Genomic DNA, 56909 nt, shown 5'->3' with positions numbered 1-56909 from the left:
TGAAAATAATGAACAACTATAAACCAGAGACTTTTTATCGGGGTGAAAGGGGAAATGGGATTGGAACTGGAATGGAAAGAATGCACTGGACTGTGGTGATGGCACACAGGTGAATTGGTGGTGAAAAGCCCATGGGGATTACAACTAAGATGAAAAAATGCACAAGATGAAGAATGATGTAAAAAAATGTATAGGAATAAATAAAATTAATACATTTAAAGAAACAAGTTTAAAAACAAAAAATAAAAATGGGACTTTTGTCATTGGCAACAACATGCATGAAAATAAGGGGTATTATGCTAAATGAAATAAGTCAGAAGAAGAAAAATAAACACCGGTTGATTTTACTCAGATGTGACATAAAGAAACAGAGTAAAGGCACAAAAACTACAGAGCAGAGAAATCTGCTGTGGAATTGTGACTACCCGAGGGGGAGTGTCAGGGTGGGCAGCAAAGGGAAGGGGGGACCCAAGGAGCGTGATGGAGGAGGGTGATTGGTGCTTTGGTGGTGAGCATGGTGTGAAAAAGAATGGACTTAAGCCCATAAATATACACAGTGTTGTAAACCAGTGTTGCTCCAATAAAGTAAATGATTCAACGTTTAAAGCCACAACTCCAAGATGGTAAGATAAATAGCAAAAAATATTTCAAAGGATGGACTCCACTCTTTATAGCATTGTCGTGTTCTGCTTAGGGGAATCCAGGGAATGAATGAGCTATTCCGGCCATGTTTCTCTTTGTGCATGGGACACAGGGGGATCCTCTGCGTGAATAATTGTCAGGAGAGGTGCTTGCTTTTACCCTGGGAGGCTCCTTGTTTCCTAGAATGATGGTTTTACTCAGTGGTCTCTTAAAGATTTATTTATATATGCATACAAGAGCTGGGGTGTAAGCCAGAGGTGCAAGGGGGGGGGGGGTGAGAGGATTCACCAGAGACAGAGTGGGGAGCAGAACAGGTGAATCTACTGAAATACACTGCTGAGGGGAGCAGCATGTGAGACAGGAGAGGTCTGAGCATCATGGGGGAGGTGTCCCTGGCTAAGGATCGAACTCCATGGTGCAGTGGCTGGGGCTAGCTTCACAGTGGTGAGACTCAACTCCTCACACCACCAGGGAAGCCCCTACTCAGTGGTCTCTTAAAACACTGAGATGTGGCAGCAGCTTCCAGACAGGTTCAGAGCTCTGTCACTGACCAGCTGAAGCAGCATTTCAAATTTGGTGAATGATGCAATGCATGGAGATAAGTTCATTCACTGGTAACCTTTCCTTTTTCAGAAACATGATTCCTGTGACAGAATTTCGGCAGTTCTCTGAGCAGCAGCCGGCCTTCCGGGTGCTGAAACCATGGTGGGACGTGTTTACCGACTACCTTTCCGTGGCCATGCTGATGATCGGTGTGTTCGGATGTACTTTACAGGTAAGTGTGGGGATCAGAGCTATGCGACTGAACCCTCTAAAAGGAACTAAGCATGTGATCTTGAGCCATGTAAGTGTAAGTCGCTCTACTTGTGTGTAGTGTGTGTAAGCATGGCAGGGAGCCCAAACACTTATTTACTTTGCTTTCCTAATAAGGTAAATATGGTATGTGTAAGACTTCACTGAGCCAAACTGTGGTTGACTATGGTAAAGTAACTTGATTTCATTAACATCACATAGAGTCCCTTATCTTTCAGATTTGTCTTTAGAGTAAAATATAAATGGCAACTGTATCCACAGTGCTGTTTATGTTGCAAAAGTTGAACTTTTTGCTTTTCTTCACCAATTATACTGCCTCCTGGTAAGGTTTTCTGGATGAACTAATGTTTGATGAGATAATATTTTACCCAATGGTTAATTATGACTTAATGCATGATCCAATCAAAATTTATTATTTTATAGATGTTGCGCATTCTTATATTGAGTCCAGATATATCTTCATACTACTGTATGCCAAGGACTATACTTTGGGGAAATAGTTACCTATAAGTAGTTTGTTTCTAAGGGAAAACTGAATAAGCCAGCATTCAGAAAAGTTTGTGTGCTGCTAGGATAGAGACATAGTAAGTACAGAAGGGACACTCAGCTTGGAACAAAAGGAAAATTGATACTTACATTAAAAATTGGAGAAATAGGTGAGTCAGGGAGAAGGAATTGGAGTTCAAGAATATGCCAGAAAGAGGGGAAAAGGCTCAAAACCATAGAAGCAAGAAAGAACCCGTCATCCTTGGGGAACTGTCCTTGGGTGTCACCGTATGAGCTCTGAAGTCATGACAAGGGGATGCGTGAGACGGTAGCAGGAGTGACGTTCATAGGTAAATCAAGGAACAGGAATCTGAGGAAGACTGAGGAGGGCCAGCCTCAAGGACAGGCGGGAACCAGAAGGAGGAGCATCTCAGAAGCCAGGAGGTGTGCTCACCTGCTCACAGATGGCAGGAAGAGGAGCAACATCTAGGTTATTAGACATCTAATTTGCAACGGTCGGGAAAGTAAATGGAAGTTTTGGTAAAGGCTGTGTGGAGTTGATACAGCTTTCAAGTAGATCCGCTGAGAGGAGGGGCAGCTAGGAAGAGACAGAAATAGCTAGAAGTGGTGCAGGTTAAAATTAGCCTTTTTAAAGCTGATTTTAATAATTGTTACCACATAGTGCTTCCTGTGTGTCAGGCACTTTTCTGAGCACTTTCTACAAGTTTTAATCCATGTCATCCTCATGGTAGCCCACTCACATGAGTGGCAAAGCCCTGGTTGAGACCCACCCACAGTTTGACCCCAAAGTCCCTCTCTTTCATTTGCAGGGCAAAATGTTTTGCCTGCCCCTTCTCCAAAATTGTTGCCAATGAAAAGGCAGAGTGTGAGAGAGAAGGAACAAAGAGCTAGCGAGGATGTGGAGAAAAAGGAACTTTTCTGCACTGCTGGTGGGAATGCAAACTAGTACAACCACTATGCAAAACTGTTTGGAGGTTTCGCAAACTGCTGAAAAATGGAGCTTCCATATGACCCAGCAATCCCACACTTAGGCATCTACCCAAAGACACAAAAACACTGATTCAAAAAGTCACCTGCAACCCCATGTTTATTGCTGCTTTATTTATTTACAGTGGAATCAAACCAAAGGCCGAAAAGTAGATGACTGGATTCAAAAGATGCGGGACATATACACAATGGAATATTACTTAGCCATCAAAAAGAAAGACACATGCCTTTTGCAGCAACTTGGATGGAGCTGAAAGGGATCATGCTTAGTGAAATAAGCCAGAAAGAAAAAGAAAAATACTGGATGGTTTCACTCATAGCAGGAGTATAAAGGACCAGGGGAAAAAATATTAATAATGAACGACTATATACCAGAGACATTTTACAGGGGTGGAGTGGGGAATGGGATCAAAAACCAGGTTGGGAGAGTAGTGCACTGGACTATGGTGATGACACACAGGTGACTTGGTGATGGGAAACTATTATACTATTAAGAAACAAAACAAACAAACAAACAAAAAGAGCTGTTGAGAACCCAGCTGTTACCAGACACTTTAAGGTGATTAGTGTTATCAATACCAGGGAAATTGATGCCCAACCCTGGAAACCTTCATTCTATGGGACAAAAAATAAATAAATAAAAGCAGTCAATTTCATATGTTAGAAGGTAATGAAGTGGTAGAAAAGAAAGTTTATGAGGATGGTGGGAGGTTCAGCAGAGATGAAGTGTTTCCAGCATTTCAAATGGAAAAGTTTTACTAGGAAGGTGACTTTCACAAAGGAATTGAAGGTGCAGGAACAAGCCATAGAAATGTTCCACTCAAAAACTTCCAGACATAGGGAACAGCAAGAGACATGTGTACAGAGGGTTCACAGACTCTTTCCTCTCTGCAGGAGACTCTGACTCTCTCAGTTTGCTAGCTCAGGGTCCCAGGAGACCTGAGACAGTGGTAGCCGTGTGAGAGGCATAGGTGAGTGCTGACGGCTTTGTTGCCTCTGGGCTGGAAGGACTAGCAATGCCTGCAGGAAGCCCGCCATGGACTCCATGACTGAGGTGACACTTGTACCTGGCTATGTCGCTGAGACACAGGAGATGTATCTCTGAGTTAAGAGATACTGATACCTTTGGAGCTCAATAAGCCTTTTTAATCATGATGACTCCAGAATCTACCTACAGAGGATGCAGGGACGATCAAAGGAGCAGAGGCTCAGGGCTAGCTACCGGCAGTAGTGGGGACCATATCTGGACAGGGGGGAGATTCCTCCAGAGCAGCTCGCTGCATTGCTAACTTGCTGTGACTCCAGTCCTGTCACTAAGAGATTCTGGTGCCCAGTGAGGTTTAAGATATCTTTTTTTTTTTTAAGATTTATAACACTCTTTATTTTTTTTAAGATTTATAACACTCGTTGGGCCTGTTCAAGAATCTGTGCATGCTGTGTTCAGTGCCCAAACTGTGGTGGCAGATGATCCCCATTTGGCAGCTGCGAAGCCAGAAACTAAAAGGCCAAGCAGCGTCCGTGGGCACTATGGGAGATGCAGTGAGGGTCCACGTCCCAGGCTGACTTCTCCAGAGTGTGTTTTCATGCTTCACACGCTGCCACGGGATATAATGAAACCATTATAATTATACAGATGGCGTGGCTTAATTTGGGGTTGTAAAACAGTATTTTAAGTATCAAAGCAAGTTTAAAGTGACTAAAAGAGGAAAATAAAACATTATATAAAGAATGAGTTGTCTGATTTAGCTTAAATTTTTAAAAGGTGATTTGCTATATACCTGCTTTGGAAAGAATAATTTCCAATTGAAGACAAGGTAAACTGTTTGCCCGTAGTGAACATTAAATAGGCAAGAATTAAAATAAGATGTAAATTAGGAAGAAAAAGTAAAACCATGCAATATCTATATTATAGATTAAAGGAATGTTCCTTAGAGGTGGATGAATTTGAGCTGTTATATTTGCTCTGTTGTGCTAATCCTCTGAATTTGGCTTAATGATTGATAACTTCATAAACAAAGGGCTCTCTGTGAAGCTCAAATACCTTTCCCATTTCCAAGGTGATATTATCATAGTTATGGTGTGTTAGATGCCCTGATTCTCCATTTGTTAAATACATGTACAATCATTCTTTCTGATCTTAGAAAGGCCATTAACTCTTCAGGTTGGAAAGCAAAAGAGCCAATCCAAGGTAGGGTTAGAAGAGCTTCCTGGGTGATAAAAAGGTAACCCAAGCACACCCTAGTGGCGCAATGGTTTAGGACGCAGCACTGCAAGGTGGGCACAGCAGACACCTCCTGTTTCGCCCGCTGCTCCCCTCAGCAGTGTACTTCATTGATCTGCCTGTTCTGCTCCCCACTCTGTCTCTGGTGGGTACTCTCGCAGCCCCTGCACCACTGGCCTGTACCCAGTTCTACATGCATAAATAAATAAATCTTTAAAAAATAAAATAAAATGCACTTAAAAAAAAAAAGTAACCCAGTGGCTTTTTGACACTTTTGTAAATGGCTCTTCCCATGGCCAATAATAGTTGATGACTTGTTCACTCCTAAAAGAGTATGTTCAGATAACTACATAGCTTTGAAAATATGGGGGGAAGGAGGACATTATTAACTATCAATAGAAGTGTTGATTCTTTCTGGCCCTGATGTAAAAGGCTTAGAATCAACACTCTTGTCTTACTCATCTGACAAATATTTATTCATTTCTGAGCAAGTTGCTATTTTCAAGACTGCTATGGAATAAAAGCATGTATAAAAAGCATTCCTTAGATTGCATCAGTCCGCATAAGAAACAAATATAAACTCATTGGAAAGCAGGAGCGTGTATGAACCCTATTCCTGTACCATCACAGTCACACACCCTCAAGGACCAATAATGTAAACATCCAACTCTGTGCTATAAACAACACTAGTCCAAAATGCAACACACTCAATAAAATAGACCAAATCCTGAAAGGTCAACATGTTGCTTCCTGCAAAAACAAGATTGCTTTAGATCTCTGCTCAGTGACTCCAGGTTATCTTATTAAGACAAAATCCAAAACAGCCTACAGGCAGGCCAGCCGTTACCAAATATAGAGTTAGCAGTTAGAAACCAGAAACAGGAACTGGGAGATACAAGCCCCCTGAAACCCTAGGGGACTGCTCTGTGCCTGTTACACAGGAAAGACATTTCCTGCTTTCTGAAAGAGAGAGAATGATCTCATGGCTTGAAACCACCTAAAGAAAAAAATTCTTAGAAGCTTAACCCAACCTCCAAGAGCAAACTGGTTAACGGGGAGACACTGAAGCATTTTGGGCATCTGCGTTGGTCCCCATTTATTTTTTGGCCCACACTGACATTAATGCCTGCTTCTCTGATTAGAGGCATCGTCTTCAGCTCCATGGCAAATGGCCTTCAGGTAAAAACCCTCACACTCCAGTCCCTGGAAAGTACAGATAGTAAAAGTTAGAAGTCCAGAGTTTTTCAGAGAAGTTTTTTTGATAACAGACTCTGAATTCTTGCTCTGCTTCCCTCCCTTTCACACTCTCCCACACTATCTGAGATTTCTAGTCCATGCTTTTCTTTTGACAAATCTGAATTTAGAGGGAATTGGAAATTCTTACTCAGATTAGCCTGTTGCTTAAGGAAATCGAGAATGCTGATAAAATAGCACATAGCACTAATGGGTAAATGTAAAGACCTCATCTGAGATATGTTTTGTAAAGGTTCTGTGGATCTATAACATCTTCTACCTGCGCCTCTGGAGAATATGAAACAAAAGTCATTTGGTGGTGAAAATAATGTTAAAGAGCAGCCAGTGCCATCTCTGGAGGCATGTGGTGGGTGCTGTGGGAGAACCTTCCAAAATCCTTGTCTATCTAGTAACAAAAATAAGCCTTAGTTAGGGCTTCCTTGGTATGGTGGTTTATTCAAACTGTTATTTTTGATCTTCTCTAGAACTTTACTTCTTCCCATCTATCACCATGACAATTTAATGTGCAGTGAATTCCTGGCCACAGGAATAATATATGATTGCCTTTCACCTCACCCGCTTGAGTTTAACATAAGGCATGACTCTGAATGCTTTTCTTAGATCATTGGATGCCCTCTAATGCCAGCCAGTGAATAGAGAACATTTCCCTTTGTCTCACCATTATGGATTGTTCTGATTGTGTTGCCTGTTGGTTACTTAACAATACATCTTTTTCCTCAAAAAACAAAGTACTGACAATGTTGGCGGGTTTTTGGTTTTGTTTTTCATGTGAAGCAAATAAGTATTGCCATGTATTTAGACTCCATTATTAATTCTGGGCTACACCTCTCCAAAACCTGTGTGTAAAGTCTGTATTAACTAGATTTCCGACGATGAGGGGTAGATGTTGATTTGTCATCAGCACCCTGCACTTGGAACCTCCCCCAATGTGCTAATGCTATGAGGCCAGTACCCACCGGTCCTTTCTGCCCTACGTGGTTCCTCTCTTTCCCACTTCACTGGAAACACTGACATCTGGATGCTCTCAGCCTCGAAGGGGCCCTGTCTGAGGCTGATGCTCGCTACCTTTCAGCTGCCAGACTAACAAGTGCCGAGGTTCCTTCTGGAGTCTTCTGTTTGGCATAGATGGTATTGCTCCTTCTTCCTCTATGCAGCTATTTCCCTTTATAAACTACTACACTTTTTGGTGATATATGTTATCATTTCTGCTGTCTTGGAACATTCAGCCTTTATAGAATGAAAAAAAACCAAGCCAGTGTTATTTTTGTGTATTCACTTTTTGAAGTAAAACACACTCAACTAGAAAGATACATACCAACTATAAAAGATTTAACAAAAAAATAAGAAACCACTCAAATAGAAAATAAAATCAAAAATTATTGAGCATCTAAGAATTAAACTAAGAATGTACAAAACCTTCTCTAAAAGCTTTTTAATGTCTCTTAAATGGCATGGAAGATAATTTGAATAGATGGAAAGACATTATATGTTCTTGGATGGCATAGATTCAATATTCTAATCAGCCCTCATAAATCACGAGTTCAAAGCAATATAAATAAACTTTACAATCTTATACTAAAATTTACATGAGGAATGTTCACTTATGGTGGTGCAGGGGAGAATATGGTGTCAGGGGATAAAAGGAAAGAAAGAAGTCTAGGAGAGACGTAGAAATGAGGAGGAGGGAGAGGAAGAAAAGACTGAGGGAGGAAGCTTTGCAAGAACAAATAATATACTGTACATTAAATCTCTGAGGGAAACCAAAGTTCTAGATATTCTGTATAGGATAGTTAAAACTGTATTCCTAAAAATAAGACTTTTGCGGTAAAGTAAAAGTTAATAATTGTCTACTTGGATGTCTCTAGGAAATAAAGATGTTCAACTTTTTTTATGTAGCATAGTTTCCTATTGCTAAGAAAAAAGAAATAAAAGTTTAATTGTACATATGACTGATTATCATGTAAAAGCAAGTTCAAAATATTAGCATCATTAAAGAGAAACCCTTCAGCCATCAAAATTGGGATCAGCTATTTTAAATTTGAGTTGACATCACCCTGTTCAAGGCTATCCTGAAGTTCGTATGTTAGCATAGGGGATGTTGAGCTTAATGTTTAAAATGTGGGTGCTGGATGTGAAACTTAAAAAATGCTTAATGGGTGATAAGAAAGCACTCTAGAAATTGTTCCTTTCAGGATGACTTCTATGCATGATTGCTTTGATTAATCAAGCTTATAATTTTACAAATTTTGTACTTTTTTTTTTTTTTTGTAGCCATGAAGTCTTTTGTCTAACAAACAGGCCAGCAAATTACATTGTGATTATACTTGTAAGAAACCTCTGCTCACAAGAAATACAAAACCTGGGCTGATTTTTAGAATATCAGCTAGATTACGTAAATTTAAAGAAAAAAGTTTTAAATCTATTCCCAGAACAACAAAAAAAAAGCATGAACATTCCCATATGGATTTAGGTAAAACATACAACTTTCTGAGGCTCGGTTTTATTAAATGAACAGAATAGGCATTATTTCCATTTCAGATTCATTGTGGGAAAAAAAAATGATGTTAAAATAAAAAGGTATTGTTTTGATTCTCTTTAGCTACAGACTTCAGTTGCCTTTTCTTCACTTTGGACATTTCTATGTAGCCCTGTGATTGGTCGGGTCTTTGGCAGACAGATTGAGAGAGGTCTAAAGTTAAGGACAAAATGCCCCAATTCACCCACCCACAGGTACCCAGTCCCTGTCCCAGTCTTTCAAAGGACTCTGCAGGGGCTACAGAGGGGCAAGGCAAATCAGGCAAAAGAATATTTCATGAAGCTCCGCTCTGGTTCCAGTCTTTACCAGCAACCTCCTGGCAAGCTAGGCCAGACTTCAGATAAGTCACTGGGACTTTCTTACCTAAGCTCTGAAGGTCTGCATGACAAGAGGGGAGGTGGAGCTGGCTATGAGCCTCACAGCAGCCTCCTTCTCCACATTTAACCTCTGCCTGCCCAGAGCAAGTAAAGGGAAACCCAGGCAAGGAAAAATTGGAGGAGGCCTGGAAGGGGGAAGGGAAGGAGGGGAGAGACTGATCGGAGAGATTGATTGTGGAGTCCCCCTAACGACAGAGAGAGAGCGGCTGGCACTGACCGGTTCCTGCTGGGATATGCTCTCCTCCCTACCTACCGGGGCAGCTTTAGACCCATCGCATCACATCTGCTTTAAGGGAGATGAGAGACATGGAGATGATGACTCACCCAGGGGCTCTGGAGCGGGAACCTAATCCTAATCGCAAAGGATAAGCACCCTGCTTGAACCCAGGGCCTTAAGCCCTTATGCACACTAAGGTTCAATACTTTTCTTTAATGTTACCATCTCTGCTTCTTACCACCTCTCCTAGAAGTTGGCAGAGCCCAAAAGACTCGTGAGTTCTCTCTGAGATCAGTCATCTGTATATTTAGGAATAAGAAAAATTCATAACTGAAATTTACCCTATATGGTTAAAGATCTCTTTGCCTGGAATATGCAGGAACTTTGTTATCCAAATTAATAATATTTCTGTAGTTCAGATAGTTTAAGTTCCCTCAAACATAATGACTTACAAAAAAAATTCTCCTCAAGCCAATTTCCCTGATCTACTAAATTTACCTTGACTTTTACTTTACTTGCATGTTTTCTATGATGTCACAACAAGGTACCTATTTCTCTCATAGATTGGACCACAGCCTGGCAGTTGACAATATTCATTTGCTGAGTGCTATGGAAATTTTTTCATCATTTGTTATAGTAGATGTCTAAAATAAATTATCATTTTGAACCAATCCTTATCAGTACAATTTTTAAAATTTATTTGGATGCAACCAGTGTTTAGAATTCTCTATCTTTATGCTGTTTGTACATTGCATGTGGATAGTCCAGAAGATTTATGTTTCTCTTTGGACTCCTCCAATTCTTTTCATCTTATTTCTGCTCACAAATTTATCAGTAAACTGTATGGTGTCTAGAGATAAGTCATGCATGGAACCCAGATTACAGCCCTGGGTACTGCTTCCAAAAGAGCTTCTCCTTTATTATTTCAAGAACATAATTATACATATTTCAAACTTCAGACGACTGAAACAAATTCTGCCTGTTGTGAATCATAAACTGTATGTTGCTAGTGTTTATTAACAATTTTAATATGTCCAATGAATCTTCCCACAGGGCTTGGACTTTGAAATAGATGCTTTCCACTTCAATCTTAAATTAGCAGTAGTTAAATACTTCACTAGCCCACTTGTCTGTGACATATGTCATGAAAAAAATGAAAAAGGTTGTGAATCATACCTACCCCCTTCCTTTTTAATAAGTATGTTTCATTTTAAAAGTAGTGTGCCATGAAGCAGCTGTCCTCAAAATAGAAAAAAAAAACACATAATAGAGACACAACAACTAAGACAGAGAAAATCAGAGCACCCCGAAAATCTGAGGCTAACAAAGGGTTAAAAATTGTCACTAGTGGGCCCTCCCTGGTGGCTTAGCGGGTTAAAGCACAGCACTAAGAAGCTAAAGCCACTTCATCATGAGTTCAATCCCCGCCTGTACTGGAGGAGATCCACATGGCGTGGCAGACCTCTCCTGACCCGCCCGCTGCTCCCCTCAGTGTACTTTGTCCATCTGCCTGTTCTGCTCCCCACTCTGTCTCAGGTGAAGACTCTCACCACCCACGCACCTCTGCCCTGTACCCCAGTTCTGTATGCATCAATAAATAAATCTTTTTTAAAAAATTATCAATAGTAGTGACACTAAAAGTGTCCCTGATCATCCATAATCTCAGAAAAGTCAGTATAAATGTACATTCACAGTAGTGGGCGAATTGCTTCTTTAAGTGAAATGACAAAATGTAGACTTGATCCTAGCAGAGATGTGAGGGTCCCTTCTTAGGAATAGTTGGGGCGTGCCTCTTTGGTTCCCTTAAATGAGTCAGCACTTAGCTCTGGCTTTAGGAATCACTGGGCTGACATCATTTGGCACTTTGGAGGATGCACGAAATGAGTTGTTTCATTTCAGACAAAGGTAGTTACAAGCCAAGTGTTTCCAGATGTTCACTGGCTTCTGATTACATAAGTGTGTGTGCCCGCATTGTTGTAGTAGTTTTCTTGGGGTGGGGGAGCACATGTTTATTTACTCATCTTCTATTCATTGCCTATCTGCTTTTGTACCAGACACTGGCAACGAGGTTTGGTGCCTACCTTTAAGAAGCTTACTAGTCGAGGAGATAAAATCATAAGTAAATAGACAATTACATTATGTTTTCTTAGGTGCATGGTAGAAAATCAGGAGCAAAAAAAACTGCTCCAATTCTGCTTAAGGGTTTATTACTTGTTCTGTATATTAATGACTCAGGAAATTATGCTTTAGCTTTTTCAGTGCTTAATTCTGATGCCAGACTAGTGGCACTTAATGTTTCTCATAGAAATGTTTGATGGTACTTAAGAAGAGTGACTTGATTTCTGGATTTTAATTATGTATCCAAGTCTTAATCAGTTCAATCCTCGAATCCCTTAGTTTTTCCCCCAAAGACTGACTCTATACCGCGCAGGTGCCAGGGTCTGTTTTTTTTTTTCTTTCTTTCTTTATTTCTGTTGAGGAATACACAACCAATAATCACAGACCTTTACTCAACCTTCGTGTTTATTAGTAAACACCATAAAATTTGGCAATTTGCTTGAGACCATTCTTTTCCTGTTTTTTCTATTTAAACTTCCTCCATAGTGTGTTATTTCCTGTTCCATCATATAAGCTTTAAACAGCATCGAAACAGAAAGCAGATGCCATGTGCCGAGCAGGCAGGAAATGATGTCACTTCCTCGCAGTTTTGCTTTTCTAGCTCCACTAGAGACAAGGAGCTGGGAGTGGTGTGTGCCGCTGTGTGTGAGCTGCCTGTGTGCTGGGGTGTGCGCAGCTGTGCGGGGCCCACAGGTGTCTGTATGTGCTCCGATGGTAGTTGCTCCCAAATACATGTGGCCTGGACCTGGGTCATAGCAGAACTGGTGAAGGCATTTGTTGAGATGGAAAGCATTTAGATGTTCCTCATCTTTACAGTCAGCATCCCTGCCCTTTTGGTTCCTTCTCTTTCTCATCAAGATACTTTTGTACTTAAAATAGATTTTACCTTGAAACAAAGCCTGTGCTTTCAGAGTTAATGCTGTCCCTGGTTATGGTAATTATTACATCTTTTGAGGATGAATGCTTTGTTTTCTGGTATCTTGTGTCTGGGAAAACATGCTTAGGATTGTATATGAACTGATCACTTAGTGGCATTAAAGTTCATCCCCACCCTCTGTATCTCCATCCCGCTACCTAGAGAAGTGGTCTACCTCTGAGAGGAAGCATGGCAATCCCTCCTTTCAGTGTTTTCCCTTGCTCTCCCCAAAAGCACCCCTCTGCTCCTGTCTCTGGATCCCACAATGTCTTGACCACACCTTCTCCCACTAACCTATCCAAGTTCACTAACTCTGAGACCCAAATGCACTGTTCCTGTTCCCTAAAGCCTTCCCTACTCCCCCGAGCCTGAGCACTTACTGCCCTCCCCACACTATTCACTCAGTGGAATTTCTGCCTTGTTTGCATGTCTGTTTGACTCCGCATGTGGCTATTTATGTCCCCCCAGCAAGATTGTGAGTCCTGTGATAACATCAAATATTGGTCCTGTATGCTTGATTTTCCTCTGATCCTTAGCATAAAGTAGATGTTCAGGAAGTTTTCATTGATTAAAAATTGTCCTTAGTATCTCTCAACAAGCCCTGGGAGTAAGTCTCTAGAATTTTTTTCCTGCTAGATCATTCTTAGGTCAGCAGTGATAACTGTTTATTTTTTGTTCTATCATATTGCGGCAGATCTAGACATCAACTTCATGATAGGCACTTTGAAACCAGCTGTATATGGATGCGAGGGGTGGAAAGGAGTGGATGAACTTAGCCACCTTTATATTCACACGCCTGCCTTTTTGTCTTCAGTCTGCCTGCTTATATGAAAGTTGACATAATCAAGTAAAAGTAGTGTCTTTATTTTCCCTTGCCAACATCCCTGTATCCCCAGCCCCTCCCTGTTAACCTCAGAGTGCTCCTGGTGTTTACTAAAGTACACTAACCATTGTAAGGCTTTTACTTCATCAAACCATCTCCCACGTAGGCAATCAGGATTTGTCTTTGTCGTTCTCACTTGCATCACTGCACATCATTCCCTCAACCTCATTCCATTTTTGCTGTTCTGGACATTTTTCTTTATGGCTCAGTCGTTTTCCAGTGTGGGTGTACTAAATCTTCTCGATCTAATCACCTATTGATGGCCATTTAAGTTGATCTGTAAAGCACTGTCTTTAAAAAAAAAAAAAAAAGTAGCCACAATCTAAACAATATACCTGAAATAGAAGTTAATATATTAGAATGAAGACACCTTGTCCTCTGTGGCAAATGCTTTTACTTATTTCAGTGATAATAAAGCCATCACTATGATTTAAAGCCCAAGCTGGGACAGATAACTTTGGGGTTATAGTTCATATAAAAAGCACAGTGAACTTCATTGTTCAGGGTATTAGAAAATAAATGTTTGCATATGCTGTTAATGAGAGATATATAAGGAAATTCTGCCTTTTGGATTTTTGGTAAGGAAAGGAATTGAGTAATACAAGTTTATTGGTGTGTCCCTACGCATGTGTCATGACTCTTCATAATGTTAGCCGTCAGACTGATTTTTATATTGAAATGCGTTCTCTTCTGGAAAAGGTAGTAAGGCAAATGTTACATTTCAGAAACACTCCTTCTGCTCAAACATATAAGATAAAGTATAAAAAGAGATAAAATGAATACAAAAGTTCGTACATGGACTCAACAACAAGATAAATATTTCTGTGCTGTACGAATGGAATACTGAGTGGGACCAAAGCTGGGCTCTCTTCCAAAAGTAGGTGCTAGAAGCCAGGAGCTCAGCTCCTGCCAGTTAAGGGAACTAAAAATGCACAAGCAAGATAAGAGACTGGATCCAGGTCACTGTTTGAATCCAGAGGCCCCCACTCCCAAAAGGAAGCCCCAAAGAATGGCAGTAAGTGGGTGCTGGGGCTGGTGCTTCAGAGGAAACAGTGCATCTGGGATACCTCCCAGCCTAGAACTGAGTCAGCCTCCCCACCCCCCGCTGTCTCCCTGCCTGGGTCTGTGAAGTACAGATACTACAGTAGAACATCAGACACCATGATAAGACCTAATCAGGGACTAGGGAGTGGGGTGGGACAGGAAACCACAGAAGAGCCCATGAAAAATGGTGGCAAACAATCTCCTCAGGACCAGCCTACCACCTAGAACACACAGAAAACTGCTGAGAAAGTCTGTTCACAAAACCAGCAGTTCTAACATTGACTCACTCCACATGACAAGAAGATTTGAAACAAGATAATGAGGATAAATGTATTTAGGGTGGTCATAGAAATGAAGACATAATATGAAAGAGTAGATAGATATAACATGAGAGTTCTATGTTTACTCAGGGATCAACAGACATAGGGATGAAAATTCTCTCTCTCTCTCTCTCCCTCTCTCTGCTAATAAATGCAAACATTTATTTTCCAGTACCCTCCAATACACACATAGGAAGATCCATTGGAAGGCTCTAACATATATAGGAATATATATCTAACATAATAGGAATTGAAGGAAAAATAGAGAAAATGGTGAAGCAATTTTTAAAGCAACATTTGAAGACATGTGAGCTAAAACTCTCCAAATATGAAGATGTCTGTTCTTAACTCTAGGTTTTGAACACAGTTAATTTACATCGATTCATATTTAAAGTAAAACTGTAGTAGATCTGGGATGGAAAGTAAAATCTTAAAAGCTATCAAAATGAAAGAATACCAACTAAAAACAAAATCACACTAATAGCAGGTATCTCATCAGCAGAAATATTAGCCAGATCTATTTAATAGATCTATTAAATGTGTATTTAATAGATAATATTTTAAAGTGCTGAGGGGAAAATTCCTATCAACACTTAATATTATTACTAAATGTATTAAGAAATGAAAGCAAGATAGACATTTTCAGACATACTAGGTATAGACTTCTCTATCCATTGACCCATATTAGAATTACAAAGGGACTTTCTGGAACCAAAAGGAAAAGGGACCCAGGGGTAGATAGAGGATCTAAGAAAACTGGTGAGCACAAATATTCTTATAAATACATAAACACAATGACAGATTATTTTTAATAGTGTGCATTTCAAAAGAATGCTAAAACAGCATTTTACAACAGGAAATGGAGTAGCTCAGTGAGCAGTGAAAATATTCTAGAAAGGTGGGTATGGATACTCTTTTTAAAGGAAATGATAGGCAACCTCCACTATATAAATACAGTCTTCCTGTTCAGCAGAGGTGGGATAGAAAATAGGAGAAGTACAAAATATATAAGAGAATGATGTGCTTTAAAAATAGTACATTTGTGGGCCCTCCCTGATGGTGCAGCAAGTTAGGACGCAGAACTGCAAGCTGGCCATAGCTGCTTCATTGCCAGTTGAATTCCCCGGCCCTACAGCTGACCCACCTGGCGCAGCAGACTTCTCCTGTCTCACCTACTGCTCCCCTCAGTAGTGTGCTTCGTTGATCTGCCTTCTGCTCACCATTCTGTCCCCGGTGAATCTTCTCACCACCCCTGCACCTCTGGCCTGTACCCGAGTTCTGTATGCATAAATAAATCTTTATCACATTTGCGTGAGTGAGAGACCAGCTGAGGTCAAAAGAGAAGTACTTCATTAGATAAAGTGCTTAATAATAGAGATAAAGCAACATCTATAAGGATCAGCTTATTTATTACATACCAGAGTTCTAAGTGACTTATTACTACTAGAGTTGTAAGTGATGGCCTAAGACATGGGAAGGTAAGTGCTGCAGAGTTCTGCACGTGCCCTGGGAAGTCAGCCATTTTGGATTAATAACTACATGTCCAATTTATATTCTGGTAGTGGGAAGAATAAGCCCTTCTGGGTCTTGCACAGGTGTAGGACAACTAAATCAGTGATTAGAGTGATTAGAGTGACTGCATCCAGAGAAAATAAAACACTGGTGCTGTTCTTATTGGCACTGCATTATATTTATATTTAATTTTGTCTTTCCAAGAGTGTTTTATGACTGTCCTCACAGAGATTTTTAGATATTGATAGTTATGACTATCTTGTATTTTGCCATTATGAAGGTATCTTAAAAAATAAAAAACCTCTTAATGCAGAAGAGATAGTCCTCCTTATCCTGTCCTTCCCCCGTGGCATTCCTTGATGAGTCGGTGTATACTCCTCCTGATCTGTGTCTGTGCATTTACACATATGGGCATGTAAACACATGTGATCATAATATGTGTAATGTCCTTGCACTTTGAGTTATTAACTCTCATCAGATGTCTTAAAGATAGCACATTGGCACACAGAGATCTATTCTAAGGACCACAGAATCACATGGAATGGCTGTGCTATAATTTATGAAGAACATCTCCAGGATGATGTGCATTTAGCCATCTTTTTATTAATCTCAAAAAATGACATAGGACAAAGAACAGGTAGAGACAGGGATAGATCAGCAGCTGCCAGAATTTTGTTGCAAGATTCAGCACAAGGGAATTCCTTGGGGTGTTGAGATTTTTCTGTGCCCTGTTCTTGTAATGGTTACAAGAATGCGTGTTTGAGAGCTAAGGTGTATATGTTGTTTTGATTAAAAACTGCATTCTTGGAGATGGGTTAAATACTGCCTGTTATTAATGTTGCTCCATCAACTTTTTTTCTGGTATTTTTTAAAATCATTCTTTAGTATTTATTTTTGTGCCTTTGGATTTACATTCATTTTTCAGGTGTCTGCTTCATGGATTTTTTAATCCAAACTGATTAGCTCTTTCTCTTTACTGGTGAATTTAATCCATGGCATTACTTTGCTCATTCATTTGGTTATTTACTAATATTTGGGATTCTGATATTTTAATTTATTTCTATATTTTTTACTTTATGTTCATCTTTACCTCTTTATCCCTGCCTCTGTCGTATTGATACCATTTTACACATCTCCTATTTCCCATCCCACCTCAGCTGATTAGGAAGACTATTTCTTTCATAGAGAATCTATCATTTTTTTAAACATACATACAAAGTTTTTCTGTATCTTCACACAATGAGCTACCCTAGGTTGTTTTTCCTAAAACCACATTAAGTAGTTTTTTTCTAACCTTAGTTGGTCTTTCACTCATACAACTGTGATATTTTCTCAGCTTGTTACCCTGGCTGGGTTCTGCTTTTCCTGTTTTCATCATTTTGATGCTTTTGTGATGTAAAACATCAGAAGTCTATCAAAGACTGAAAATCTAATAACCATCACCAAAGAGATATACAATCAAAGGTGCTGCCGCAGACATTAAAAATGTAAAACAGGCAAAGTTACTAATATTAAAAGTTCATGATGGTGCATTGGCCATGCAGAGGGTTTCAATAAGTGATACAGTATCTATACATTCCATTCAAAACTGTGGCTCTTTACTGACCTGAACTTGACACAAATTTAAATATTTGACTTCTTTTCCTAGATGTAAGCATATTAGGCATTGTTTGGTGATTTTTTTTCCCCCTTTTCAGAGAAACTTAAGGGTTTGCTTTGTTTCTCTTGAAAGCACATCTCCTCCGCCCTTACAGAAAGCAAAAAAAAAGAAAGTCATTTCTTTCATTGACCTCAGAATTAAGGAAACTGAGTTGCTCCCCACCATCCCTTCCCACCCCACCCAAAGACAGCTGCTGTCTTAAAATGATTTGCAAAGAGAACGCATGAATCCAAATTCTATTGTGTCCATTTTTCCAATCCCTGCAAACCTTAGGCTTCCTTTCCAGAAATATTGCCTAGATATAATCATAGTCATGGAACTATTTCTCCCAGAACTTTGATTATGATGCCTTGAAGAACATTTTATATGCCTAGATGTCAGCTGCACCTTAAGATTTAAGGGATATTGGGTCAAACTCCAGCCCATAGCCCTTTCTAATTTCTGCCAGATTTGTGGAAGGATTGGAGCCTTTTGGTCAGAACTTATTCTTCCACAGAAACCATCCCATGCAAACACCTTGTCTGTATGACTTTGGTCCAAGCATGAAATGAGGTGCCTTTTTGCTATGATTATCTCCAAAATTCATTCATAATAGGTGTATAAGAGAGAGAGGGTGTGTATGTATCTGTGTCTGTGTATCAGATGTTACTGAAGGTTTGGGAAGACTGGAAGGTACGTCCCTCTGAAAATGAAAATAAATATTTTATGCTCTATACTTCCTACCATATTGTCTGAGCTGTTATCTTTGATTGTAGCTGCTCTTCTGGCTCCCCATCTCCGGCCTCCACACCTCTTCATACCAATTTGGGCAGGACTTCAGCTACAGTTTGCTGCCTGGCTTCACTTGTCCTTTGTTCTCAGTGACTTGTTTTCACTCCCAAGCTAGTAGCTACTTTCCTTAACAAAGATTATTTCATGAAGAATTAGTCTCGTACCAGAATCTTAGACAATAACTTTTGCACCTGGCTATATTCTGATCAAATCCTCTTGTTCATCTTGCTTTTCAACCTTTTTTCTACCCCTGTCTCTCTCATTTTCTCCGTCCCCTCTACAGCACCAGTCTCAAGCCCTTTTCTGCAAAGGCAGCCTGAGGTTGCACCTAGAAGAAATGGTGGAATTCCCCATGTGGGGACACGTGCGTGAGCCGTGGTGATGCTTTGAGCTTTGGTGTCTGGCTCTTCCTGGAGCCATTTTACTGTTTAAACCTTTCTACTGTTTACTGTTTAGACTCCCAAACCCTCCCTGTTCCTCATTGTTGTCCTGGACTCACCAACCCTACACCACATCCTTAGTGACTTCTCTGCAAACTTCTCTGTCCTCTGCCAAGTCTTGCGATATGTTGCCTCAAGTGCATAAGCAGCTCTGTTTCTCCGTGACCAAAATTCAGTGTTTTCTTTGCACTCTGCTGATTTCTTCGTAATTTTCCTCTTTTGGAATATAGTTCACAATCTTGCCCATTCTGGGGTTTAGACAGGCACGTTTTTTTTTGTTTGTTTGTTTGTTTGTTTGTTTGTTTTCAAGTAGATTGAATATTGAATGAAATACGGCACCCAGAGGCTGACAGAAACTGCTGAAGGTCATCTGTGTGGTACATCCCTTCAGGGGGAGGTTCTCTACAAAACCTTCCCGGCAGTAGCTGTGAGAAATGTGAAAACTGGTGTGGTGGAGCAGTCTGCATTGCCACTTCCTAGACCTGTGAACTTGAGCAAGTTCTCTGAACCTTAGGCGGTTTCTCCTACAGACTCAGGGGACTATGGTCCCCCTCCGAATCAGTCAGACAGGGTCAGCCACATGCCTTGGTACAGAATGGGAAAAGTTAACCTCGCTGTGTGCGCACAGCCCAAGGGTCACAGAACTGAGCACACGAGCACATGCAGGATTTGAGCCCATGTCTGCCCCCGTGCTGAGCACCCTGGCACGGCCTGAAACCCTAGTCAGCAGCCAGGCTCCAGTTACTGACTGGCGTCAACAGTCTAGCATCTTCCATCATGAGGAGCAAGTCCGAGAAAGTTCTGGGCAAGGGGATAGTAGCAGGACCTGCCTGGTTGCTTGGCAGGATTTAGCACCTTAAGTAATGTTTTTTTATCTTCTAACTGATCTTGCTCTCACACAGTTCTCTGTTTGCACCACACCGCTTAAAATGTCGTATTAACATATTAGCTCGAAGGTGTCACTCTCGAGAATGTGCTCAGGGAAGCCTCCACCCTGCTGTCTCTAGTCCCTACCTTCTTCCTCCTCCACAGATTGTGGGAACATTGAAGAGACCAGGAGTGGGAAAACACCCCCATCATGACCCCAAATGCTAAATTCATATTGGTTTCCCTTTTCCATTTCTCTAAGAAAGCCTCGTATTTGTTGAGGCTTTCTGCTACTATTTATCGCTCCAGGGGTCTCCAAGGTAGGTCTGACCCAGAAGAAATGGGAAGGAGACTCCACTGAGATGCGAGATAACGCTGAAAACGTTGATATTTACTTGAAATTTAAAGGCAAAGGAATTAAACTGTTCTAACACCTGTCATAGTGGTTGACAGTACTCTGTGGATAAACTATATAAATAGATATGTACATGCTGAGTAGGTGTGCTCTGGCTTACACCTCTGAGACAGGAGAGTGGGCGAATGCTCGAGGACCACTGTGCAGTCTCACACCTCTGTAGCCCACAGACCTTCTGAATGTGATCATATTTGCCATTCTTTCCACCCTCTTTTGTTTTATACAATGCATGAGTGACCCCTGCTTTATCATTCAGGACTTACCTTTTACAGATATCGTCGTTAAATCCCCCTCTCCCCCAGCCTCATTCTTTTGCCATCTGCATAGGGCATGGGAATAAGTAAAATTTTTCATGAGTCATTTGTGTAAGGCAATTTGTTGCTTAGGATAAGTCAAATTGGAATCCTTTCAATTAATCATTACAAATCCATCAGGTAAAATGTGGGCTCTGGCTCCAGGTGGCCTGGGCTTGGTGACAATGGCAAGTAAAAGTGAATGTGCCATTGGGATATTAAGATTAAGAGTACCTGGCTGGGGCCCTCCCTGGTGGCACAGTGGGTTAAAGCACTACCCTAAGAAGCTTAAGCCACTTCCTCATGAGTTCGATCCCCGCCTGCCCTGGAGGAGATCCACATGGCGTGGCAGACCTCTCCTGACCCACTTGCTGCTCCCCTCAGCAGTGTACTTCGTCAATCTGCTGTTCTGCTCCCCGCTCTGTCTCCGGTGAATCCTCTCACCCTCCACGTCTCTGGCCTGTACCACAGTTCTGTATGAATAAATAAATAAATCTTAAAAAAAAAGAGTACCTGGCTTACCCGGTTAAGGTGATGATTTAAAAGACTAATAACTGACATGTTTAGAATTGAGCCAGTTGCTCGTTTTTACAACAGTCAGGTTTGCTGCCGTCATCACTATACTCACCGTCTTTACCCAGAGCTATGCAGGCTGCCCTGGCAGGATGAGCAACAGTGAGTTCGGGATCCTTTCACCAAATGACTGTGCAGGCGGTCTCCCGTTCCCAGGTACCCTGCGGAGTGTCCAGTGCTCTGCTCCCTTGCCACACCTTGTACTTCTGTCGGGAACACTGGACCTCCTTTGCCAGCAGCTTCCCATACTATAGCAGTTCTCTGCACAGTGATTTCAGTTTCTACTTCTGTAATAGTATAAAGAGCTGTGCTGATAGAAAATCACTTAACACTTTGCTCTTGCAGAGTCACTAAATACTATCGATTTCCACCCACTTGACAACTGAGGGAACAAATTGACTTTCTCTGCATCAGTAATTCTACATGTCTTGTTGGCAGTCTGTGATCAGTTGTCCCCCAGTGGACTGTTTGCTTATTCAGAGTTTTCCCCACATGGATTGCATTCAGTGGGTACTTTCTCCAGCTTGGTTCATTGTATAGTCTGCCTCATACCGCCTTGTCTTCCAAAGGAATGCATGCTCTCATACCCAAATTGCAATCTTGGGAAACTGCTGGGCTGTCTCGGGACTTAATGTTTTGTTGTTGTTGTTTTGCAATCAGTTGAAGTCTCCTAGAGGAATGGAAGTTCTCAAAATAATGTTTTGTGAAAAGCCATCAAGTCTAAACACAATTTACAGTTGAATAATTCTGTATTAGTTCACCTCTCTGAAAAGAATGGTTTTATAAAAGACTAGTAAATTCCTATGGAAGCTATTCATAATCATTGTGCATGTAGTCTGGGAAGTGGGTAGAAAAAGGAAATAATAAGCATTTCCTCCATATTTCCTTCTTCCAGTCCTTTATTTCTGGTACATGAATCGTGGGAGCCATCCAGTACTACATTGAGTCTGTTTCCTGGACCAGTGACTGATTTGCCCAGGCCCAAAGTTTGTTAAGTACACAAATGTTTTTTAAATATTTACTTTGTTGTGAATTACTCTGTGTGCTAAACAAACTGCTGGTTCATGTCATAACTTAGACGTGCTGAACAAAGTCAGATATTTCATTTTTCCAACATGTGGCCTAAGGATAAAATCTTGGTGCTAGAATTGAACGTTGCATTCTCCAGACAAAGGAAATGGACTTTTATTGGATGTTACTGCTGCTTTCTTCACACTAATGATATTATGAAAGCTCTTGGAATAATATAATTTGAAAATATTATTTCTGTCTTTCAGGTCATGCAAGACAAGATAATCTGCCTTCCCAAACGAGTTCAGCCTTCTCAGAACCACTCTTCTGTCTCAAATGTCTCTCAAGCAGTTGTCAGTGCCACCCCCCTGCCTCCCACTAAACCATCTCCCACTAACCCCGTCACTGTGGAAATGAAAGGACTGAAGACAGACTTAGACCTTCAGCAGTACAGTTTTATAAACCAGATGTGTTATGAGCGAGCCCTCCACTGGTATGCCAAGTACTTCCCCTACCTGGTCCTCATCCATACTCTGGTCTTCATGCTCTGCAGCAACTTTTGGTTCAAATTCCCCGGCTCCAGCTCCAAAATAGAACATTTCATCTCAATCTTGGGGAAGTGTTTTGACTCTCCCTGGACCACACGGGCTTTATCTGAAGTGTCCGGGGAGGACTCCGAAGAAAAGGACAACAGGAAGAACAATGTAAGCAGGTCCAACACTGTCCAGTCTGGTCCAGAAGGCAACCTGGTCAACTCTCAGTCTCTAAAGTCAATTCCCGAGAAGTTTGTGGTTGATAAAACCACGGCAGGGGCGCTGGATAAAAAGGAAGGTGAGCAAGCAAAGGCCTTATTTGAGAAGGTGAAGAAGTTCAGAATACACGTAGAAGAAGGCGACATACTATATGCTATGTATGTTCGTCAGACTGTACTTAAGGTTATAAAATTCCTAATCATCATTGCATATAATAGCGCCCTGGTTTCCAAAGTCCAGTTTACAGTGGACTGTAATGTTGACATCCAAGACATGACTGGGTACAAAAACTTTTCCTGCAATCATACCATGGCACACTTATTCTCAAAACTCTCCTTTTGCTACCTGTGCTTTGTAAGTATCTATGGGTTGACGTGCCTTTATACCTTATACTGGCTGTTCTATCGGTCTCTAAGGGAGTATTCTTTTGAGTATGTCCGGCAAGAGACTGGAATTGATGATATTCCTGATGTGAAAAATGATTTTGCTTTTATGCTTCATATGATAGATCAGTATGACCCTCTGTATTCCAAGAGATTTGCGGTGTTCCTATCTGAAGTGAGCGAAAACAAGTTAAAGCAGTTGAACTTAAACAATGAGTGGACGCCCGATAAACTGAGGCAGAAGCTCCAGACAAATGCCCACAACCGATTGGAATTGCCTCTCATCATGCTCTCTGGCCTTCCAGACACAGTTTTTGAAATCACAGAGTTGCAGTCACTCAAACTTGAAATCATTAAGAACGTGATGATACCAGCCACCATCGCACAGCTAGACAACCTCCAAGAGCTCTCCCTCCACCAGTGCTCCGTCAAAATCCACAGCGCGGCCCTCTCCTTCCTGAAGGAGAACCTCAAGGTCTTGAGTGTCAAGTTTGATGACATGAGGGAGCTGCCTCCTTGGATGTATGGACTCCGGAATCTGGAAGAGCTCTACCTGGTTGGCTCTCTAAGTAACGATATTTCCAAGAATGTCACCTTGGACTCTCTGCGGGATCTCAAAAGCCTTAAAATTCTCTCCGTCAAAAGTAACGTTTCCAAAATTCCCCAGGCGGTAGTGGATGTGTCCAGCCACCTACAGAAGATGTGTATCCATAACGACGGCACCAAGCTGGTGATGCTCAACAACCTGAAGAAGATGAACAACCTGACAGAGCTGGAGCTGGTGCACTGCGACCTGGAGCGCATCCCGCATGCCGTGTTCAGCCTGCTCAGCCTCCAGGAGCTGGACCTCAAGGAAAACAACCTGAAGTCGATTGAGGAAATTGTTAGCTTCCAGCACTTGAGAAAGCTGACCGTGCTCAAACTGTGGCATAACAGCATCACTTACATCCCAGAGCATATAAAGAAGCTCACCAGCCTGGAGCGCCTGTCCTTCAGTCACAATAAGATAGAGGTGCTGCCTTCACACCTCTTCCTATGCAACAAAATCCGCTACTTGGACTTATCCTACAACGACATCCGATTTATCCCACCTGAAGTCGGAGTTCTACAAAGTTTACAGTATTTCTCCATCACGTGTAACAAAGTGGAGAGCCTTCCGGATGAACTATATTTCTGCAAGAAACTGAAAACTCTGAAGATTGGGAAAAACAACCTATCGATTCTTTCGCCGAAAATTGGAAATTTAGTCTTTCTTTCCTACTTAGATGTTAAAGGCAATCACTTTGAAATCCTCCCTCCTGAACTGGGAGACTGCCGGGCTCTGAAGCGAGCTGGCCTTGTTGTTGAAGACGCTCTGTTTGAAACTCTGCCTTCTGATATCCGGGAGCAAATGAAAACAGAATAACTTATTTTTGTTTAAAGTTTGACTGAAACACGCTTCTACCAAATACAGTATAAATAATTAGGTAGTCTTAATGCCTTTCCTATTTTATTTTCTGTTTTACTTTTTCACATGAAACAATATGTACACAAAGATCGAGTAAGGAGTATGTATTTTTAATAAAAATTTAATTGTATTTTTTCAATATTAATATTTTAAAGTTTCATTTCTCTTGGAACCTAGTCTGTTATTTTCTACTGGCAGAAACAGATGCTTCGATCGGTTTTTTAGTTTTTTGTGTTGTGTTGTGTTTTTGTTTTTCAGTTCAGTCTTATGAAAGGGAGGGAACTTTAAGTTGCATGCTTTTGGTATTTTTTAAATAGATGAGATATTTTGCCAACATCATTTTTAGCTTGTTCATATCTGTACAGGAGCCTTGTTTTTATTTTTGTTATGTCTGTATCAAGGTATCTGTGTTGGTTATTTTAGTATTTTAATGCTAGCTGCCTTCTCAATTGACCAAGTCCTTCTTTCTACAGAAAATTCTCGAGTGTAAATTCACATGAGTGCATTGTTGCAGCCTATTAATTTTAAAATTTCTCCCCATCACAGAACTCCAAATTATCTTGTTTTGTATACCTGGTCCTTAAAATTATCCTTGGACAACAATTTTGCAAGTGGGTAAAGTCAATATCTTCTATGGCTGGCATGCTTAAACCAGTTATTTATAACTTAGAGATTTATATTTTTTCCAGATTTTAAAAACATCCCTGAAAAAGTAAATACAGACTCCCATCCTTCAATCTCAATATTGCTATGAAGCACTGGTGAACAACCTTAGAGAAGCCAGATTTATTTTAATTTAAGTAGATAATTAAGTTTTAAATCATGGAATTAGAAGTCTGGTTTTTTGAGTAATTTAATCATCTTTGATATTTTGGTATGCGGGTGCATCAGATGGAAAAATTTCACCGCTTTGTAAAGTGTCAGCTAAAGAGCTGGTGCCCTGGCCTCTCCCTGCCTCTCGGAGGGTGGCTGTGATCATTATTCAGATTCTGCCTGTTGCACAAAATAATCCACTTACACACACTTATGTGTATATATATATGTGTATATAATGGATCTCCCTTCAGCCTGCCCTTGCTGTGAATGTTAACGATGCAAGCACAGGAATTCTCTCTGCTCTCTTTGGCTCAAAAATAAGCATCTCATCTCAAATGGTTCTGTTATTTTAAAAGTTACAAAGTGTGAATACATTGCTCAATGGAGGTCACTTCGTAGTATCTTTTGCTTGATGGTTAGCCCAGCTTCTGTTGATCTCTTTACTTTAAAAATCTTAACAATAAGATGAGTCTTCAGCCAATATTTTCAATGACCACTCAGCTGTGTAGAACAGAAAAATGGAAATGCTATTTGTGACCTCAATCAAGACCAGTGCTACTGATCATGGAAATTGTTTTATGTACCAAATGCACAGAGACCTTGTTTTCTAAGCTGTAGTGTGATCTAAGGTTCCGTGACTTAACAGTGAAAGAATGATTGGGGGTATTCAAATGTTTTGTTTTTTTTTTTTAATTTGCTCCTTGATCCTGAGGAATTTGCTCAGTGTTGCTTTCAGCCACATACAGAACACAGCTAGAGGAACTACAACAAAGATATGTACCTCACGCATGCTTTTCTTTGTATCTTACATGGGGTGAAGGATTTGGGGAAGAGATATTTTCATCTCCTTCATAATCTAATCATGTAGACCAAAGTGCTTCACTGTGTCTGCTCTATGTTAAGGGTTAGGGTGCAGATTTTTGTATGACTAATTTATTTCTACCTGGCATAAAAACAACATGTTAGAAACAGCAACATGGCCATATCTAGTGTAGGTTGAAATAGTCAGTTCCACAATGTTGTCAGAATTCTAATTGTGGACAATGTATTGTATTAGAAACAAGGCCCTACCTGTCTTAAACAACAAACACCTGATTGTCCATGCTAAGCATGAAAACACCCATTTGGAAGGTAGCTTAGTTAACCACTCGCAAAACACTGGGTGCACTATTTTGTGGATAAAATTTATAGTTATTTTCTATCTCACCCTTTAAAAGGGATCAATTCAGGTGAAAAATCATAGTTACGCTAAAGTCTTTATCTGACGTTAACTCATAATTGCACATGTCACAAATGAAATAAGTCACTAAATAACCAGAATTTTACCATTGGTAACAATTTGCTCAAAATTCCAAAAGATTTTGACTTGCTTCCTAATGATTTTGCAGGCTGACCCTTGACTTCAGTTCTAAGTAACATCCAGTAAGCACATCAGTATAGTTCTATGACTTTATGTTTTATCTGAGGAAAATTCATAGATATTTCTATTCAATTTTATAAAAATTCAAAAGTCCCAAACTTCATCTTGAGTCTAAGTTTTCTGACTCTGGCCCTTTTTAATCTCATAGCTTTTTGTTCACTTCTTAAGTGAAAAGTATTCAATGACTAGCCTTTAAATGGGAAACTCAGGTAAATGAACTGCTAACTTTTCTAAAGTCCTTTATCTGATCCACTCAGTATAAAAGGGGTATATTACAGAATCCCTTTCGGTGTTACAAGTGCTCTTGCTAAAAAGGAGCAGCTAGCTCTCTTGCTCCAACCTCTACAGGATTCATGAGAAAATGCTTATGTAAATATATAAAACACCATGTGTATTCATAACTCCTCTGACTGCTTGACACCACAGCAGGAATGCTTGTTGTTTAGTTGTAATGGTGGCACAGGTCAATGTGTGATGGGTCTGATTGACACAGAGCATATAAATACATCCCAATGGAACTCTGCTAAGAAGACCAACTTCAGAAACTTTGTTGGGTTTCTGTTTTGTTTTGTACATAACACTGCTTTTAACATAAAGGGTCTTGATCCAGTGAAAGCTGGTACTTACACTTGCAAAATTCTTATTGTTCACCCACTGAATGCCCTGCCATTATACTTTCCATGCACCTGTGGTCATAAGTTCAAATAATTGATATGGCAGCCAGTACAGCAGAAAGGTCTGGAAAATATGCCCACTACAAGTGTTTTATTCATTTAGAGGTGAATCTTTCCCTGCCTCTCCTGCCATCTTTGTAGAGAGGGGGCTTAAACAAACCTAGAATCTTCCTGGAATGACGGGATGAGGAAAGTACAAGTTCTTAAAATATTCTAGCATGTAATTTCTGCATTAAGAAAAGTAAAATCTTTGTCTTTATCTCTTTTTATCATTTCCCCCAGAAGAGTTTTGCTATTTATTTTCCTAATTCTACAATAAGAAAAACCCATTCATTTTGCAGTTTATTTTGCTCTCAAATACAATTTCATACCAAATAACTGAACAGTAACAACGATACGTTTACTTAAACACTGAACACTTATGTCCCATCTTTATAAAAACTGTCAGCAGTACTTAGCAGTGAGTAGATAACTGGCAATGTAATTTTAATTCGCTTTTAGATACTGAATTAAGATTCAATTGGCATTCTCAGATTAATCCTGAAGGTGATGCAAGTAGTTCCCTTTTTTGATAGGATCTCCATAACTCAGGTAGGGTTCCATACACACCTTAGATTAGCAAAACAAAATAGTAACAAAACAGTTATCAGGCAGGCAAACATCTGAAGGGTCTCTAGGATTTCTCATCCTTTCTCGTCCATGCAGGAACATTGTAAGAAAATTTAATAGTCTCCAGACCTGCCACTCCTTTTGCAGATCTCGACCTCAATGACATGCTTCTAATACAAGTTCATACCAGCCTTCCAAAGTGGGTATTCCCTTACACTCTTCTTTCTAGAGCTATGCCCTGGCAAAGGTGACATCCCTAAGTTCATTTTGGGGACATGAGCTCCTCTCACCCCAAGGAATTATTTTTTACCAGAAGACCTCAAAAAGGAGTATATAACTTTGAACAACTTAATTTCTTGTCTTGTTAAATAACAGTTTCTATGCATGATTTTCAGTGTGGTGTAACTTTGCTTTCTGCTGCGTGCCACATCTTCTCCCACCTAATTCTGCCTCTTTAATTAATATTTTATTGGGGTTGAAACCTCCTGCCTTATGTGCCCCTTCAGTTTCCCTTCTGTAGGTTTTTTCTCACTGATATGTTCAGATTGTATCAAATGTGGGCAAAATCTGTAAGACTGTCAAGAAATGCTTGGAACTTTATTTGTCATAGTACAAACACATGATAAAATGTCTTAATGTTATGTAGTACATAGGAACAAAATAACTTAAATAAAGTCATTTTTGTAATTTATCATTGAGATTGGTCCTTTTCTTATTCATGGGCAGAGATTATGCTTATCATCTGTGTGTTCTTGTGTTTTTGCACAAACTGTTGCTAAGCCTTCTTGCTGTAGTCTGCAGGAAGTAGCTGCATGCATTCTCTTACTTTATGTTGAGCTAGTTCCTGCAATTGTGACTAATTATTTCCTTCCTTAATTCACTGTACTGCATCTACCTAAGGTGCCCCTGGAGTTTCATTTGGATAATTAGTGCTGTAATGTGTAATCTGGAGTGCAATTTCTGAACATTTGCCAGGTCAGATTGTACAACTGCTGTCCGGCCCAGCTTTCAGTAAATACTTTTATGGAATGACTATAGTTACTCAAAGTAATCAGGACCATTTTGCACAGCTAAGAGGCCGCACCTAGTTAAAACTACATTCAGTCCAGGCTTAGGGGGGCTCTTTGTAAGAAGACTTTATGGGCACTTCCACGTAAGAAAATGGTTACTGATGACTTCTTTTTAAAAAAAAAAAGATTTACTTATTTATGCATACAGAACTGGGGTACAAGCCAGAGGTGCAGGGGTGGTGAGAGGCTTCACCAGAAACAGAGTGGGGAGCAGAACAGGCAGATCAGTGAAGTACACTGCTGAGGGAAGCAGAGGGTGGGTCAGGAGAAGTCTACCACGCCATGTGAGTCACCTCCGGGACGGGGATTGAACTCATGTTGAAGTGGCTCTAGCTTCTTAGTGCTGTGCTTTACCCTGCTGCGCCACCAGGGAGGGCCCATGGATGGCTTTTGAAACTAAATTGTACCTTCGTTTTTTTCCTGTGGTCATTTTTGACTCATTTATTTTACTGATCATCAATGGCTGCACTTTGGAGAAGTGCACTGAGATAAGGAAGGATTGTGGTGAGAGAGGCCACGTGCATGTGTGTGTCAGAAACTTAACAGGAATGTGTGAGAGCCCTGGAGACAGAGCTGAGAAATGCAATAGACTAGGGACACCTGGTGACTTCAGTGCAATCTGCACATAAGACTTTGCTGTGCTTTCACTGTCCCATCTTCCAGCACACTGACACAGAACATTGAGATAAACACACCAACTAAGTTGATTCAGTTACTATGTTGTAGGGAGAGGTGAGGGGTACCCCAGGACCCCCAAAACTGCACAATCTAACTGGGTTCTGCCAATTCAAGAGAAAACATATTGTAGTTCATAAGACCTTCAATGGAAAAGAACTTTAAAATAATTAGTGTGCACTAAAGAGAAGGGAAAGGATAGGAGGCTTTTTTGTTTTTTGTTTGTTTGTTTTTCATGTATTTGAAACACTCAGTCACTCATCCTCTTGTGGGTAAATGCCCAGGCATACAGGGTTGGTCCAAAGCAGGACCACTGAGGCCTTAAATCTTGCCACAAGTCTAAGACACCTTCTGGTGCAGATCCATCGTGAAAGGGCAGGGGCAGAAGGGGTCAGGTGAGTCTAGAAGGAAAACAGCAAAATCAAAATCAAGATAAAGCTGCATCGTTGGCCTCTCCAAGGGTCTCTCACCCACTTCTGTTTCTGTTAAGGGGAAGGATGTCCAAAAGGAACTTTGCAAGTCTTGTGGACTCCACCCCCTACTCCAGCTCTCCGGTCTCTACCCCCTACTCCAGTGATTGGAAACTACAACTCCCAGCAGTACCAGGGAAAGAACTGTGAGGACCCAAGGGTGGAGCTAAGCATGTTCCTTTTCCTTTCCCCTTTTGTAAATAAACCCATTATTGACCCTTTTTGTGTACACCTGCAGTACAACTAAATTTTAGGCGCACGGATGAGGACCCACAGACAGGCAGCCCAGTTCACACTGGGGTGCCCTGTAACATTTCCAGTGTCTCCTCCCATGTCCCCCACATCGTGGTACTGTAACAGGGTGGTCCCTAGGAAAAGGGGAAGTTCCAGGTTCCCTGCCCCACCCAGGAGGGTGGAGCTGAGCAGAGAAAAAAGAGAAGAGGAGAAGGAAGCAGGATAGAGAACAAGAAGGAGACCTGAGGAAGCCACATGGAGCAGCGAGCATGTGATGAAGAAACCGTGCTTGTTTCCTGACCCTGGGCTGGTTAAGGCAGATGTGGGTGAGAGGCTCGTGTGGAAGTGACTATGGCAGCGCTTATCGTGATTTTGATTTTGCTCTTTTCCTCCCAGACTTGTCTGGCCATTTCTGACCCTTTTCTATGGGTCCCGGCCAGAAGGTGCTTTAGGCTTGTGGCAACTTTCAGGCCTTGCTTTGGGCCAACCCCTTTTGGGTTGACTTCTGCCCACAAGGGGATGGGGAACTTCAGGTGTTTGATTTAGAAATTATATTCTTTGTGTTCCATATTGTATACTCACTGTATTAAAGTCCCTTTGCATTAAAGTTTTATGTTTTGTCTTGTTGCGGCGGATGGCAGAACCCACTTAGAGCAGGCAGGTTTGGGGCTTCAGGGGTGTCCCTCTCTCCCCATCCTCTAACGACTTGGCATCAGCCTATAACAGTACCAGTTCAAAGCTGAAAGCCAATGCAGTGTTTTTACATGTCTCTCTGTTCCAAGTGCCTCCAGATCTCCGTCCTGTTCTCTTTCCTTTTCCTACTCCCCATCTCTCTTGTTTCTCTTTGCTATTCAGCTCTACCCTTCCTTGGGTGGGACAGGGACTCCCCTGTTACAATTATTGTTGGCTAGCAAGGTGGAAGCACTTTATTTTAGATGGAGAAGTATACAAAGAGGAAAGTCACCTAAGCCATTTTAAGACTCAGTGAGCACGGACGAAGCCTTGGCCTCAGGTGAGAGGATGTCTGACTGTGAGTTTCAATCTCGCCCACAGCCAAGTAGGAAACCATGAAAAGCTGTTCATCAGCCACCGTATTGTCCAGGGTAATTCTTTTCTTTTTTTTTAAAGATTTATCTACATATGCTTATAAGAACTGGGAAATAGGCCAGAGATGCAGGGAGTGAGAGGATTCACCAGAGACAGTGGGGAGCAGAACACGCAGACTGAAACACACTGCTAAGGGAAGTATCAGGCAAGACAGCAGAGGTCTGCTGTGCCATGTGGGTCACTCCCTGGCCAGGGATCGAACTCATGCTGCAGTGGCTGCTGTGGACAGCTTCGTAGTGCTGCTCTTTAACTGGTTGGTTGCATCACCAGGCTGGGCCCTGAGTATAATTCTTTAACTACAAATTATACTTTATGTTAAAAGATTTTATTTATACTTGTATCTTTACACTTTTTATTTAAACATTTGAACAAAGCAAGGCAATCTGATCAGGCACCACAAGTGACTGCACATTTTCAGAGTTTGAATATTTGGCGTTATGGACATAGCACTAGGCAAAGGCGTGGCCACCAAATATCTCAGCCACACTGGCCGCTGGTGTTGTTTTCATTTAGGGAATCTTTTGTGATAACCTTCCAGAACAAAGAGTAGAAGGACTTTAGCTTATTTTTTTAATTTGTTAAGAGATTTTATTTCAGTCAAGTTATAGCTAAACATCACAATTTTAAAAGTGTCTAATAATCACAGGTAGCACAGATCTTGGGGGAAGGTGACACAGAGACATGCATGATTTACATTTTAAATCTCATCCATAGTTTTTCTTTTTCTTTTTTTTTTTCATTTTCTTTCATATCTTAGAACATCACCATACTGCACATGACTGTTGACCACTCCCTCCAGATGCGTCTAGGAACCCAATCATTTGTCAGCAACCTGTGACTACTACCACAAAGGCCATAGTCAGTGAAGAAGGTCAGTAGTTCTTCTTCGAGGACTCTAGCACACTGAGTCAACAGGTGATACACAGGCATGACTCTAGCCTTGATTCATCCATAGTTTCTCGAAAAAGATCAACTTCTCAGCAACAATTTTGATTTTTTTAATTCTTTTTTTTCCAATCTGAATTACAACGTTTCTTAAAATTCCCTTGTAGTTGCACAGGCTATCTGGAATCATTTTGTGGCAATCATATTCTAATATCTGTGCAACTTGGAACATCCACGGGTAATTTAATCAAGAATAATTAAAACCAATGTCAAAATGTGATGATAAATGTACAGTTTGAGGAATCAATGCCCACAAATTTATGAAATAGTCACTAAGTTTCATCTGTACCTATTGAATGGCATATATAAGTTATATTTCCTTGTGATTATAATGCTTATGAGAACCCCGGTATAGCTGATCACAATAAAAACCTTAAAGACCATGGACAACAGTGCATGTTGTGGTCCTCCCTGGTGCAAGGGGTTAAGTCTTAGCCCTATGAAGCTATCAGTAGCCACTGCAGCAAGCGTTCGATTCCTCATCAGGGAGGTGACCCACATGACACAGCAGACCTCTCCTGTCTGCCCACTGCTCCCCTCAGCAATGTATTTCAGTAGATCCAAATATTCTGCTCCCCACTCTCTGTCTGGTGAATCCTCTTACCCCTGTACTCCTGACCTTGTATGCATAAATAAATAAATCTTTTTTTTTTAAGTGTGTGTTGTGATGTTAAAGAAACATAACCCGACACCTGGTAATGGAAAGGAAGACTTGTGCAGTACTCATTTTTCAGGATTTTTTTCTTGACCGTGGCCAGGTGCTGTGGAGTAGAGGGCTGAGCCCTAACTACCTCAGCCTGCTAACAAATTTAGCAGCTCTGTGCACCCAGCAACAAAGACAGGATGTTGACTGCCTTTACCTTAGAGAGGAAGTATTTACAATGAGTTCATGCTTGTGAAATTGAAAACTGGAGATTCAGCTTCAATCCAAATAACTCGGTCTCAACACATATATTGTTAAGTCCAGATAACCTCTCAAAGAGATTGAATTGTTTCAAATGGGAAATTTGAAGAATGCCAGAGGACTTAAATACCCAGTCTAAATTACATAAGGCTTTTGTTTATTGTATAGGGGAGGGGATGGGGAAGGAGGTGTGTTTTACTTCACACAGGGTCTCCTGACAAAAATTTCAATTTACTTTCTAGAATTCAGGCTGAATTGTCCTACTCTACCAAGAATAATGTTAAAACAATCAAAGCTCAAATACAGCAAACCAACTAGAATGTTATTTTCAAAAAATGCAAGTGACTACTGCGTTTCTATTTTGAAGCTTTGTTTCTTCGTGGGATTGTAAGTCTGATCAAAATCCTACTTCAAAAATGCCTGAACGCTGATCCAAAACCTTGTGGTAAGTGCCGCCCCTAACATTCCTAATAGCGCTGAGGGCCCAGTGAATAGCCTGTGAAACAGAAGCCGTATTCTGGGATATTTTAAAATGTTTAGAATCATATGCATAGTCTTTTTTGTGTATTCATGAGAAAGAAAATGTTACACAAAAATGTATCCAAGACCCTACAAATGCTTTCAGTGGGCCTAACAAGAGAAGCACTACACTTCATCTGTAGACTGGAATTGAGTAAGTGGCTGCCAGAGTGTCAGATATCCATAAAAATGCCCAATCTTCAGTTCTGTCCTTCCAGCTTTAATTTTGGCTCTTCTTATATTAAGATCTCCATGTTACAGGGCATGTTGTGAGGTATCCCCACGACCCCAAAATCTGCCTGCTCCAAGTGGATTCTGCCATCTGCTGCATTAAGAGAAAATATACTCTAGTGCTTAGACCTTCAATGGAAAGGAACATCAATACAATTAATGTGTGATAAAGAGAAGAAAAGGAGAAAAAATATAGTTACTAAATCAAGCACCCCATCCCCTTGTGGGTAAATACCCAGACAAATAGAGTTGGCCCAAAGCAGGACCTCTGAGGCCTGAAAGCTGCTACAAGTCTAAGGCACTTCTGGTGGGAACCACAGGTCAGGGCAGAAGGGGCCAGGAAGGGAAGGGAAGGGAAGCAAAACTAAAATAAAAGTCAAAGTAAAATCTGTTGTTGCCAGCTGCCAGCGTCCCCACAGTTTCCTCACTTTTGTCTCTGTTTCAGGTGTCTCCTTCCATCACCCCTAAGTTGCTGGTTCAAGACCAAGGCCGAAAAACAAGTACAGCTTCTTCACATGACTTCTGCTCCATGAATCTCCTGCAGGTCTTCTTTTTGACCTCCCTCTCTCCTTCCTCCCTCCCTCCCTTCCTCCCTCCCTCCCTCTTTTGTCTTCCTCCCTCCCTTCCTTCCTCCCTCCCTCCCTCCCTGTCCTCTCTAGCTTCTCCTCCCTGCCCAGTTCCACCCTTCCTTGGATGGGGGCAGGGAACATAGACTTAGGGTTTCTCTAAGAATATGTGGGAAATGAGACATTGGTAGCATCTGTGAAACTGCAGGGTCACACTGTCCACATCAAGCTCTTCAGCTGCAGGAAGCCTCCCTGACACTTTAATGTTCACTAACAATTTGGGACATGAAATCCAGAATCTTTAAAGCCAAATAATCATCACAGATTTTTTATAGTCTTCCCGTATGTCCAACAATTACTTAGAAAACCAGAAAATTAGGACATTGGGTGTTCTCTTTATCTCTTCTCTTTATTTTACTTTCTTTGGACAAGCTGGAGGAATCTCGGGACAGGATTTCTATGATGGAAAGCCAGAAGAAAGTCATCATTGCACATTACTGAGTCATTGTAAAAGTCATCAACTTCTTAACATTTCCACAAGCTTTATTTGATTGGCATATGCTTCTCCCAAAGTCAGTCAAAGTTTCCCACATTACTCAGAGACAGTGAGTAAGCACATGCACACCCTGTCCTGCGCTCTTGCATGAAGTAAGAGGAAAAGAAAAGAGACTTGGGGCCTTCTCCTGGCTTCACACTGCCCAACTCCCTGGCACTGCTGCTGCGGGTCTGGAAAACCTTCCCTGAGGCAGGACAGACAGTCTCTGCAGCCTCCGACCCCTTCTCTGTTAGCTCCTCTCCTTCCAGCTCAGAAAGAACATTTGGGGATTAGAAAAGTTTTCTAGGAAACAATTACTCATGAGCAAAGAGACCAGAGCAATCCCAGAGTTCTCCAGCAGATGATGTTAACGAAGCCTCAAGGCTGAGCAGCCTGCCCCACACAGTCCGTGTGAACTCGGTCGGTGAAAAGCCACATTAAGAGTCTGTTCTCCCAAGCCTGTAAGTCTCCAGGACATTCATTGTGGGATCCCACGCTCACGTTCACTCTCACTCACGTTCACTCTCACTCACGTTCACTCTAAAACCCAGCCCATTCTGCTCATTCGGGTGGAGTAGCGATGGGCAGCACGGGTTATAATGCGGTGACAGCTGGATTGTCCCTTATGAATTGTAGGGATTGGGGCCCTCCCTGGCGGTGCAATGGGTTGGAGCATGGCACTGTGGGGCTGTCCACAGCCACTGCAACAGAAGTTCAATCCCCAGCCAGGGAGCTGACCCACATGGCGCGGCAGACCTCTCCTGACCCGCCCACTGCTCCCCTCAGCAGCGTACTTCGTCGGTCAGCCTGTTCTGCTCCCCACTCTGTCTCTAGTGAAGCCTCTCATCCCCCACCCCGCACCTCTGGCCAGTACCCCAGTTCTTGTACACATAAATAAAAATAAATCTTAAAAAAAAAAGAAAGAATTGTAGGAATTGGCCATATGCCCCATCCACAGCCTTTGGAGGCCCAGAGTCCTCCTACAAACTTCAGATTTTGCAAAGTTCAGTCCACTGGCTGTGAACCTCTGTTTTGATGGAATGTCTTGCAGGCATCTCCCTGCCTTCCTACGTGGTAGGTCCTTGTTCTAAGAGCCAGATCTTCCCTGCTTACACGAGGCACTTAGAGACCTCAGGGCAGGCCATGGTGGCCCCAGAGTGTTGGTGACAGCACCTAAGGCCCCCTGCTTGTGAAAGCCCTTCGGGCTAAGCCAAGGCCTGCCCCATTCTCTCCACCCCCTTCTCACCCCTCCTTTGCCTTCTCCCCACCCTCTCACGTTTGCACCAGTCTCCAGTCCTTCACCTCCAACCCACACTCAACCCCTCCTATTGGAGTGCAGCTTAGCATTCTCTCTTGCTTCCTGGTCTCCCTCTCCTCCCTCTCCCTTCTCCTTATCCCCAAAGGGGGCTAAGTCTCCCCCTGGGCTTACCTGGCAGCACGTTAAAGTTTTCCTCAGCACACCTCCATGCACGTGAGGAACTCTAGAGGCTGCTGTCAAGCTGCTTTATCAGCCTACCTGCTCCCAGTCACTGTTCTGACCTGCGCGTCCCTGACCATTCCTCTGTCCTCTTCAAAGTCCTCACCTTTCTCCTTAACTCTGAGTACAGCAAATCTCAGAGCTTGGTTCTCAGCCTTCAGCCCTCAGCCCCCTTTCCCTTGCTCCTGCCCTTCATGACCTCATTTCAAGGATGCGCCTGCACCTTCCAGAGCTCTCCTTCTGCTAGGCCTCTTCCCTTCTTCCTTCCACCGTCTGGACATGTCCACTTGTCCTGCCATCTCAAGCTGATTGTGTCTGAGGCAAAGCTCACCCAAGCATCGCCAGCGAGACTGCAGCCGCCTAAGCTCCGCCCCGGCCCTCAGCACTCGGCCCTTGCTCTTCTCCATTGCCAGACTGTTTGCCAAGGTGTCGCTCTGTTCCCGTTGGCTCTTCCCAAAACACTCTTTGTGCAGTCTCCTCACCATGGCCTGTCCAGCACTGGCCATTACTTAGCCTGCATTTTTTGTGCAGCACAAGCCTTACAATACTAGTGAATTTAAGTCCTCACTATCCACTTACCACGCGAGGAGAGCTGGCTGGAGTTAGGGAAGGATGATTTAGAATTTCATCATCTGAAATTCAGATGATGACAGATAATCACACATGGAGCAAAGGGCCTGAGCGAAACCCGGGCTGGCTTGCAGCATCTGAATCCAGAAGAACACAGGAAGCTCAGCGCAGGGCTAAGCTCACAACCCATCTTGGCCTCTTCCTGGATATAGGTATGGAGCAAATCCCTTTGCAAATTGACCCATTTATTTATTCATTTGTTTGTTTATTTATTTAAAGATTGATTTACTTATGCATACAAGAACTTGGGTACAGGCCAGAGGGAAGGGGGGGTGAGAGGACTGACCAGAGAGAAGGGGAGCAGAAGAGACAGACTGACTGAAATACTCTGCTGAGGGGAACAGACGGTGGGGCAGAAGAGGTCTGCCACGCCATGTGGGTTCCTTCCCTAGCAGGGGTTCTAACTTGTGTTGGGGTGGCTACAGATTGCTTCATAGTGCTGTGCTTTATCTCATTGAGCTACCAGGGAGGGCCCCAACCCACCTATTTAAATGGAGATGGGGAGGCACCTTACAGGCTGTTGTGACTATTAGCAATGTGGCCTTTGTGAGGCTCACAGCTCAAGGCTTGTGCCCAAGAAATGTGCTAGTGAGGTATTTGAGCTGCAGAGGGTTAAGAAGTAACACCAACACTGCCTGACTGAAGCCAAGCCTAACTTAAGAACTAGAATGTGCTCGGTATTGTTTAAAATCAGAAAGATTGTATCTCTGCCTATAAGGAGCTGGAGCACCCAGGAGACTCAGAGGTAAACAGTTACCGTTTGGGCAGGAGGTGAGTGAGTGCAGATGCTGTACTCTGGAAACAGGCGCTTTCTCAACCACTGGCATTTTCTGAGCACATTCCATGTGCTAGATGATTCTAGGGACTGAGCTTTAAAAATGGAAAGGAATATTATCCCTGTTTTAAAATAGGTCATAATCTTTTTTTTAAAAGATTGATTTATTTATGCATACAGAACTGGGGTGCAGGCCAGAGGTGCAGCGGCGGTGAGAGGACTCACCAGAGACAGAGTGGGGAGCAGAACAAGCAGATGGAAAAAGTCACTGCTGAGGGGAGCAGTGGGCAGGTCAGGAGAGGTCTGCTGCACCGTGTAGCCACCTCCCAGGGCAGGAGATCAAACTGCACTGAAGCACTGCGCCAACATCACAGTGCTGTGCTTTAATCCATTGTATCACCAGGTAGAGCCCAAAATAGGTCATAATCTAATAGCAGAAGACAACCACTTATTCAAATAGCCACAATGTGTTACAAAAGCTCCCCTCAGTCTGTTCATGCTACATTTTAAAATAAGATTTATTTATTCATACATACAGAACTGGAGTGCAGGCCAGAGGTGTGAGGGATGAGAGGACCCATCACCCCCGTTGATCCTTCCGGCAATGGAAAGCCAGAGGGAACTTAAACCATTCTCAGTTACATACAAAGTCTAAATAATTACACATCTTAGACCATATTACAGCTTCCTCTTTTTCAAATCCTCATAAAAGAAAAAAGTCACCATCTGGTCTACAGAAAAACGAAGGCTGCAATGTGAAGCCAAGAACCGGCAGATTGACAATACCCTGGGCAAATTTGGCCCCTGGACACTAAGGCTCATAAAAATGAGTGTGTTACTTTCATTTGTCCTTGGCGTTCTCCAGTCCCTGGACCTCAGGGAAACCACCCAGCAGACTCATTCTCCTTTGTCCCCACCTCTTCCTCTTCCTCCTTACCCTCATTTCTTTCTTTGCTTTGTTGCTATTTTTTAACAGTCCCTCTGATGGCAGGAAATTAACGCTGTATAGAGTTTGGAAATCCATCGAGGAGGCCACTCAAACAAGCTAGACTCTGAGTATCATTCTCTGGGCAAAATCTCTCTTCCCTGTGCTCCCTCCCTCACAGTTCTGGAGGGTTCGTTCCCCAGCACCATTGACCTCAGGGCTCAAGAGGACATAGTGGTCTCTGTGTGCACCCTGAATCTGAGGCTCCTGGGTGAGCTCCAGTGGCCTGTCTGAGTCACATAGGCTGGATGGCCCAGACCGGGAGAGGAGGAGTAAGATTTGGTTCCACTCAGCCAAGTGTCCCCAGCAGACCTCTTGCTCTTTGCTGTCCCCGAAGGAAAGGTGGAGCTTTCCTGCCCACAGAACTTAATTTCCTTTTCCTGTTCTTTACAAAGTTGCATTCCTGTCTCCTCCTGGGGAGCAGGGACCATGGCAGGCAGTAGGGCAGCACACTGCTGAACCCCTTTGTTCTATAGGTTGAAAAGCTAGAGGTCATCCCCTCCGCTGATGATTCTGTTTCTTCGTGTCTTCGTGTATGTTGCTCTTCTATTTCCCCACTGGGGAAGACTTGGGATCTGGCAGGACCCCAGGGAGCCTGCTGTGCTGAGAGTGGCTCTTCCAACACAGGGAGCTCCTTGCCCTTTCAACCACTTTCAGACCCAAAGGAAGACCCTCTGCTGAGTGTAATGGGCCCACATAGCAGCTGTCAGGAGGTCCAGGGGACATAACCCCATGGTGAAGGAGAGCTAGTACCCCATGCAGTGAATTTGCGCCACAGACACCCAAGAGAGTGAGCAAGTCAATTCCATGTCTGTCCTCCTGTTGCAGCTCAGGGTGAGAAGCACCCTGGGACTCCCCAAATCTGCCTGCTTTAAATGCGTTCTGCAATCCGCCTCATCAAGACAAAACATATTCTAGTGCGTCAGATCGTCAATGGAAAAGGACTTTATGCAATTAGTGTACTATAGAGAGAAAAGAAAGTTGCCAAGTCAAGCACCCAGAGTGCCCATCCCTTCATGGGTACATGCCCAGCCAAACAAGGCTGGCCCAAAGCAGGACCACTGAGGCCCAAAAGCCTGCCACCTATCTAAGCCACCTTCTGGTGGGGACCCACAGGAAGGGGAACAAGGAGCCAGGCAAGTCTGTTAGGAAAAGAGCAAAATCAAAATGAGGATAAAGGCTGCATCGTTAACCTCCCCGTGGGTCTCTCACCCACGTCTGCTTTGAGTGTCTCCTGTTTCTGTGTCCTTCATGTCCCTGGTCCAAGTTTAAGGCCAAGAGCAATGCAGCTTCTTCACATGTCTCTCTGTTCCATGTGCCTCCTGTAAGTCTTCTTCTTCATCTCCGTCCTTCCTCCTCCTCCCCTCCCTGCTCAACTCTGCCTTTCCTAAAGGTGAGGCACAGAACCTGGACTCTCCCCTTTCCCTGGGGGTTACCCTGTTACACTCTCTCCTATGGATTATTCCTGGGCTGCATGGTTTGATATGGCCTATGAGAGCTGTGCCGTGTCACCAAGTAACCAGCTGTGACAAATTCATTAACAAGTATTCACTTTCCTCCTTCCCCTGCCTTGATTTCTTTTTCTCTCACCTTTGCAACCTTCCCAAAGTAGCCTGAACAGACTGAACCCTTAGGGACTTCCAAAAAAATTGAAAATGATTTTCTAAAACAATACATTTTTTAAAATCTAGACACTAAAAATCATGTTCCAAACATACTTCCTGATATATAAAATTATCATATGTTATTGAGAAAACTTAAAACTAGAAACAGGGTGAACTAAATTTTGCAAGAAACAAAAAATACTTAAAATCTATGTGTAGGAGAGTATGGGAAAATATATATACCAAATGCAGACTGTGCTAATTGGTGGTAGGATTATGAGTGTGTCCTTTAAAATCAAAATTTTAAAATTAGTGAGATTCTTTTTTATTTAAAAGGAAAAATGTCCTAGGTCCTGGACCTAGGACTCAGCAATACTTTTTGCCAGCAATGTGCTGAAACTTTAGAAATAAAATGAGGACTTTCCCTGGTGGCACAGGGGTTAAAGCACAGCACTATGACGCTTAGCTGCAGCCCCTACAGCACAAGTTCAATCCCCAGCCAAGGAGGGGACCCACATTGCATGGCAGACCTCTCCTGTCTCACTCACTGCTGCCCTCAGCAGTGTATAATCAATACATCTGCCCATTCTGCTCCCCACTGTCTCTGATGAATCCTCGCACCTTCCACACCTCTGGCCTGTACCCTAGTTCTTGTATGCATAAATAAATATTAAAAAAAGAAAGAAAGACGCGGGGATTACAATCGAGATGGAAAAAAAATGTGCAAAATGATGTAAAAATAAACTTTTGAATTAATAATAAAAAAAAAGAAAGAAAGAAAGAAAGAAAATGAGGGGAGAACCCCAGAGTAGATCTGGAAGACTAAGGATAAGACTAAGGATATAGACTTTTTAAAATGAAAATTATTGAGGGGATATTATTTGTAATGAAATATAAAACTAATATGTACATATCTCTAACAAGAGAAAGGTTATAACATAGTGTTGCTGCTGTGACTAATCCTTTGTGAGGCCGTTCACAAAGTACGCTTACGGATTTCATTATCTCGTTATAGTCTGTAATTGTACTGTTTTGTTAACCACAATGAAAGTCTCAGTGATACTTAAAACAGTTTATTAGATGATCAGTGTGAAGAATAAAACCCAGGAAGCAATCCAGCAGATTTTACTCTATGCAAACTGTTCCAATGATCGCCAAGTTTAAATTTAGTTTATATAGGTAGAAACAGTGAACTATTGACATTAAAAATGTAATTATTCTTAATAATAATAATAATGAACAGCTATATACCAGAGACATTTTGTGGGGGTGGAGTGGGGAATGGGATCAAAAACCGTGGGAGGAGGGAAATGCACGGGACTATGGTGATGGCACATGGGTGCTTTGGTGATGGGAAGCCCACGGGGATTACAACTGAGATGGGAAAGGCACAAAATGATGTAAAAATAAACTATTCTATAAAATAAATAAATAAGATATAATTATTCTTGAGCGGGGGTGATTTGGGTCTAAGTTATTTTGACCTAAATGTACACTGATACTATGGACTGAGTCAGCACACTATCTGTATAAGGCAAACCTGGGGCTAGGAGAGGTAGAGGTGAACAGATCCGGGACTTAGAAAAAGTCAATCTCGTCATAGTGTTGTCCAGAACTATCTGTGAGGATGGAATAGTTCTGCACCTGTGTGATACAAAATGGTGGACACATGGGCTTCCACTAGCCTGAGGAAGTAAGGCTCACACTTTTTTTTTTATTTAAATTTGAATAGCCGTAAGGTTAATGGTGACTATCATTTTAAAAATCACTTTATGGAATTGTTTTGCTTTATTTTCTTAAGATTTATTTATTATACAAGAATTGGGATACAGGCCAGAAGTGCAGGGGCTGAGAAGATTCAGCAAAGACAGAGTGGGGAGAACAGGCAGATTGACTGAAATACACTGCTAAGGGGAGCAGTGAGTAGGTCAGGAGAGGTCTGCCACGCCATGTGGGTTAACTACCTGGCAGGGAATCAAGGTCCTGCAGCAGTGGCTGTGGCTAGCTTCATAGTGCTGCACTTCAACCCATTTGCCACCAGGGAGGGCCCACTGTAAGGAATTGTAATTGGCATAGAAAAGTCTCTATATATTATAGAGAACTTGATGATTATGGATACATCCATGAAATTATCATCCATGCCATAAACATTTCCACTACCTCTAAAATTTCCTCCTGCACTATTAATCTGTGTGTGTGTGTGTGTGTGTGTGTGTGAAAAGATCACTTAAGAGAAGAGTTTCTGTGGTTGCTGTATTGAACAGCATAGCTCTAGGTAAGATCTGATGCTAGATCATGTGTGTTGTTTTTTCCTAAACAGTTTCATTTTTATTCTAAAGATGAAATGGAGTCACGGTATATTTTCAACATGAAACGTAAATTATGTGCAAGTTTAGAAGTAATTTTGCACATTTTTAACATGCATTTGCTGCCCATAATCTTTGAGGTGACTGAAAAAGCAGCATATAATACAAACATTGCTAGAAAATTCATCTTTGTAATGACCTGACAGTGGAAACTACCAAGCAATTAGCTCACCTACAAAGCAATAAGTAAAAGATAGCCATCACAGCAGGAAACTGAGTAGAAGGCATCAATGGGCCACTCCTTGGGGCTGCATACAGATGGCCAATTAAAAGTGTAAAACTATGTTCAACCTCACTAGTCTTCAAAGAAATTTCAGGGAAAATAAATTCCCATTTTTCAATCACCAAATTAGTCAAGTTTTTATTCTGAGGACTGTATATTGCTAAGAATGTGTTGCTCTCTTAAACCTCTTTTGGAGCATTAATTGGTTCCTTTCTGGAGGAAAGTTGGCAGTGTTTTAGCAGAAGACCTGATTATGGTTAAACCCTGTCAGCCAGCTAATCCATTTCTGGGAATTTGCCATCAGGAAGTAATTAGGGATCCTTGCAAAAATCTATGCACAGGGCTATCCATGTCTGTGTTACATACAACAAGTGAAAATAATGACAACAACCTAACTGTGGTTCCCAACAGATTTATTAAATAAATGATACATCCATACAACTGAACATAGCACAATCATTAAATGTCATATTACATATGAATACCTTGATTGTGTGGGGGAAATGTGTGCAATAGATCTTTCCTGGGGAAAAAAAAAATCAAATCCCTGTTAGCATATAATATTTCAGTTGTTTATTAAAAAAAAAAATTAGAGCCCAGTGATTTCACTCCTCAGAATTGACCAAAGGACACAAAAACACTATTTTGAAGGGAAACCTGTACTCCTATGTTGACTGCAGCACTATTCACAATAGCAAAGATATGGAAACAAGCTAAATACTCCAGAACAGAGGCTCAGTGTGTAGATATGTTTGCATCCAGGAATTTAGGTCTTCTCTCGGCTCACTGGACTTACATATTTAATTGACTCTGTAGGTTGGGGAAGTTCTCACTTGTTATTTTTTCAACAGGCCTTCTATTCCTATTTCTTTTTCTTCTACTTGTGAGAGTCCAATACTTGATAGGTTTCCTGTTCTAAGTCTCGTATTCCTGGGAGTTTTCTCATTTTCCCCTTGTCTTGATATTTTCTTCTTCTAAATGTGTGATTTCTCCATTTGAGTCTTCTTCAGCTGACATTCTTCTACCATTTTGAATCTATTCATAGCACTATCCAAGTTTGTCTGCATTTCATTCAACATCTTCTTGTGATCTCTGTAAATATTTAATGTCTTGAGTGAAGAACTCCTATATCTCCTTCCTGAGATCTTGTGTCTTCCTTTGACACATCTTCCAGTATCTCATTTAGTATTTTTTAAAAATTTATGTATACAGAACTGGGATACAGACCAAAGATGCAGGGACAGTGAGAAGATTCACCAGAGAAAGTGGGGAGCAGAACAGGCAGATGGACGAAGTACACTGCTGAGGGGAGCAGTGGGTGGGGCCGGAGAGGTCTGCCGGCCATGTGGGTCACCTCCTGGAGTGGGGAACGAACTTGCACAGAGGCAGCTGCAGCTAGCTTGCAGTGCTGCGTCCTAACCTGGTGCTCCACCGGGAAGGGTCCCTCATTTAACATTTTTAATATTGGTGTTTTAAGTTACTAGATTGCTTCTCAATTTCTGTCTCCTTTATATCTGCCCCCAAGGCTTCTGTGCTCATTTTGCTTTCCCATCTTGTGTTGAGATGTTTCTGGCTTTCCAGTCACTCTGAGTGCCTTGTTTGTTACTCTGTGTGTATGTGTGTGGCTGGGGTGCGTGGGATTTACCTTTGTTCTCCTCTGAGCTACATCCCGGTGAGCTGCAGATTATTGCGGTGTCTAGGGCTGTAATACTCGATCTCCGTTTAAGAGTAACTTACGTTAGCTCCCTCTACCTCCTGAACTCTGCACTGAGCTACATTCCGTGCTGAGGTTGTCTTAGCTTCCCTCACACATCTCCATTGTTCCTTTCTTGTGAGGGTCGTGTCTATGAAGCCTGGACCTCCCAGTGGGAAAGGCCACATCAGGACCACCAGACTCACTCTCCCGAACAGCTTGCACTTGCTCCGAGGCTGTGCTGCGCATGTGCAGGACAGGTGCTCCTCCTAAACACCAGGCATGCGCATTGGCCCCCTCCTCTCAGCAGCTGCTTTTGCAGGGCTGGAAGGCCACGCTCGCTCAGCCCGCCCTCCTGAAGGACTGGTGAGTTCACGCTGCAGTCTTCCTGCTTTGGGCGTTTTCTGGAGTCCAGGCTGGCTCAGCCTGGCTTTTCTTTGATCTCTTCTGGGAGGGAGCTTTGAGCGGGCACAACGCCCCAATTGCAGGCCCTCATTTTCCTGGGTCAGAGCCTGCTAAACTTCCCCTGGCCCAGGTTAGGCCCAGGCCCACTCTCATGTCAGGAAAACTCCAGCAAGGAATTGTGCAATGTCTGGTTTTCCTTGGCACAGCTTGGAAAGTTCAGCCCCCGCTCTAACGTCCTCACGGCCTCCAATTCTCTCCCCTCAGCAGATACGAAGTCCTTAAGCTCCCTGGAGCTGTATAACTAGTTTGAAGCAACTGGAATTTCCTAGGCACACATATCCATCTTTTTTTAATAGTTATTTTCAAGTGAGAGGGTGATTCCAACCTCCACCGTGTTGTGGAATCCCCTAATTTTCCACAATTAAATCTATGACTTTGAAATAGAAAAGCATTTTTTTAAAGTTGTTATTAATGTTATTAGTATTCCGTGGTAACGGAAATCATTGAAAGTATTTAATTGCAACACTTCTGCTGTTCCACATGAAATAATTTCAGCTGTGGTAACCATTAGCTGTCTGCACCTGTGGCAGCAGCGCTTTTAGAGAGAGTAAGTGGCTTTGCAGACATTTTCAGAAACTCTTCCCTGCTGTTGATAGCAGCAGAAATTTCCTAATTAATTAAGAAAAATGTTTTCAACCAGCAGTAATTATGTATATGAAGGTGACCTTGTAGCCAGATATGTGGATAGTTTTATAAATAAGAGATGTTTTCCCTCTGTTAGGTTCTTTTGTACCTACAAAAGAAGAGAAGAAAATGACAAAGGAAGGTTTAACCAGAAACCAAACAGCCAGAAACTTAAGCTAAGGACAAAGTCTTCTGCCTTTCACTTTTAGGAGCGAAAGCAAAACCTCAAGAAAATGACTCTAAATTGAGAATTACTTATCAGAAACTTTCAGGGTATTTCTCAAGTCTTTCCCAATTCAGCCTAGTCTCCAGACATTCTACATAACATTTGCCATTCTATTGAAAATAATTTGTGGGGCCCTCCCTGGTAGCACAGTGGTTAAAGCACAGCACTATGAAGCTCTCTGCAGCCACTGCAGTAGAATTTGATCCCTGGCCAGGGAGGTGACCCACATGGCACAACAGACCTCTTCTATTTCACCCCTGCTCCCCTCAGCCATGTATTTTAGTCAATCCATCCTTTCTGTTCCCCACTCTGCCTCTGGTGAATCCTTTCACCACCACCCCCACCTCTGGCCTGTACCCCAGTTCTCATACACACCGACTGTCTCTCTCTCAGTGTGCTATAGAACTCATAGTGGGCAGTCAGACCTGCTGAAGGTTAGCTGCTCCCCTTGTGGTGTACAGAACGCCCTCCCCACAGCCCCATCCCCTCCCCCCCCCCCCCCCCGGCTTCTGCCCCTCCCCTCACCCTCCCCCCTTGTGTTCCCATTGCATGTGTCTAGATAGTCAGGCCTACCCGAAGGAGACCGGCCTGGTCTGAGTGTCCAGAATTTTGACCCCCATTATTTTTGCTCCTTGAGACTTGGCTCATTTGCAGAACTTCTAATTTCCTGTTCTGCCGGTGACTGTGCCCAGGTGCTGTCTGGATCTTGATGAGGTGATCTCACCTGAGACTTGGTACTCCCGGTGACTACTACAGAAAACTTAACCAGACCCCACAGCTTCGCCTTAATGGATGACTCACTTCAGTTTGTCTTATCGATGAAAATCATGTCGCCCCAAATTAAGTGCCTCTTCATCCCTCTACCTGACACTGGGGACCTCATCGTCTTACTTTTACACACCATACCCAGATGGACTAAGAAGATGCTCTTCTTTGACATTTGTAACCCAGGTATTTTTTTATTTTTCCTGAATTTGGCTTTTATCTGTGGTAACTTACCTTCACCTTTGCAAAAAGGGATAAATTTGCTTTAAAAAAAAATGTAGGCTGGTAAACCTAATAGTGAACCAAATCTCGGTTTAACACAAGTTAGAACTAGTGTGACAGAGCAGTCAGGTGGAATAATCACAGGCCATAGAATGAGCAAGAACTGCTTTCCAACCATACTTTTGAACTGTGTGAGGAGCTCTGTGAGGCTCCATTTCCTCATCAATGAAACAAATAATTAATGCTATACAGGTTGGTCTGAAGTCTCACATGACATGCATGTCAGGCACTAGCAGGTCATTTGTAAAATAGGCTTCTAACAATTCTCTTTTCCCCTTCCCCTTTTCCAAGCTTATCTCTGGCTACAAATAGACACCTAGGGGAATTGACAGGTACAATGTATAATATGTATATAAGTTTCATAACACTCAGAGCTTGGGCTCTCCCTGGTGGTGCAACAGGTTAAAGCACCACATTATGAAGCTCTCCAAATCCACTGCAGCAGGAGTTTGACCCCCAGCCAGGGAGCTGACCCACATGGCGTGGCAGGCCTCTCCTGACCCATCTGCTACTCCCCTCAGCAGTGTATTTGTCAGTCTGCCTGTTCTGCTCCCCACTCTGTCTCTGGTGAATCCTCTCACCCACTATACCTCTGGCCTGTACCTTAGCTCTGTAAGCATAAATAAATAAATCTTAACAACAACAAAAAAAAAAGACCCAGAACTTGTCTGTATCCCCCAGGCCTAAAGCTTAGCACATAGCTGATGTTCAGTAAATATTTGTTGAATGAATAAATGAGTGTAAATAATTAACATAGTCACTCCTACTTTATATTGTTTTTTTCAACACTGGTTGATCGTTTGTGGCACTGAGTTTCCAAATACTGTCCTTGGGTCTTGGCCCAGGCAACAGCTAACTCATGGATGAAATACCTAACCCAAGGGCACTTTACTGAATTAAGTTTTTTTAAGAGAGTTTGTGACCTGTTAACCTCCCTCTTCTACATAGCATCCTCTGTCTGCATGAAAAGGAAGGTGCAGCTCTGGGTACTTCTCTTTCTGCCATCCCTAGCAGAGCATCTCAGTCAGCAAAATGAGAGTTGGAGAGCAGGGCTACCCTCTATGCTCTCCCCCAGATTCCTTTCTAGAAGTGAGGAGAGCTCTGATTGCCCCTCAAGGCCAGTGTATCCATTAAGCACAGAGGACTTAAGAACCACAAAAATGTTTTCATTGCAATGTCTTTTCAAATCAAAAGAAAATTGAATTTAGTGGTACTTATATAATAGGGAACTTAGGCCAGAATATATTCTTTTTTATACAAGCACAGTTATAAGATGTAATGTTTATTTATTGTTTTGGAAGAAGGGGCCCAGGCGGGATTCCCAAAAGGAACCGGGGCCATGAAAATCAGCGTGGCCCTTAGCAAGCCTGAGCAGAATTCAGCTGAGCCTTGGGGTGCCGCTTCCTCAGCAGTGTCCTAGAGAAAAGCCAGCCCCAAAGGGATGAAGGCAGCCCTCCTCTAGAGACAAAGGGCTGCCTAGCCTCCATAGTGTCAAACTCAGATATATAGATACACACAAGCTCACACACAACCTCACTCCTCGTGCTAGGCCAGAAAGAAGAGAAAGACTACTTGATTTCATTCTTCTCCCCTAAAGACAAAGCCAGGTGTGACGTCATCCTGACTCTCGAGAGAGTTCATCGACGACTTCACTTCTTTTTCCCTCAAAAAGCAAGCTGAAGCACAACCTTCTTCCCTGACATCTGGAAAGATCTGGCATGATGTCACCCTCCACCTAGGCTGCTCTCCCGCTGCCCCATGGCCAATGACACATTTCCACCCCAGCTGCTTCTCAGAAGTGGCTGTGCCTTAAGGTGTGGGCGTCTGGCTGGCCACTGCCCCCAGGAGCCACAAAGGCAGCCAGCAGGCGAGTGATTGAGACGTGATTTGGGCTGTGACTCAGCGCTGCAGCAGCCAGAGTTTAGTGAAGGTTCCACATTGAATAAGAAGTTTTTAGGCAAGTCGGGCTTGAGCCAACTCAGAATGAGAAACTGAAAAGCAAAAGTGGAAACACAGGACTGCGAAATTCCTAGAAAAGAATTTATAGCCCTGGGGGGAAGGGGAGGTGGACCGAGTAGACAGGGCTATTAGACGGGAGCAGCCTCGACACAACGGCAGCTCCTGGCCAGCAGGCGAGTCTCCGCCACCACACCGTCTGTGGGTCCCTTGCCTCATGTCCTCCTGACCTCTGAGGCCACCCCACCCCCCCGTCTCCACGTGGGAGCCTGACACACCCCAGACAAAGCAGGCATCCGTATTTGAAAGTGCATTTCTGATTTCATCTGTGAGAAAAGAAGAGGGCAGGGAAGACATTAGCTCTGTCAATTAAAAAGCTGATGGGATGTCTACAGCAGAAGCTGTGCCTGTGAGGCAGAGTTCTATCTGGGAACTTGCTGTGCTTTCCACTCAATTTGCTGTGACCTGAAACTGCTCTAGTACATAAAGTCTATTTTAAAAATTGGGTTAATTTTTTTAAAGTCTGTTTCATGGTCACAGAGCGCTGCTGTGTAGCATGTAGAGATTTGTCCTAGCTCAACAGCGAGACAAGAAAGGCAGAAGTTTCCTCTTCCTGTGGCCCTTGCCCTGGTCATTACAATTCCTTGACTTTGTGCAGTTACTCTGTGTTCCACAGTCAGGAAGAAAGTTATAGTCAATACTTCTGGAAGAAGTAGACTGTAACACATGAACAGGACAATAGATTTATTCTTCAGAGAAGGCTTTTCTATTTTAAACTTTGATTTCTTCCACTGAGAAGTGAAGATGATGTCGTCTGTCACCCAGAGATGTCACAGGGACACCTTTCAGTGACATCACCATGTACCCTGGAGAGAGCCACGCCCCTCCTCCTCAACCTTCACCAGCGCTTCCTGACACTCTTCCTCTTTTATTTCACTACAACATATTTATCATCATCATCTCCACATCATATATTTTGTCTCTTTTTTAAAAAAATATTTATTTATTATTCATACAGAATTGGGGTACAAGCCAGAGGTGCAGGAGCAGTGAGAGGCTTCACCACTGAGAGGCTTCTCCCCAGTGAGATGATGGAGCAGAACAGGCAGATCGATGAAGTACACTGCTGAGGGGAGCAGTGGTGGGTCAGGAGAGGTCTGCTTGCCACATGGGTCACCTCCTGGGCTGGGATCACACTCGCACTGAAGCAGCTGTGGCCAGCACGCAGTGCTGTGTCCTAACCCGTTGCGTCCATCTCTGTCTTTTTAAATTCTGTTCATCACCTACCGGCATGTAAATTCCACAAAGCCAGGGATTTTTACAGGGTTTATTCTATGTCCTCACCACCTGCACCATTTTCCAGCCTATCGTGAACCCTCAGTAAATATGGTCGGTGTGGCTGGTTCCATGTCAAGCCCCACACCACTCCCAGTGCCCGCCCTGGGAAAGTGTTCATTGTGTTTGCCTTGGAGAACCTCCGAGAACAATGAAACTGTGCACTTTAGGCAACTAGTTCACCTCTTTTTGATGCTCAAGGTAGACCCTGGTGTGGCCAGCTGGAATTTCTACTGGAACTCGAAACACAAGCTTTACATACTTAGTTTTTTTCATGCTTTTTAAAAAAGAATTTCTTAAATATATTTACAAACCAACTATGTTATCTAAGACAGAGGACAATCTTGCCATTTCTATGAATGAGACATCTAATCTGGCATTCCATTAGCATTGAAGGCCAAACAAGACTTCCATAAGCTGCCTGCCAGGAGAACTTGTTTTAAGATTTATTTATTTATGCATACAGAACTGTGGTACAGGCCAGAGGTGCAGGGGCGGAGAGAGGGTTCACCAGAGACAGAGGGGGAGAAGAACAGGTAGATCAATACGTGCCATTTGCAGGGAGCCAAGATGTCATGGAAAGATTTCATACAGGATGTGGAATCACCGTGTGGTGGCTTGATGAATGTCTACCTGGCCAGGTGTAGGGCATTTCCCAGAATCCCCTCCCTGTAAGGTTCCATTAGATTGGCCCCAAGAGATATTCTTGAGTGAGATTTGAAGCATCAGCTGTTTAGTAGGTCACATATGCTGACAATCATCTAATGGTTTTCACACAGCTCACCCACAGCCTCCACAGGCCCTGTCTGCTGCTCTTGCCTCCCACAGCCCTTCCCTGCGAGAGCAGTGCTGCTGTAGACCCCCTCCCCTCTCCATCCAAATATCTATACAAAAATCTCTTGCATTCTTAACTGAGAGCTAAATAAACTAGCCCATTCCCATCAACTGTGCTCACTGTCCTCCCTGACAAATGATAAGTATTTTCTTAGGGTCTATGGGAAATAGGGCTTTCACCCAAAGAAATGGTGTGAACAGAGCTTGTGGGCATCACACCAGGCCGGTGGGGGAGGCATTTTAGGATGGCTCACTTCAAATCTACATCAGATACTCGAGAGGGATTCACAGCAAAGGTGATAAGATAGCAAAGCAGAAAAGATAACTACCTCAAGAAGGTCATCACTGCTTAAATTCCATTCCACTGTTTTAGAGACTTGCTGGAACATGGAGGGCTATTTGGGCAGGAAGTCCTTTCTCCACATCCTCCTTTTAGCCCTCAACTCCACTTGCTCCTTCTAACCCCAAATTCTAGGCAGACACATTCATCCAGCCACTTTCCTTCCTACCATGCTGTGTGACCACCCTGTCTCCATCTCTCCTGTCAAAAATGAACAAAGGGGAATAAACCATTCCAGGACAGCTTGACACAGAAAACCTGTTTTTTCCAAATCCCAAAATGACATCATGACAAGTTGACTATATTGGCCTTTACAAAGTCAGCCTCTGTAGAAAAGCACACTGAATATTTGACTTATTCCCTGACATTTGGGACAGTTGAATGGGGGAGGAAAAAAAAAGATAAAAAAGAAAGAAATAGATAAATGGTTTCATTTTAGCTTGTAGGTATCTGGTTCAAGTGCCAGCACTCATGAATCTTGGCACGCAGTCAACTACAATCATGGGCGATTTTCCAAATGAAGAGGCCAAACATTGGCAACACAAAAAGCAGATTTGGTCTATCATATTCCTAATGCTAATGGATGCTGAGAAATGGACTCTTTACAACACCTGCAAGTTTCCTGGTACTGCTTCTGTTTGTGCAAAATCCTGGCTCTTTTCAAAGTCTCATCTTTTGCCCCTGTCAGAAAAAAAGCCAACCTTTAAAAGAAACTAACTCCAAGGTCACTTTCTTCCACATGAAGAGAATATTTTGTCAGCTGCCCAAATGCATTTTTCTAATGTACTCTTACCCAATAACTCAAGCCTGGTGTGCTGGGCAATGCCCAACTTGGGTAATTCCATCCTCACAACCAATTTCCCCCCAAGGAGTTTGAACTGCACATGACATTATTCCTTATTTCTAAAGCTATCCTTTTATTAATCAAACTAAAGCTTTTCACCCCAAAGCATACGGGTTATGGTGAAGGAACTTCTACAAAGGGATGATTCTTAAGAATTTAGTGATGACAAGTTCTATTATATTCCATTATATAAATTGAGTTGCATTATTGGAAGTAAAATCTGTGTTCATTAATTAAACAAAAAGCTGTCAAAGTATATGCCAAATGCCTGTCCTCAAATTGCAGATGCAGCAGAAAGAAGAAAAGGTTTCTGCCCTCAAAAATTAAATATTAGAATAACTGTATGAGGTTGGAGAAAGGCAGGAATGAGACAGTTTGGGACAGAATATGGAATCTGGATATTAGGGACACGTGCCACATAACTGTAGACCACCACATGACCTTGATCTCCAAATTCTTACTGTCTAGTGCTGTCCCTGTATTCCAGGAGCAATAATAAGTCTTGGGCAACTCAACTCCGGTTCCAGGATGCCTCCTGATTTTCTGTGTCAGCGAAATGGCCAAGTACTGACTGTAAATCAACAGATTTTCTATGACGCTGGCACAATGATGAAATCATTATGGCATTTCTCAGGCTGGGTGCCTCTTATGAGGTGACTGTAGTATAAATATATTGGATATATTGGAGAGTATTTGTGGAGAGACATGATCAGATTTGGGTGCTTTGTAAGCTTATCATGAAAGGGAAGAGCCATTACACAGACTATCCATAGGTCAGAGTCCTACCTTCTGCTGCTTTGCACTGGAATTTAGCCATTTCTTCCTCCATTATAAGGACATTAATGGCCATCATGTCCAAGCTCCCGCCCAGTGTAATATTCTTCTATGCAGCCAGTACTGAAGATTCCCCCAGTGTCCTGTACACCCTCCCCTTTTCCCCCTCCCCGTGGCAGTTTAATCGCACATTGTGCTGTTGACAAAGGAAGGTCACAGACTGTGGCCCCTGTCACCTAAACTTGTGATCTCAAGGTACAAAAGAAAAAGTAACACCTTAAAGAAGGACCATATCACAACCCGAATAGAGAACAGCAAGTCAGTTTGCCGTTCTCAAACAAGGATGAAGAATAAAGGATACAGTCCAGCAGAAGCTGCCCGGGATGCTGAGGAATGAGGAATGCAGAGCAGGCCGTCTGGAGATGAGTCGGTGTGAGGGGATTCCAAGGGCATGTGCAGGTTCTCATGATGGAATCTGTACACAGTTCCCATGCAGATGTTATAACTGTGCCAAGTACCACTGGGAGAGCTGGGAGAGGACAGGCATCCCTTGGCTTCTCCATGGTCATGCCCTGCATGCAAGCCTGCCTCATCATAAGGACATCCCAGTGATCAGAATATTCTCTGCATTCTCTCTGGCCATATGTCTGTTCTCACATGTCACACAGAGCAGTTTGAGTTTCTTTCAACTGTTTTCACATAATTAAAAACATCTCCTGGTTTCTCTTTCAGTATTTTTCTACTCTTGGCCACACATCCCCAGTTTCTTTCAGCATTCTGAGATAGAATAATTTCCTACATGCCAAACTTTCGAATTGAAAAGGGTGTCAGAAAGTCAAATCTAGATCTCTTTAACCCGGAGGAAGATAAGGTTGAGAGAGGAAAACACAGCTGTGCAGGGAGTAATTTGCCCATGGTCACCTGGAGAGGTAGACCCAGGCTTAAACCCGTAGCTCCTATTTTCCAGTCCAGAATGTCCCCATATCTTTCAACAGAACTTAACACCCCACACGGCTGTCTCTGGACCCCGTCCAGTGCTTTTTAATGCTGAGCCCACTGGCAGATGTGGTTAAACCAGCCAAGACAATAAGGCGACTGTTATCTGTTTTATTCTTAACTGTGTACATCCATCAACGCTGCTGTGACTAGACTTTGGCAGGTATAGATGTATAAAGCCTGCAACTAACTAAAACCATGTTTTTCTTAATACTCCTATGTGTCAAGTAAGGTGTTTTCCACCGTGTGCTAGAATGGTTCATTTAAAAAAAAAAAGATTTATTTATTTATGTTTATAGAATGGGGGTACAGACCAGAGGTGTGGTGGGTGAGAGGATTCACTAGAGACAAAGTAGGGAGCAGAACAGGCAGATCGACGAAGTACATTGCTGAGGGGAGCAGCGGGCAGTGCAGGAGAGGTCTGCCACGCCATGTGGTCACCTCCGGGGCAAGAAGCGGGAATTGAACTCATGCAGAAGTGGCTTTAGCTTCTCAGTGCTGTGCTTTAACCCGCTACGCCACCAGGGAGGGCCCTAGAATGGTTCATTTTTTAATTGAACCTAGGCTTTTGACTTTATATTGAATCCTCCTAAATATGTCTTTGTAATTTAGATATAGCTCTCTACCTGGCTGAGGTATTTGAATCTTAATTCTTCTGTGAAGCACATTAACTGATCATCCGTGTTCGATGACGCACATAGATCCAATAACCATACTGTGGCAAAGTCGTGGCCAAATATTCCATATGTTTTTCGACTTTTCCCAGACTATGCTGTGGTTGAGTTGGGTTGATGGGACTTTCTCGAGCTAGTGGGCTGTGACTGATGTCGCTTCTAGACCAAGGCATTTTAAGGCCCTGTATTATTCTTCCACTCATATTCCCCGATACAGAGACCATGGGGGCCACATTTCAGGGAGGAGAGCTGACACGTAGGAGAGCTGACACATAGCTGTGGCAATTCATTAAGATCATTAACTGCCTGGCATAGCAGGAAATTCCCCTGAAGCACTCCTCTGAAGTCTGTATGTTCAGTTGCAAATTCAATGTGTCATGTATAAAACAATATAAAACAGTGGATTAGATAGCTTGTTAAAAATCCAGATTCAGTCCCAGAATCATGTAATCCACTGAAGTTTTTTCCCTTTTCTTTTAAATAGGCAACATTAATTTATAACATTTATGTGACTCACAGGCATAGGATGAACTGTTGACTGCAAGCGCAGCTCTAAGCATGTGAAAGCCGTTCACTCTTTCAGTGATCATGGGATTCCCATGTGTTAGGTACTGTTATCCTGGTATCCAATGTGGGGAAACTGAGGCACACAGTGGTGGAGAACTTTGCCAGGATTACAAATTTAAGTGGTGTTTGAACTCAGAGAAGTGAACTCAGGCTGTCTGCCTCCAAGAGCTTTGATCCCCTATTTCTCCCAAGGGAAAGCAGTTTTCCTGCTATGTCAGGCAGCTTGAAAACAGATTGCCTAGCATCTCTGTACCAGCCTGTTTCAAACAGATGGCTGCCAGAGGCCCCTCCTTTAAAGAGAGTCTCCAAGGCCCTTGGGGATGAGCCAAACAAAGGAAGGAAGTATTGGGGGGTAGGCTGGGGTCAAGGGTTCTCCAGACCCAGTCCTGTCCCACTGAGAGTCTGAGGAGAGGAACAGACAGATCACTGTCACTGGTTATGTTACAGGGCAGGGGGAGAGGGGCACCACTGAACCCCCAAACCTGCCTGCTCTAAATGGGTTCTACCATCCGTCGCATCAAGACAAAACATGTAAGACTTTAATGAAAAGGGACTTTAATACAGTGAGTATACAATACAGAAGACAAAGAATATAATTTCTAAATCGAACACCTGACGTTACCCATCCCCTCATGGGCCAAAGTCCACCCAAAGGGGATTGGCCCAAAGCAAGGCCTGAAAGCCGCCACAAGACTAAAGCACCTTCTGGCCGGGGCCCATAGAAAAGGGTCAGAAATGGC

At 42.5% G+C, this 56909-nt stretch overlaps 1 protein-coding gene across 1 annotated transcript; it reads left to right on the top strand.

Annotated features, from left to right (window-relative positions):
* Positions 1–1270: 1270 nt before the first annotated feature.
* Positions 1271–29169, top strand: LRRC8C (leucine rich repeat containing 8 family, member C). Its single transcript, XM_004689793.2, has 2 exons — positions 1271–1417; positions 22644–29169. The coding sequence occupies exons 1-2, from the start codon at positions 1280–1282 to the stop codon at positions 24915–24917; spliced, it is 2412 nt and encodes an 803-aa protein (XP_004689850.1). The 5' UTR covers positions 1271–1279; the 3' UTR covers positions 24918–29169.
* Positions 29170–56909: the final 27740 nt, after the last annotated feature.

The sequence above is a fragment of the Condylura cristata genome, unplaced genomic scaffold, assembly GCF_000260355.1.
Source record: "Condylura cristata isolate star-nosed mole 26May11 unplaced genomic scaffold, ConCri1.0 scaffold00026, whole genome shotgun sequence".
In the NCBI taxonomy this organism is placed as follows: Eukaryota; Metazoa; Chordata; class Mammalia; order Eulipotyphla; family Talpidae; genus Condylura; species Condylura cristata.
The sequence above is the reverse complement of the archived record's forward strand: the minus strand, read 5'-3'. Positions and strand labels throughout refer to the sequence as shown.

Coding starts and splice junctions, on each gene's coding strand:
- LRRC8C (XM_004689793.2), top strand. CDS start 1,280: ATGATTCCTGTGACAGAATTTCGGCAGTTCTCTGAGCAGCAGCCGGCC. Junction 1,418..22,643: donor TGTTCGGATGTACTTTACAG/GTAAGTGTGGGG, acceptor TCTGTCTTTCAG/GTCATGCAAGACAAGATAAT.